This window comes from Beta vulgaris, chromosome 1 (assembly GCF_026745355.1).
Source record: "Beta vulgaris subsp. vulgaris cultivar EL10 chromosome 1, EL10.2, whole genome shotgun sequence".
Classification (NCBI taxonomy): domain Eukaryota; kingdom Viridiplantae; phylum Streptophyta; class Magnoliopsida; order Caryophyllales; family Amaranthaceae; genus Beta; species Beta vulgaris.
Window position 1 is genome coordinate 45172261 of NC_079202.1, and position 61320 is coordinate 45233580.

Below are 61320 nucleotides of genomic sequence, written 5' to 3' on the forward strand. Positions count from 1 at the left end.
AATTACATGTATTATTGACTGCAGCTACTGTTGCACATTTTTTGATTTTATTTGTATTCTTGACTTTCTGTTCTATTAAATTATATTTTGTATGCATTGTAGTTTGGTTGTACCCTTCCTACGTCTAGGTGAAACTATATGTGGTGGCCCCCGATTTCCATTAACACCTGATGCGTTAAAGAAGGTCCTGACTGGCCAAGCTTCAATTGAAGTTCTTCTAAGCATTGGTCATGCGGTATGAATTCAAACCTGTTATATATCCTCCAGCCTAAACATGTTTGCTCCCTCTAACACTTTAAGTGAGTGTGTGTACATATTTAAATACCCAAATTAAATTGCTTTAATGAGGCTCCGACTGAGGTTGATTCGGAAGGAAGAGGGGGGTGGGGATTGAGGAGCCAACCTTATCAACATAATTGCAAAGACGGTCTTTTCTTTTGCAATAATAGTTGCAACATGATGTTTTAGAAGATCGAGAGACAAGAGGCAAGTTGGTAACCTCTTTCTTCACAGCAGATACCAATAAAGGATAATTTTGAGAGACATGATTTTGTCTACTATAAGCTAAAGTGAAAATTTTACAAGCATATATGTGGTTTGCTTTTAAATTATCTAAACAAATAGTGTAAAGGATACATATCTACACCCTCTTTGAGGCCCATGCAACCTAATAGGATCTGCGAAAGGTGGAATAGAGCTTCTGCAATCATGTTGAGATTATTAAATCCATGAATGCCTCTTTAAGTACCCTTCTATTGCTTAAAATGATGACTATGTGATCACTTTAATACTGCTCCTTCCTTCCCTAAATATTAGGCTACATTTGTTAGGGTTCATTTTTTAAAATTCAGTTAGAGAACCATAAGTATCCTTCATTTTGTGAAGTTATATATATCGGCTGTATCAATGTAGTATTCCTTTGGAATTCTTCATTTATCATTAAGGGTATTATAATAAAGTTTAAAGTACAGCTTGACATATTTAGAAAGTGGCCTATTGGGATAATCTTGAATACATTGTGGTCTATCTTATGGGACAGAAGGGATTATATTATCTTTTGAATGACTGTCCTACTTTTTTTAATTATTTTGGTAAGTTTCAAATGGTGGTAATTGTAATGAATATATAAGTAATTGGGAAGAAAGCTCCATGCCATTGTGCATGATATGCTTGTCCATCTCTAATTGCCTATATCACTCAAAAATATTCATCATCGTTCATTGTGGTATTGAGTGGTAATGGAAATATAAGTAGTAAAAAAAACACTTGTTTAAAGTTTCATTATCATAATATTTCCTTTACAAAAAAATATATTAATTCAATGCAATACTACCATTTATTTATGGCTACCACCGTAAATGTCAACTGTCACTTGTGTCATAATTCTCTCTTCAACTGAAAAATAAAGCTACATTGGGAGTTTTCACTCCAAATTTCTGTGAAAATTATACTGCGACAGTTTTTCTTAAGTGGATTTGGTTTGACCAACAAGGGGCATCCGATTATAATTTAGGGCATGCTTAGATTGAGAGTAATGCATTAAGGGTGTAATGGAGACAAAATGGAAAAAACTGAAGTTAGATTTAGGTGGTGTCATAAGAGATGATATAGATTATGCAAGCAGATATGGAAGGGGGAACTATTATCCTCATTTTGGGGGTAATGCATCATCCTGGAGGGAGGGTGGGTAACTATTACCCCTGAATGAGGGTAATAATTCCCCCTTCTTTACACAATCAATGCCTTATCTGTCACCAGCTACATTACCTTCAAACCAAGCATGGCTTATAGTTATGTGAGTGTTATGGATAGCCTGCTTTATGTTTAAGCACTGTCGCAGCTACTCATATACTTGTACAAGCTGTACAAATGAAAACTTGCTGATCCTGTTTTAAATGTGCAACTCAAAAATCATACGATCAGGTAATTAAATTATCATCAACAAAAAGTCTAGAGCAGTAGAGGATTGAACTGAATGGAGTTGTAGATCTGGTTGGTAAATAAAAAAGAGTGAGAAATGAAGTGGAAGATTTAGTGATGATTCAACTGCCAAGTTCACTTAAACTTTCAAAGCTTGATGTGGGACCACAGTCGTCGGTCCATGGGATATTGAGCTAGCATCTTGGCTCGCAGTAACAATTTTGCCGAGTATATCACCTGCTGGAGATCAAGTCGATCTCACAGTCCGAACTTGTTACATCTTTGTTTTGATAATGCTCGAGTCTTTTATTGTCATTGACCAGTTAAGATAGTACTTTCATTGGTGATTGTGGGGTTCCTGAAATTGTGATGAGTGCGTTACTGATAGGTTGATGAGGTTCCTATATTCAAATTGAAATTATAATCGTTGTTCTTGGTGCCTTCACTCTCTTTTTCTAGCTTAGGGCCATATATGATAATCGATTGCATTTATTAATATCACGACCTTGCCTTAGAAAGGCCTTTTATTCTATTAGTAGCTTTCTCTTTGTCCTGCATTCCTGCTTACGCTGTTCTTTCTTGTATGTTATCTTACTGTACTTGGAGTTAACTTTGATGCTAATATGTTGGCCTTTCACAGTTGGTAGGGTGGCTGTTTGCAGCACCATTCATCCTGGCTCTACTATATGTTATATTCTTGCCTTGTTACAAGATTCTTGTGCGGAAATTCAGCTCTGCCCCGTTAAGCCCAACGATGCCAAGCCAAGAAGAACTTAGGGTTAAGGTGAGGGCTGCCTGAACTACTGTATTTTTTAAAACACATGTACTTCATTCCTTTGGACATCAAGATTTTGAGGTCTTCAATGTTTTTCTCGAGGCCTCAATTGTATAGACTATATGCTCATGGGTTCTCGATACATTAGGTGTTCCCTTCGCAAGCAGGGTCTCCTAATGTTTCCTTTTCCTTGCCTTTTTCTAAATACAAATGTTCATGGGTTTGCTTAGTTAAATACTCTGATCAAGAGATGTTCTCAACAAAATGAACTGATCTTCGTTCAGCATGTTATGTACATGTGAATCCCAATCTTTAACAGAATCACTGATCTCAGCTGAACACTATATGCTGCTGTATGGAGGATGATTGCTTCCATTGTAGTCAAATCGAAAGAACTATCTAAAGCGAAGGTGATCCAGTTCATCCCCCTTCTCATTTGTAAATATCCAAAAAACATGGAGAGGAAAGCACATCTACTCTCTAATCTTGCTATGAAAGAAGCGACAACTTATTCTACTGAAGGTTGTATATTGTTTATCTTATTGCACAGTTGGTCTACTACTACCATATTTGATGGGGCATGTTATCATATTCCACTGCCCTGAATGAAAGTGATGTAGCCACGTTCCTTTTTTTATCAGGAGGTTGCAGCATCATACTATTAACACAACATCTTGCGCTGTTACTACTGTTAGTTCTGAAGTACACAGTTGTATATGTGTGAAAGTATGTTGTGAGTGCTCTCTAATCAATCATGTATCATAGTACGTCTCTTTGTAACATTGCATATAAATGTCTTATAGTTTTATAAAACAACCTATTAGTAAATATGATAACTTATTACTTTATATTTTCTCTAAAGTCATAAAGACTTCTGATTGATTTAGAGTTTTCTAACAGTAGGAATTTGATAGATCCAGACCACTGATCTACCAAGTTGGTAAAATTAGTTCTAGAAAAGCATAAAGATGTTGGATGAGATATATTCAGTCAAAATAAAGCTCAGAAGTGGGTTAAACTAATTTATTAAGTTCATTAGGAATAAATGGAGTTTAGCAAAATTATGTTAGCAAAATAAGGTGGGGAGGACATAGCCGGATGTTTGAGGGAGAATAGAAGAAGACTAATGGAGTTGGAGTCTCTTAAGTTTTTGGTTCAAAGAAATAAGGTATGAGATATGGGTTTAGAGTTACTAAAATTTATACTTAGTGTTTGTTTGCAAAATTTTGAATTTTTAAATTCATACCTCAAATCCACAAGGTATGGGGTTTAGAAACCTAAGGGGAAGGTAGGTATGATTCATACCAAACTTTCAGGTATACAAATAAAAGGAAAAACTTCATTTTAAGATAAATCCAAACACATGAAATCAAGTATCAAGTTTCAACACTATATTACCCCAGTTCTGCCCTTATTTCAAACCTATATCACTTCGCGAACCAAACACTCCCTCGACTACAGGGATTATAGGCAACTAAGAGCTTGATAAAACTTGCGTGAGGATAAGCATGGCTTAGGGAAAAATTATGATAAGGATTTGAATGAAATTTGGATAACATGTGAGAAGATAAAATTTTGAATACAACAACAATCTAGTTGGGACATTGCACGAGAAGTCCATACTCTTGCTACAAAAGCAAGAGAAGGAATCCCCTACGGCCCTACCTTTCTTATTACTTTTTTCATTTGCCAAAAAGAAAATATAAAAAAGAACGAGATTTATCCATTTAGATAAGGGAAATGAAATGGACGTGTTCAATTAGACATGAAGACATCCATACCTTTTTAAATGAACACTTCCATGAAAACCGATTAGAGATGTTTATAATATGTATGGAGACAAACTTTAGTCTTTATTATATCAGAGTGTCAAATGTTTTAGAGATTGCAAATACCAACAAAAGCAATTTGTCTTTTGGCAATTGTGGAGTACTATAATACAATTCAAACTAACAAGTTTTTTTTGTTCTAAGATGTTGGTAGTAGATTCCCTACTCTAATAGATTGAGTATTAAGTTTCTTAGGTCTTCTAAACGTGTTTGTACGTTCTTATTTACATAATTTAATCAACTTTTAGTTTTATGTTTTCAATTTTGATCTTATCTCTAAGGGTCTGTTCTCCCCAGCTTATTTTCAGTTCAGTTCAGTTCAGTTCAGTTCAGTTCAGCTCCAATAAGTTCAGTTCAGTTCAGTTCAGCTCCAATAAGTTCAGTTCAGTTCAGTTCAGCTCCAATAAGTTCAGTTCAGTTCAGATCAGTTCAGTTCAGATCAGTTCAGTTCAGTTCAGCTCTATTCTTTTTATAACCATTTTGTTAAATATTATTATTATTATGTTGGTATAATTTATTTTACTAATTATTATTATTATTATTATTATTATTATTATTATTTAAATATATATCATTACTATTAAGTATTATTATTATTGTTGAATCTATATATTTTTTTTATTATAGCTTTACTAATTATTATTACTATTATTATAAGGAGGAACATGGTTTAGGTCAAAGCACAAATAAACCCACTTTTTTTAGCCCATAAACCAATCAAATCGCGTCAAGACGGTTTATGATGTAATTTTCGCGGTCCAACCCAATCATTATTTTTATTACTAAATATTTTTATATTATTAAATCTAATTATTAAAATAGTAATATTAATTTACTTCTTAGATATTATTGTTATTGTATATCATCGTCAAGTATTAATATATTAATACAAATAATATTAAATAATTATTATTAATTATCATTATTATCATTAATTATTATTATTATTAATTTATGATTATTAATGTTATTTATTTATAACTATCATTTAAAAATATTCAAAATACTACTATTATTATTCATTATTATTACTTATCATAATAATTATTACTTAATATTCATATTATTATTGTTTAAAATATTAATTATATATTTATTACATTCAATTTATTTCAATGTAATTTAATTCAATTCAGTTCAATTCAGTTCAGTTCAGCTCTGATAAGTTCAGTTCAGTTCAGCTCCGATAAGTTCAGTTCAGTTCAGTTCAGTTCAGCTGTTTTATGCCGAAGAGAACATGCCCTAAGTCAGGAGGGGAGCTATGGTATCTTCCAATGAAATATCTTTTTTATTCTTAGCTAAATATATATACTTAATTGGACATTCAGATTTTGTACAATTATATCCTTTCCTAATTTAAAGATAGATCAAAAATTCCAATAATAAACTAAATAAGCATTAACAAAGTAACTTGACATAATGAGAAAAATGGTTACTCAATAAAAACATTACAAATTTAATTTGACTACAAAATTTTACATCTAAATGTTTATCTCAATTTATAAAAACCTTATAGATTACGGGCTTGTTCTCTTCGGCATAAAACAGCTGAACTGAATTGAACTGAACTGAACTATTGGAGCTGAACTGAACTGAACTTATCAGAGCTGAGCTGAACTGAACTGAACTGAACTGAACTGAACTGAACTGAATTGAATTGAATTGAATTGAATTGAATTGAATTGAATTGAATTGAATTGAATTGAATTGAATTGAATTAAATTGAAATAAACTGAATGTAATAAATAATATTTTTAAACAATAATAATATAAATATTAAATAATAATTATAATGATAAGTAATAATAATAATAATAATAGTATTTTGGATATTTTTAAATGATAGTTATAAATAAATAATATTAATAATCATAAATTATTATTAATAATAATAATTAATGATAATAATGATAATTAATAATAATTATTTTATATTATTTGTATTAATATATTAATACTTGATGATGATATATAATAACAATAATATCTATGAAGTAAATTAATATTACTATTTTAATAATTAGATTTAATAATATAAAAATATTTAGTAATAAAAATAATAATTGGGTTGGACCGCAAAAATTACATCATAAACCGTCTTGACGCAATTTGATTGGTTTATGGGCTAAAAAAAGTGGGTTTATTTGTGCTTTGACCTAAATCATGTTCCTCCTAATAATAATAGTAATAATAATTCGTAAAGCTATAATAAACAAAATAATATATAGAAACAACAATAATAATATTAATACTTAATAGTAATGATATATATTTAAATGATAATAATAATCATAATAATAATCATAATAATAATAATAATAATAATAATAATAATAATAATAATAATAATAATAATAATAATAAGAGTAATTAGTAAAATAAATTATACCAACATAATAATAATATTTGACAAAATGGTTATAAAAGAATAGAGCTGAACTAAACTGAACTGATTGGAGCTGAACTGAACTGAACTGAAAATAAGTTGGGGAGAACAGACCCTACAGTAGTTTGTTTAACAATAATTATAAATCAAACTTCTATAATTATATCTTGATGAAATTTATTAAGAATAGACCCAAATAATCGACGCACGTATCGCGTGCATAGAAGACTAGTACGATGTGTTGAAAGGGGAGCAAATTTCCTTATAAAGAACAATCAAGCTTTTTTTAAAAAAAAGAGAAAGTTTTAAAAAATTATAAATACTTTAAAGTCTTAATCGGTAACACATCATCAAAATATGCATGCATGACATGGACCAGAAATTTTGTTAGTTAAATCTTACTATTAGCAGTTCTAATCACATAAATATCTTGTGAAAGTATTGGGTCAGACCGTCTGACCCAATACTTTCTGTCGGATGGGCTGAGCAAGTGTAAGGAAGAAGACGAAGAAGATGCAAGGACTTTACCATCAACAGCAGCAACTCGTAGCTCTTCTCTCCGTTGCTCTCGCCAGAGATGACTCTTCATCTTCTTCTTCAATCACCACCTATTCTTCCTCCACTCACACTATCGACATGTCATCATCTTCCTCAACGAGTCAAGAATCGGACGAGCCGAATCGTCTTTCTGCCATTAACTGATATGATTTTCCAGGAACCATAATGCATTGTGTTCCAGGTACCACCAATGACCAAAGGGCAAAAAGAAAACAATTATTAAACGTATGAAATTGGTGTGTATTTTTGCAATTTTGGAAGGAGGAGAGAGAGAATGAGTAATCAGAAGAAGATAATGCTTTCCTTCTTGTGATATGATTTTTCTTTCATTTGGTCTTCTGTGTTCTTTCAGTTGGTGTGTAAATTCTTTCAACTTGTATTGTTTTTCTTTCATTTGGTCTTTTGTGTTCTTTCAGTTGGTGTGTAAATTCTTTCAGCTTGTGTTGTTTTTCTTTCATTTGGTCTTCTGAACAAAAATTGAAACCAACTGAAAAAAATTGAAACCAACTTAAAGTCATCTGACCAAATATTATGGTCGGACACATCTCACCCAATACCTTCTCAAATATCTTTGTATGTTTATACATGTATCTTCCGCAATTCATAAAGGTATATTTGGAGCTCATTTTTTAAGCTTTGTCAGACATTTTCAAAATTACTTTTGATCATTTAATTTGTTATTTCTCGTTTCGAACATTTCAAATTTGGTTTAGTTCATTTTTTAAGTTATTTTTTCTCATTTAATGGGGTGACATATACACTTCGATGTGTATTTCGTCAACCACAATCATGAAAAATCCAAACCCAAATTGACTTTTTAAAACATGAACCCCATAATTTCAAATCATTCATTGGGTATAAAATAACTCACTGTTTTTTTAAGCACGTATAAGAATACAACTCTTTTAAATAGAGGGATTTTCTCTTTTCCATCAAATCATATATAATGAGAGAGAAGTGGTAGCTTAGTGGAGTATCACCCCATTCTAAGACATTACTCCGGATTAGAATTCTCATCCCAACAATATATTGGGGCATTAGCCTAATAGCCTAATACGGGTTGATTTTCGAATCAATTATTTTTTCTAATTAAAGAAAAAAATCAAATCCGATAATAATATAATTTGCATTAGGTACTAATAGTGTATTACAATTAAGAATAATTCATCTAAAGAGAACAATAATTCTTCCTAGAGCAAACAATTATTTTACAATAAATCAAAAAACATTAATTTCCCCAAATAATACATGCTAGTACTTGGTCTTATCATTAATCCTATAATTCAACATAATCCCATGAAAATGACATTTTATCTTGGTTTTGTAGCATTTCGAAGTTGCAATTCCAAAATTAACAATTTCATGATCATAATTAACATCTACATAACAATAAAAAATCATAAATATGGCATGACTCATGACTTAAAAATGCCATGTTTAAGTACTACAACTTTCAGATTTAGACCTTTCGTCATCCACAAGAGTCGTCATTATTTTTGTCTCTTTTAGTTGACAGATGGAACTGCATGCTGCATTCCATGGATAAACTAAACTAAATCCGCCATTTTTTCTTACATCACACATCAAATCCAATACAAATTCCACTATTAATGTACTCAGATCTCCTCCTTAAATTTCCAAGAAAAACTCAATAGTTCAGAGTTTTCCTTAAATTCATCATTGTAAAACCCTAATTTCCGAGAATTTAGGTTAATCTGTAAAAAAAATGTCGTCTTCAGATGCAACTTACATTAGTAGACGGAGCAGCCGTGGAATTGTAGAATCGAATTCAATTGAAGGAGATGCAAGTACAATAACAAGTAGCAGTAATAGCAACAATGGCGGTGTTAGCAACACTGAAACAATAAAATTGTATGAAGCAATTATATTTTCTGGACCAATTGTGTTCACATTGATCATCCTTTTCTTGTTTTACTTCTTTTATCTTCGCCGTCATAGTGTTGATTGGTCTTCTCTTCGTATGCGCGCTTCTAATTCCGCCGCTGCCGCCGCTGTCGCAGACGATTCCAATGATGTTGGGGTAAAGCTAGATAATTAGCTAGATTGATGAATTGATTAAGTTTATGAGTATAATTTGTTTCAAATTTTGGAGAATTTTGGTTGATTTGATTTGTTTATTTATTAGGTGGCTGAGTTGGGGCTGAAGAAAGAATTCAGGGAGATGCTGCCAATTATTGTTTTTACAGAGAGTTTTTCTGTTAGAGATACACAGTGAGTTTATTATATGTTACTGAATTTTGCTTTTCTGATTGTTTAGTGCGCTTATGAAAGTATGTTTGTTTGAGTCTAATCAAATAAGTGAGTGGAGTTTAATTGATTTTTAAAGGTATGGAAAATGGAAGGTAATTATTTGGTTTTGGAAGATTGTTTTTTGGATAAGAATTTAGGATTTGGATGGACAAGATTTAGTGGGTTTCTTTTCAGGTTATAGAATTCAGAAGTGGTCATTTGATCTTTCATTTTCATATAATCATGCAAAACAAAGAAATTTAGCTTGGGTGGTTGAGTAAAGATTTTTTAGTGAGCTTTGTTGCATGGACTCTTTACTGTATTTTAAGAAAGATTCTTCTTAAGAGTGAAGATGCTGACATGGGTATGGAGACTTGGCCAATTCAACGAAGGCGAAAACAGGCATTTTTTTTATAGAAAAACTGGCATAGTCAAGATGATGTACCCATGTTGGATATTTATTGAAGAGTCCATGTAACATAGCGAGTGTGAGGAGATATGTATCTATCGCGTTTGCGTTCTTGGTGAATCTGTGCAATGACGTGATTACAGGGACAAAGGAGATTAGAACTATCAAATGTGGAGCAATTACAGTCCAAGCCTAATGTTGTGCCAGAAGCAACTTGGAGTTGGATTTGTGGTGCTCATACTGCTTCTTTTTTTAGTACTATGTCCATCCCTTTACTCATTTCTGATTAGTGCTTTGAATATTTTTCCTAGTTTGTTGTCCTGCGATTTCTTGAGGTATGCTATTGCCTTTTGAGGGTCTTCACATGTAGTCTGTGTTTGTTTTAGAATTGTGCAGGATTTGGGTTACAACCTAGGTATTAGGTTACTAACTCCCTAATGCAATTTATCAAGATACATGCAAGCCATGTACCCATGGAGCTTTTATATCGTGTTGAGGATTGGGAATGGGATTGTTTTTCTAACTTTTACTTTTTCCCTGTTCAATGAGGTCTTATGTTAAAGATCTTTTTCATTAATTTCATTTCATCTCTCTGTTCTTAGCTCTCCAAAAATTAATCACAATCTTTTAGTGTCCAATTTGCATTATGGTACTGCTGGCGGCTGGGTTAATATAAAAGCTAGCTTTCCCAACTATTTTGAAAATATTGTAGATGTTTGAGTCATATGAACAAGTGGTATGTACTTGTAGATAACGAACCCTGACTCTAGATCTCAATGAATCTTCGAAAAAAGCAATTGTTATCAAAAGAATCTGTAAGATTTGGATCCAGCTTTAGTTGCACTCAAATGAGGTTAAGAACACTGACTAGCAAGTTAAAAACAAAAAAAAGGTGACTTATTATAGTTGGAAAACAACAGCAAACTGAAACAAATGAAAATAAAAGCTAAGGGAAAGGAAGCAACGGTTCTGTAGGGTGGAAATGGACCATACTTCATGCCCATATAGTAGCTTCTAGAACAACCTAAGTTCTGTAGCTTTCGGGAACTGCCAAGCTCCCCTAAACCTAAGCTTAGAACAACTTGATACTGCTGGAAGTGATAGTTGCTTCACTCGTAGTCTTAGACTTCTTACCAAGGCGCAAACAAGCTCACTTCATTCATTAACACTATAATATTCTATAATGGAAGTTAAGAAAACAAAAATGAAAGAACTAGAGAATCACTCCCTTAAGCCAGAACATTGGTTACACGTCTCTGTTGCTCATGCATGCTGTCACCTCCCCAGTTGTCTTCTCCTCCTGACCTTGAGCACATCACTTAGCCTTTTGCAAGTGCTGCTGCTAGTCTGCTGCTGTCTTTAGCTTTAAAGGATCATGTTCAATCATGGTAAATTATTTAAACCTGTTCAAGATTCACCATTTAATGTGATTAACTCTAGTTAGTCCATGTAGCTGCTTGATCAAGGTTCCTTCTCCGCCTATTGGTTACAGAGGATACAGTAAGTCCCTAACATGTGTAAGCCTTTGCTTAACTTTAGGGGCTAGCTTACAAGTTATTCCCTTAATCTTGCTTATGTGCTGAACTTTAGTGTTTGCATTATAGTGGCAGTAATGGACCTTAGTTACCTTATTAGCACATGCACAAAGACTAGCTTGAATGGTTATTGATTTGACATATCAAGGGGGGGTAGATTTGGCAAACTAGGCTAAGTAATTAGGTTTAGGTTAGGGTGTGTTATCAATGATATCCCTAACAGTAGGAGTAGGGAGTGGAGCAAGATCTAACTCTTACCCGTTGGCTCTTGTTGATATATACAAAAGTGGTCCTGTTTAACCAGTTTACTCTCTCTGTCCCTTTTAAATTGCTCCATTAGAGTAATTTACGTTTAAATTTTTGGTTGGGTCGAGTTGATGTGAGAGTAGAATGGTGGTCCGTCATTACCGTTTATGATACAAAGTCAAAGGAACAAACAGAAAAGGTAATTTTGGCTATCTTAAGAGGGATGAGGGAGTGTTTATTAATATCATTGGATAAGAGTTACGCTTAGAGTGATCTATAATTATGGTTCATCTTTAAGAGATCCTATGTTACTATTAGCTAATTTTTTCACTTTTTTTTATAGTACTTTATTTGATGTGTATATGAGTTGCATGGGTTAAAGCAGATTATGTTTGGTTACAAATTATGAAATATAACCCTACCCAAAGCAGTAGAAGTATGTACATTATATATGATTAAGACAACTGTATTACAGATGTTCAGTGTGCCTAGGGGAGTATCAAGCAGAAGATAAGCTTCAACAGATACCTGTGTGTGGACATACATTTCATCTGAACTGCATTGACCATTGGCTAGCTACTCGTAGCACCTGTCCACTCTGTCGGCGTTCCCTTATCAGTGAATCCAAAACTCCCCCAGCCCCAGCCTCAGAGTCTGATAGTAATAATCAGACTGACAGTAGATTTGACAGCACGGAGAATGTTGATGACATCCTTCGCCGCAATAGACTGCAAATTATATCGGTGCGTACTGTGATCTAGCTTCTGATTGCTGGAGAATCAGCGACTTGAGGGATTTCTCTAAAGGTAGGACCTGTACAGAGAAGACAAAAGGTAGGATACGAGATGGCTCTAGGTAATTCTGATTAGCAGTTATGCTATGGTAGTCAGTGCTGTGTTGATGTCTGTCGTTGCTACAGTCTGTGTGAGGAAGTGGATGACCTTTTTTTACCGAGAAATAGATACCATATGGACTCATAGTTCGGTGTGAAATCAAAGCATTGTATCCTGTCTGTGCTTTCCGATGGAGGAAATCTGCAATTGTCCAATCTTTGGAGGGGGAGCTAATGTTTTGTGTAATCAGTGCTCTCTGTACTGTGTAAAATTATGTAAAAACTAGTTAGTTGCAGTGAAACTAAGTGGATTTAAATTGTGGAGTACAAAAATAACTTTAAAAGGAGTAGGTTGCCAATTGTTTCTCATGTTGATGAACATTTGGATGTCATAATTCGCCAATTATTTACATATCTATCGTCATGATGGAACAAACAAATTTGTATTTATTGTTGAGGTGTCACAACAATTATTATTATTTTTTGATTTGGACATTTAGCAAAAAATTAATCCAAACTTTTACACCTTTTGAATAGGAGGAAATGGAGAGAAAGAAAGGGAGGGGCACATTCTTTGGTTTGGATAAGAAGGAAAGGGGGAGCTTTTTTTCTTTTTAGTAACATCATCTCTCCCAAATTTGGAGGCAAACTTTGAGCTGTGTTTTCCCCTCCTTTTCTTTCCCTTTCCTTTTCTTCCTATATCTCTATTATATTAGTTAAGGAGGAGCAATGATATTCTTGGAATTTACTTAATTACCCTTCCACAATATAAATAGTAGATTTCAAATTTCCACACATGTTCTTGCAAAAAAAAAAAAGATCAATCAGATCTCTATTAAACCAATCAAATCATATAAAAGCTCAATCACGTAAACTTGTCAATTGAAAAGATTCAATCAAAAAGGTTCATAATCAAGAACTTATCAAACATTAATACCACACACAATAATAAAAAAAATACACAACATTCTCATTACATAGACAACTCAAAATAATTTTTCCATAACACAAACACAATTACAACACAAACTCTAAACCAAAAAAAAGAACCCTAGTTCTCTTCATAGATTGGAAGTTTACGACATTCTCGGGTTAAGCATACGTTTGCCCCCTAATAACGTTTGGGGTTTTTTTTTTACCGTTTGCCCACTAACTTTTAAAAGATAAACATTCACTAGGTTTTCTTAACTCAACCTTAGTTAAAAATGTATTGCTTGACAAGTAATTATAGCTTTTGAAAAATAATAATTTTAATTGTTAATTACTTTAGGAAGGGTTTTGCGTCTATTTCACCCAAAATGAATGGCATCTTTTCCTCTTCTCATTTTCACACAATTTTAGCATTCAAAATTTTTACCAAGCAGTGAGAGGAAGAGAGCACACAAACACACCCTTTGTGGCTACAAAGTACAAACGACATCCTTGAAGTCATTACTGAACTAGAGACAAAAGGTACTCTTGTTCTCAAAATAAATCTTGTTTTCTCCTTTCTAATTGACTACTATTAAGAAATCTAGGGTTTAAAAGGTCATATTTTTCCGAAATAATAAAAATTCTGGTAAATTTTGTTATAGTTTGGTTCAATTATAGTTGTGGATATTGTTGTTGTGTTTTGATTGTTCTTTTATATTGATTCATCATCTTTTGATTAGGGTTTTAATTTTTTTTTGGGGAAGGTAGTAAAATAGGGGTTAACTCAAAATTAAATTGTGGTATTTATATTTGGCCATGATTCTTTTTATAATTCATAGTTTATAGTCTGATTTATTTTGTGTAATTGGTACTGGACTTTTTTTAATGGGGATTTGGGGTGTAGGCATAAAGTGAAGAGTTATCTCTCTCCCCTCTCCATATGTTATTGTGCTTTTCTCAGCTAGTAATGAAACTTATCTCCAGGGTGGCATAAGGTATATGAAGAAGTTTGTCTGGGTGGACGCAGTATATCAACACAACAACCACAAGCAAACAGGCCAATGCAGAATAGAGGAGTTGGTGTGTACACCTATGAAAATGGATATTAGAGACAAGTTGTGGTAAATTCAATTACGCACCCGATTTTTCGAATAATCAATTTGAGTATATGCAAATAACTTTCTTTTGTTTTTGTTGCAGTATGCGAGTAATACTACTATCTAGAGGTGATCATGGGGCTGGGCTGCGTCTAAAAAATTGTCTATTGGTCCGGCCGGGCCAAATTTCAGGCTAAAAATTTGTGCCCAAAGCTCGCTATTTCGGGTCAAAATCGGGCCGGGTCAAAAATTAGACTAAAAAGTTATTTTAGTGGATTGATTATTGTTCTGTGGAGTAGTTATTTTAATGGAAGGAAATGAATTTTTATTTTATTTTTGTTTGAGAACAACGGTTCATATGTAAAGAACTTTTTTGTGTAATTGTTTGATTAAGGGATGAAATTGAAATGGAGGGAAGTGATTTTATTTCGGATGAAATTAAATAATAAATGCTCATAGGTATACTTATATTTTATTAGTTATCAAGCATTAAAAAGTTAACCATAGTTAGCAAAAGCAAATGCTAAGGGGTGAATATTTATCTTTTAAACGTTAGTGGGCAAACGTTAAAAAATCCCAAACATTAGGGGGAAAACGTATGCTTAACTCCGACGTTCTCAAATATGACATTCTCAAATTTGCGGATATTTTACTGTTAATGAGGTATGTAGTTCATTATTGAACATAAAATAGTAAGAATTGACATATTTAAATTTATTTAAAAATAATAATATTAAAAATCACTCACAATCTTTATTATCTTTTCACATTAGCGAATTAATATATCTAAATTCATCTAACTATTGATCATTCATATTTTAAGAGTAATTATAACTATAATACAGATGGAGTATATAATAACAAGTTTTGAAATTAATGCACGTATCGTGTACGTATAAGAATAATTGCTATCTAAACAAAGTGTTAGCAATGATATGTAAAACATAATATGAAATGCAAAATTACAATTAGTATCACCAACTATACAAGTACAATTATCACCCTACTTAGTGCTAAATAATACGGGTCACTCGCAGCATAATATTCTATCAATATATAAAAACATGATCAAGGAAATTCTATATCTAATAGTTTTGTAAGAGTAAATTAAAATTAGGCAATAATATCAAGTTCAATATTAAAAAGAGAATCAGTCCAATAGTAACTAGGTTAATTTCTTTCGGTGACTAATTTAATCTATTTAGTGCCTAGGTTTATTTTTATATTTAAATTAGACCGTCTCCTTTAATAATTTTTTGCTAAGTTTAAGGTCATTCATAAAACAACCCTCAATTATTTAAAAAAACCCTAAACTCTTTTGTTGTTGTAAAATATCCAAAAAAAAGTTAAATCAACTAATTTTAAAATGGAGAAAATATACATTTTCCTCTTTGTTGTCCATCTGCAACAGCACCACCAAAATCCCCATCCCACCCTTCTTGTTCCCCCCCTTTCCTAGCTTTGACACGATCACCACAGCTACCACATGCCCATCCTCAGCCCCACCACATGAGTCATGAGTCATGACCCTTCTTGTTATCATATTTACCAGAGAATAGAGAGTAATTGGGAACATGCATGGGATCAAATCATCAAAGTTTTTGCAAGAATAGGGAGCAGAGGGGAAAGTTTGAGGTGATATTGGTTGGACGATGATGAGGACCGAGGAAGGTGTGATGGCCTTAGAGCATTGTCAATGGTTGGACTCTTTTTGGGGGTCATCAATTATTCAATTACTTTCTCTCTCCTTCCTATCACATATGCCCAACTTACATAAAAGACCATATTTTTTTAATCCCAATGGTTAGACTTATTTTTAGGATCATCAATTATCTATTTTATTTTCTCTCTCCTTATATCTCATCCCAATACCCAATGACATCATGCCACATGTTCTCTCCTCCCAAATTGTCAGCTTTTGTGTTTTTGCAAAACCTTCATAAACAGTCTATGAGGAAGAACCGTTTATGGTTCTCTTTCCTCTCTTTTCTTCTCTTTCTTCTTTTTTTATTAGTATTTTCAAATTCTCTCTCCTCATAAACCTCTTGGGGTTCAACCATTGGCAATGCTCTTATGGTTTTCTTGGTGGTCGGGTGGTAGCTAAAGGTTTTTGCTTTATAGAAAACGATTTTTTATCCTTTTTTCTAATTAATGGTTTTTTTTTTTCTTTTCATTATATTATGGTACTTCTTGCTATAGGTTGTGGGCAATTTATGATGTTTGTTTATAGTTTTTGCTAGACATAGTCCTAAGGTTGTTGCATTTTTCATATCTTTATTTTCTTTGGCATGGCCAATATTTCGTGCACACCATGAACCACAAAACTTTATTTTTCAAACTTTCATTGAGTTGCTATATATTTCATGAGAAGTGTGTAGTGGTTGCCTCTAGGAGCATTAGTATGTTAGGCTTCAAGAAAAGTTCTTAGTGAGAGTTATTTGGGTAGGAAGAAAGTTGTGGGAGCTATTTTTGTTAACTAATGTGCTATATGTTTTTGTTATGTGTTAGTGATTTCAAGTGACTAACTTTTTCGTTTTTTTAGAATTTCTCCAAGACATTACTTGGATGACTGTAACTAAGCTGCGCGTCGTCGTCGTATAGTATCTTTTCTTATTGTTTCAAGTTTCGAGGACAAAACTTTCTTAAGGGAGTGATTGTAACACCACGAATTTTCGCTGATAATTTCTTCGAGTTATTTTCCTTAATTATTATTTTCCGTTAAAATTAGAATATTTTACTCCTTAAAAAATATTACATCCTCTATTTCTTTTCCAACTTTTTAAAAGTTATAGATATAATCTATTCGAATACAGATTGTATATTTTTCTAGTATTTAAATTTTACGTTTTAGCTATGCATTTTGTTTTATTCCTTCAACCATGCGTCTGACCATCGTAATTACTTTTTGGACATGGAGTTTGAGTCCTAAAAAAGCTGCCCGAAAATAAGATATTTTGGTGGTTAAAGAAGTGGCTTTTGGAGCTTGTAACCCTCCTTATAACCCCCTTTTTAATGCCAATTAAATCTCTTATTTCTAGTTAGTATAATCTCTCTTTTTACTCCTCTTTTCAGTCATCTTTGGAGAATTTTATAACAGTAAAATTCAATTACAATATATAGGAGCACACTTAAATTTTATACCAAAGTCTCTTACCTATTGCTTGATCCAGAGGGCCTGGGAACAACATGCAGCAGCAACCACATACTCTGCCTCTGCAGTGGACAAGGCAACTGCATTTTGCTTCTTTGAGCTCCATGAGACCAAGCTTGTTCCTAGGTACTGGACGAAACCTGATGTCCTCTTGGGATTTACCAAGTCTCTAACATAATTCACATCCGACTAACTTACTAGGTCAAATACATCATTTCGAGGATAGAACAAACATAAGTCATCGCTTCCTTTCAAAAACCTAAAAATTCTCTTAACTGCTGTTAAGTGAGATTCTTTGGGATTCGATTGGAATCTTGCACATAAACTAACACTAAAGGCAATATCAGGTCTACTTGTAGTTAAGTAAAAATCCAATCATACCTCTATATTGCTTCCGTTAGACACTTACCATTTTCATCTTCATCTAACCTTCTTCCTGTTCCTACAGGAGTGTGGATGCTTTTTTAGATTGTTTCGGTCCATACTTTTTCAACAGTTCCTATACTTTTGTTGATGGATCATTGTCCCTCTTTCGGTTTGCTTGATTTGTAAGTCCAAAAATAAGTTCAACTCACCCATATTATATCATCAACATAAATTTGGACTACTAATATGTCTGTTCTTTTTGAACGAAGGAACAAAATTCTATCAACTTTACCTCTTATGAAATCATGTGAAAGTAAGAATTTTAATAATCTTTCATACCAAGATCTAGGAGCTTATTTTAACCCTTATAGAGCTTTATCAAGCTTATATACATGATTTGGAAGATTGTGATTTTCAAAACCGGAAAGTTGTTCCACATAGTCGTCTTCTAGTAAAAAGCCATTTAAAAAAAACACATTTGACGTCCATTTGATAGAACTTAAATTCCATAAATGCAGCAAAGACAATCAAAGTTCTAATAGCTTTTTATACTAGCAACAGGAGCAAAGGTTTCATCGAAATCAATACCTTCTTGTTGATTGTACCTTTTGGCTACAAGTCTGGCCTTGTTCATCACAACTGTTCCATGCTCATCAAGCTTGTTCCTGAAGATCCACTTAAGTCCAATTACTTTCTGGTTCTTCGGCTTGGGCTCTAGGTGCTAGACCTTGTTCCTATGGAACTCATTCAGCTCCTCTTGCATAACATTTATCCAAACAACCTCTTTTAATGCTTTCATGTGATCCTTAGGTTATGTCATAGATAGAAAAGCATGAAAGACAAAATAATTAGTTCTAAAGGATGAAAATTTTGGTGTTTCCAAGACTTTGGATCAAATCTCCTGGTTGCTTCTAGTGCTTCTTGAGGTGTTTTAATCATTTGATCTTCTTCAGGTTTAGGAGTTCCTTCTTCTTCCTAGGTTCCTCATGTAGCTTGTTGGGAATGAGTAGCCTACTAAATCCCTATAAAGTAATCATGAGGGGTATTACATACACCCGACTTGAAAACAACAACGCCCTCGTTGCGCCTGAGAACTCCACATATTCGGCATATGGCATGCGGGTTGCCCCAAGCCTGAAGACTGATCGCAGGAGACTCCATATATTCGGTCTGACGACCTCTGGGTCGCTCCTTATGACAATGCAGCCCCAGAATCCTCCCTAACTAGGCGCCTGGAGACGCCTAATATTCGGCCTTAGGGTCTCCCCAACACGCGGTCGCAGGACTGCTTTGATGCCATTTGTAACACCCGACCCATACGGAGTTGGGTATATCGTCATCAATGTGCATTCAGGACCAACAAATGTCCTCAATAACCAACACAAGCTTTTTGCATTTTGTCCTCACTCAGCACTATGAGAAACTTCCCAAGAGTTCACCCATCCCTGGACGGACTACTCCCAGCCAAGCACGTTTAATTGTGTAGTAACTAAGGAAATAAGCTCCCTAAAAGAAAGATGCATCTCGTTGGAATGAGTAGCTTGCTAGATTTTTATAAAGTAATCATGAGGGGTATTACACCACCTGCAAGTAATCACCATCTTACCTTAAAAGAATAAATAAATAAATAAAATAAAACTAAAAACCTAGATTTTTATGTGAAATGCAAGCAAAATCTGACAAACAATTTCTAACACATGGTGGTTTTTCCTTTCACTACTATTGTCCTGCTTTTGACTTGTTACATTTCACAGAAATAGCCCTCCTTGATCATCATCACTCCGACCATCTATTCAATAAACCTTTGATAATATGAGTGATTTTGCAACTCTTCTAAAGGTTTTCGTTTCCTCACCATAAATACTTATACTGGAACAGTGGGCTTGATTGATCTTATAGGAGTAATACAAAGTATAATCTTCATTATTAAATTTTGGCTTATTGTTGATGGAGAATTTTTGGAAAAATCCTGGGCATTGATACTCCCTTACTCAGCAAGTTCCATATTCCATTTAGATTCTTCTCTCTTCCCTCTACTTATCAAACACTACTCCCCTCTTCCTATAATCGCTTTGTGATAAGGCTCGCTTTTCCTATGCATATCAAACACAGCAATAATCTAGCACATGTAAGTTGCCTTTTACTCACATGAGCACGACATCCTACCACGGAGTAAATTTTACACCCAAAACAGAACTAGACAAGCTTAAAAACCCCAAGAAAAAGTAAAAGGTGGTACACAAGATAACATGCGCGAGCCAAACTATGTATGTACTTTGAACCGGTCTATGATCCGTATCATATATGCTTAAGTACCCTCAACAACAATAGGCTTTCCCACAACCCAGATAGCTAGGTTGGATTTCAGCTTTAAATGAGAAGCGGAGAATGCAGAAAGCTTAATGTATGAACTAATTTCACTCTTAAACAAAAAGACAACTCCATTAACATGAACTTCTGAAATTATAGAACTATACACAAGTTTCTGGCACCAAATGCTGCAGTATCAGGAGGTAAATGCTATAAATACTCAAGGATTGTGTAAAAAAACACGGAACTATGTTCAATCCCCTCTTATACTCATTACAGAAAAACTCAACGAACACAATCAAGACCTTCACAGATCAGCAGCCAAACTAAAAACAATATAATGCATATAGCAACATCAATGACAAGAACTAACTGTACTAAGCGACACCATTTTCTTTTCATATTTTGGGACCTTGTTCTCATGGACGCACTCATATCCTTGCGCAATGTCATTGGAGAAACCGTTGCACCTGCACTGTTAGAATCTGAATCTCGGTCTGTAGACCGGCGGTTCTCTTCCAACTCAATACCTCTCATGGCAATCATGTGATGATCCTTGACCTTCTTATCTTGCTTCAAGGGTTTCTTACCTAACAAAGGTGCCTTGGTAGAAGTCGCAACTTCCACTACACCCCCATAATACGCATCATGAGAAGATGACGACAAATTCAAGCTTTTACCATCACCATTAGCTCCTGTTTGAGGAACATTTTGTAAAGAGGCAATCAACTGGCGGATAACAGGAACCAACTGTTCTTGTAAGTTAACATTGGAGTTAGAAGCACCACCCTTTCGAAGAAAACTCGAACCCTTCTTGGTGATCTTCTTGTATTCATTCCTAACGTTCTCTAAAAAGCGAAGAAGGGCAGAATTTCCAATCCCTTCATTAGCAATTGCAAAGTAAATAAACCCATCTTCCATCAAGAACAAAAATATTCTCCCACTCATAGTTTGAGAATACCATCTATGGAACAGTGGAGCTCTTTCCAAGCACGCCGCAGCCAATTTTTCGATTTCATGGTCTCCCCCACTATACGCCTGTAAAATCTTACCCCCTTTTGACACACAGCAATAATGCACAAAACCCTTTTCCATAGAACCCATCAATTTAACATTCACTACTAGAATACCCCACTATTACACAGCTAAACTAAATTAAACTAAGCAAGTATTTTGATTCGGAGGAAGTAAAATTGGACCAAATCTTCAAGTACCGAAGCAAATACTAAACAGAAAGCAACCAATTCATCCGCAACTAATTCAAATGCATCCAAAAAGTACCAGAACAAATCCAAAGCAAAATCTTCAAATTCCAGGAAAAAATCAATCATGATTCATCTCTATCTCAAATGGGTTTTCCTTAACATCATAACCCAATTCAAATTCAGCAGAATTTACTCGTTTTTCGATATAGAAATAAATACCCATAAAAAAGCAGAAAATTCAGAGGCAGAGCAGAATTTCGAGGAACGAACTTACTTAGATGAAAAGGAAGGAATTTTGATGTTGCAAGTTAGAAGAATTGCGCGGAAAAGTTGTTGCTTGGAAGATTCCCATGGTAGTGAACAAGTCATAGAAAGAAAATATTGAAGAGAAGATACAAAAAAATAAAAAATGGAGGAGTTTATGGGAAAGCAGTAACAGCATGATAATGAAATGATGGGGTAACTGATTAATTCATCATTAAATTGGTTGACGCCGCGTCTTACCGGGTCAGCTTTCTAATCCTGTTGTGCTGGCTTCTGCTTCCCTTGGTACTACTTTTCTTCGTCCTTCCAATTAAAACCTTCACTTGCCTAGGCTAAAATTTATGCTTTATTCATCCTTTGACTCAATTAGACTTAGGCCTATTCTTTTCGGCATAAAACAGCTGAACTGAACTGAATTGATCTGATCTGAACTGAACTGAATTGAACTGAACTGAACTGAATTGAATTGAACTGAACTGAAGTGAAATGAATAGTGATATGTGAGAGTAAAAGTATTGTCAAGAGCTGAACTGAACTGGTCTGAACTGAACTGATCTGAACCGAACTGAATTGAATTGAATTAAATTGAATTGAACTGAACTGAACTGAAAATAAGCTGGGGAGAACAGGCCCTTAGTAAAATAGACACGATTTGAATGACTTCATCTGGACAGACTAGCCCAAATAGAATCAGGCCGATTTAAAATAATATAACCCGAATCAACTTGAACTATACGATTAAGAGTTTGTCTTGGAAGAGACCGCCTACTTTTAAATTAAAAATTAGGCAATGATAAGTCCGATATTAAAAAGAGAATTAACTCAATAATAACTAAGTTAATTTTTTCAGTGACTAGTTTAATCCATTTAGTGACTAGGTCTACTTTTATATTAAAATTAGACCGTCTATTTTAATAATTTTTGATTGATATATATTTGTCAAATGTAATTTTGAATTTGAGAAAGGTAGAATTGAAGGGATTGAATGAAAGACCTTGATTCGGGTTTTATAGACCTCTCATTCATCCAACTTTCAAAAATGAATTCATTATATAATCTCCTAATTTTAATTTAAAAGTAGGCGGTTTCTTATAAGACAATTCCTCCAACTCTACCTTTTTCAAATTCAAAATTACATTTGACAAATATATATATCAATAGTTTAGTAATCATTACGTAACTAATTTTATTTTCCTAATTACTAAATAATCTAAAATGATTTAAAAAATATTTACTTGCCTCTTCAATTAGTTTACTTAAAAATTACTTATGACTTGAATGTGATCCAAACAAGAAGAAAGAAAAAAATTGCAATTAAAATGTCACCTTACGTTAAAGTCTTACAGATATACTCCCTCCGTTTCTTTTTAATCTACACACTTTCCTTTTTAGTTTGTTTTTTTAATCTACACACTGTTATTTTTTCTATTTTTGGTAACATATCACATCTACTTTTTCCTCCTTTTTCACCCATGTCATTCATTTTTTAATATTTAACCCACTATTTTGTTTGTCTCTCCACCTTTTCAGTGTCTCCCTCCACCTTTTGTACTTCCTCCTTGGTTCTCCCACAAAGTGAAGTGAGTAAATTAAAGTGAAATAAAAAGAGTATAGAATTAGATAAGAGTATAAGACTTACTTCTAATTTATAAAGTTATTACTCCTACTAATTTTGTATTATGATTTTTTAAAAATGAATTAAAACAATATTACCTTCTCAATATCACCTATAGGCTAGATATTCTGTAAGGTTGTATATGGTAACACTTATAAATGCGCATAAACACACTCACATCGTCACATTCTCACATACACATATATTTAACCCTTTGTCTTTCTAAGTACATATGGATTCAGTAATTTGATTTTTATATTATTATATTAAGATATTTAGATTATCAACTCAATGAAAGCAACGAAAACAATGTGAAATTTCAGAAATCAATGTACTATAATATAATATTATCTTATATTATTGTTTAGAAATTATGATTATTATGAGAGTTTCATTCTTCCTAAAACAAAAGTTGAAATGTACGGTTTTTTCACCAAGTACTCATATGATTTTTCAAAATTCATGGGATACCCCTAATTTTAAAAAAATACACCAGGTACCCTTACTGTTTCAATAAAATGCACCAAATGCCTTTAATGACTAACGACTTCAAATTTCCGTTAGTCATTAACCCTAATTAGTTGTCTAACTATAATAAAGCCCTCTAACCTTTAATTCATAACCCTCTAACACCACATTTCCAACCTAAACCCTAATCCTCTAACCCCCCACACCCACCCCCAGCCTAAACCCTAACCCTAACTACCCAACCACCACATCCACCTTCTATATTCCCCACCCCCTCCCCCACCCCGCAACCACCCTCCCCTCATCTCGTAGCCCCGACCCACGCAGCCTACCCCCTACCCCCGTAATCGTCCTCCCCTCACCTCGCAGCCTACCCCCACACTCGCAGTCGTCCTCCCCTCACCCTGCAGCCTACCCCTCCACCCCCGTAGCCGTCCGCCACCCACCCCGTAGCCCTTACCCCCGTGATTTCCCATTCTGTCACTCAAACGTCCCTTCCCCCGTGTGTGTCGTTGGAGCTGCACCTGCAGCTCGCATTTTCTCTCTCTTCTCTTCGTGGCCGCGTGTGTTTATTGCTTCCCCTGCCCCGTGGTTCTCCTCTGTTTCAGCCACCTACAGGGCTTTCTTCGTTGCTGCATCGCTCCTCTCTGTTCATTTTTCCGGTGAGGGGGAGGGGGTTGCGGGGGAGTAGGGAGGGCAACTACGGAGGTGGGATTCGTGGGTGGTGGTGGAGGCTGCGGGTACATGGGTGGGGGATAGGGGAGGGCGGCTACGGAGGTGGGCTGCGTGGGTGGTGGTGGGGGTTGTGGTGGTTGCTAGCTGGATAGTTAGGGTTAAAGTTTAGGGTGGCGTGAGGTGTTAGAGGATTAGGGTTTTGGGGTTAGGGTTAGAGGGGTTAATTAACCTTAATGACTAACGCAAAACTTGACGCCGTTAGTCATTAAGGGAATTTGGTGCATTTTATTGAAACAGTAAGGGTGGTCCATTTTTTAAAAATTAGGGGTACCCCATGAATTTTGAAAACCACAGGGATACCTGGTGAAAAAATCCTATAATGTAATTAAGAAGTTTATAAATTTTAATTTGAGCAATTTTTTCCTAACTACATTTCACATATTAATTATTAAAATCATGAAAATAACTTTTCCATGCAATAAAAATATATCTATAAATCTTGACATTAATTTTTTTAGAACAATGTCTAGGCTATACCATAAAAGAACCTTTTGAGCTCAATAATTGAACTTTCCCTTTCAGTTGACAAATAATTATTCATTACTCGAGGATTGAAAATATAATGAGGCACCTCTAATTATTATATATGCTAGATAAAATTTCATTAAATTATATAGTCGTACAAACTAAACAAGTATATATATTATATTACAATCTAGGAGTATAAAGAAAAACACAACATGATGTATCTTTCTATAGCTTTTCAATTGCTCACCTATTTCATCCTACTATTTTATCATTTGTTATTAATTCAATATTCATTTTAGTTTAGAAATCTAAGTATACATATATATGGAGAAAGAAAATGTAAAAGAAAAAAGTTACAACACAATTCTCGATATCTCACAATATGTCTCAATATTCTAATGTTGTCTCTATTCCATACATTATTATATACTTTAATTTACTTTAGTATTATCTTTTATCTGTTACTCCCTCTGTTTCATTTTAATTGTTATACTTTGATATTTTACACTATTCACAAATTTTACTTTAACCATCATTTGTGATTTATACGCAGATGAAAATATAGTCATGTGGGATCTTGTTAGATTCATCATAACATGTATTTTATTAATATGTACTTTTTATAATTTTTACAAACACAAAACTAAAGATATATGTCCTCAACGTTTAGCATTGGCATGCGTGAAAAGTGTAAGTGTGTAGATTAAAATGAAACGGATGGAGTACTTTTTTATTCTTGACATCGAATATTGCATTTCAATTATCCCTTATTTTAGATTACGTTTTTATATTAAAAATATTGGTTGACACAAAATAGACCCAACCCTAGCTGACTTGACCCAATCCAGCTCGAATTCGACCCAATCCGTTGTAAACCCAAACAGACTCGACTCCAATCAGATGTGATTCGACTCGAATCAATCCACAAACAGCAAACGAGAAACGACCCGAATTGACTCAGCATGTGCCTATCCTGGATGAACTCCTTTACCATCTCGAAATGATATCCATATTTATGTTACAGTTGAAAGTCCTTTCATTCTTAATTTTTAATAAATTAGTTGAATATGTATTTTTTGGGGGAAATTTTGTTATGTATCTAGTGAGTTGTTGTACTATTAATGCAATTATAGTGGAATATGTCAGAATTGCCAATGTTGAGAGTAGGAATGTCGGAGCATCATCCCTATAAATATCTAATGGTTCATTGTATTTGGGCTATGAAAATCAATATAAAAAACCTCTTTCCTCCTATCTCTCTTTCTCTCTCGTTCTTCTTTCTCTCCCCTAACTAGTTTATGAAACTTCAAATTACTCATTTCACTTTCAATATTGGGTGAATACCTAAATTCCTACATCATTGGTATCAGAGCAACTCACATTCTGGTAACGAGAACACAACTTAAATTGCTGGTGAAGTTTAGCTTCAGAAATTTAGGTTTTTTGCCCAACATTTTCTTGTGAAATCTGGCACTTGTGACAAGAAATCTGACTGCAAATTAGCTCAAGGCACAATTTGATGAAAGGATCAATATATTGGAGCAACATCTGATTGCCCATTCCTATGCGTTATATGAAATTCTCAGCTTATTGAAGGATAAAGCAAAGGAAGCGAAAAATTCATAAAACACTTTCAACGATGGATGGCGAGGTATAAACTTCGAGTATCCTATGTTTGATGGTAATGGTCCTAAATTATGGATGAAGAAATGCTTGAAATATTGTACGCTTTGTAAGATATCTTATTATCAGAAAGTAGATTTGGCTAGTGTGCACATGACTGGTATAGCAGATTCTTATTTTCATAATTATATTACTGTTAGAGTTATATTGAATGAGAAGAATTTGTGATGGATTTATGTGCCAGACTTAAAGAAGAGATTAGTGGTACTAATATAGAAGAGTTTAATGAACTTGAACAAATTGATTCCATAGAGGATTACTTGGAGTCTTGGACTCATTTGAAAGGTTAAGAGCAGTGATGGTGAGCAAAAACCCCTTACTACCTAATCAATAATTCCTTGATAGCTTCATTGGAGGATTCAGGCCTCACCTGAAACCCTTTGTGTAAGCCTTCAAACTGAATCCACGCTCCAAGAAATCCTTTCTTTCTCATCCACTCAAGGGGTGCAGACACACTTACGTGAATTACCAGTAACGGAGCGCGCTACTATTTAGGATCTCCTGAGGCAATTATTCCACACCTCACCAAAAACCCCTATTACCTTCACCTAAACACACTCCACCACCTCTTCCACCTTTATTACCTGCACCACCAACATTTCAACAATAACACCACAACAAAGCCTAAGAAGATTGAGCTATGTTGAGAAAGCTGAAAGCAGGCTAAGGGATTATGCTTCTTTCGTAATGGGAATCACAAGTGCCAATTCAAACAAACTCAGTTGTCCACTATTGAAATCCGCGGCACTAAAGATAAATTGAACTTTGAAAATGATTGTCAAAAGAAGCTTTAGTAGAAGTAAATGTTGGGTTTAATTCAGTGACCACTGAACCATGCATTTCCATGAATGCACTTAGCAGGAAGCCAAGGCTTCCAAACAATGAGAGTCACATGTTACTATGGTAAGAAGCTTATACATATCTTAATTCATTATGGAAGCACTCACAACTTCCTTGATCAGGGACTTGCTCAAAAACTTGGGTGCAAGCTAGAACCCGTTCACCCTCACGCAGTGGCTAATGGCAACCAGCTCTCATGCTCATTGGTGTGCAAGGGCTTCACCTGGCAACTGCCGTTTGCCAAATTTACAACATATGCTCTTATGACCCCCCTTGGTGGAAGTGACATAGTACTAGAAGTCCAATGGCTTAATACTTCAGGCACAGTCAAGTGAAATTTTAGACAGCTGAAAATGGAGTTTACTTCTGCCAACAAGTCGCATGTTCTGGGTGGTACCACCTAAATTTGAAGGCTATGGATAGTTCAACAATTTCAAAGATGATACGAACTGCTGCTCATGTGTGTTTGCTCCAAGTGAATTCCTCTACTACTCATTTCCCCAACCACATCACCTATTCCGCACAACAGGTTGAGCCCAGCTCATATCCACAACTATCTACATTGTTGGACACCTTCCATAGTATCTTCATATAACCTAGTTGTTTACCCCCAATTAGAAGAGTCTTTGATCATAAGATTTCTTTACTAACAACATCTCAACCTGTTAATATAAGGCCATACATATATCCAATCAAACACAGGGATATAATTGAGCAACTCATCAAAGAAATGAACGATGAATGCATCACACTGAGACAACCACCCTTTTGCCTCCCCTGTAGTGCTGGTGGGAAAGAAAAATAGCAACTGGAGGCTCTGTATTGATTACAAGGAGCTCAACAATAGAATCGTCAAAGACAAGTATCCTATCTAGTGGCGGATCAACTCATTGATGAATTGGCTAGTTCACAAGTCTTCACAAAGTTGGACCTGAGAGCCAAGTATCACCAACTTAGGGTATCTCAAGATGTGTTTAAAACTGCATTAAAAACACACTCAGGTCATTATGAATTCCTAGTTATGCCATTTAGCTTCACTAATGCACCTGCCTCATTTCAATGTTGGATGAATGGACTATGGTGTGTTTAGATAATGTTGATATGAATAGTAATTTTGAATTTGTTCTACTAATACACAATATTATAATCAAATTAATGTCCTAATATGAAGATACCGAGAATGAAATTTTCGTCAGATACAAATACTAAGATGTAGTTGATATAATTTCTGATTAGACCAGTTTCAATCAATGAACAATATACATCAGCTTGCAAGCTACATGAGATTAAGAGGTAATACAGGCATACAGCTATTGCAATTTTAATGAGATTATCTATACAAATATATTAAAAGGCGTACGCAAACAAGAAACTGTGCCACGTGGCGCTCTCCCTAATGAGTTTTAGTTCACGTAATCCATGTACAATAAAAAAATTTACAAATTGCGTAGTATAGGATTTGATCCCGAGACCTCAAGTACATATACTAAAGTCCTAACCACTAGACTAAGTAGTATTTAGTGTTATTATTATAAAGTATCATATTAATAAATGAAGTTTTTGCTTACCCGGGGCGTAGCCCGGGCCTAATAACTAGTTTAGACACTATAAACCAGATCATCGACAACCTTCTAGCTCTGTCTTTCCAACTTCCAGTGTCAAGAACTTAGTCCAGACTACAGGGGTAAATATGTACAGCTTTGATCATACATGATAACTGCTAATACAGGATTTGTTTCAAACAAAAAAATAATTCAAGCATAAAAACATTAGGAGCCTCAATAGGGAGAAAGAATATGAGAACCTGGTGCATCATATGTCACTGATAAATAGAACTTCCCGTAGCAACGTGAACAGGATAACCACCATAAACAAGAGCAATCTGAATCCCTGATGTTTGTCATCTTTAATTCTCCTTGTACAATCGCCAATCGGTTCATAACTTGTAACTGCATTCAGGCACTCCAGAATTGATCTGAATATAATCGTGGTGAATAATACAACTAGAGATGATACTGATAGAAGCATCAATCTTAATTCAATCGTTGGTAGAGAAAACCTGATGACACAGGTACTCTTTGGTGATCTGGTCTTCTTGTGCTAGGACAAGATTAGTAGGAAAACTCAACTGCATCATGATCATCAGGGCAAAGAAAAACCTTCTTCAAGACACTGAATTCTAGTATCTTGCATGAGCTGCTGAAGAAGAGCTGGATTACTGGTGACAACAGCATCGACACTATTTGTTAACATATCCATCATGGAAACCATGTCATCGACCGTCCATGCATAGATCTTTTTGTTTCTCCTGAAAGAGACATACAGCAATTATGCAAACACAGATTAGTCAAGCGAAAAGTATATATGGCTGTAGTTTAAACTGTAAATTTGATCATTACAGGGGGGGGGGGAGGGGGGATGAGTTCTCGTCAACAGGCATACCCATGAAGAATTTGGACAAGCTTTTCATCAATTAGTGGATGGTAAACCCCAACGACCACTGCCTTTTTCATCCTCAGCAAATTGGATCTAGATCCAGTTGTTGGATCTTTCATAACAATATATCCAACCTACAAAAGGATCCATAATTCAGAGACCAGCAATAAGATATCACAAAATGATATAGGACATATGGGAAAGGATGAAGGTGGAAAAACAGAAGGAAATGCTTTATGAACAAAAATGGAAGTTGAAAATCTGTCCGATAGACTCAAGGTCATTCACTCCAGGTTTATGAGACTGTCCTGCATAGGTGTCAATGACTAAAGCTGTTTTGAAGAGTCAAAAATTTTGAGAAATTGCAGAGAGCAATCTCATGTGGAGAGAATAGTTGACAAGCCGATAGTACAAATTCCACTAGAACTCCAAATAAGAAAAAAGCTTGCAGGGATGGCTTCTCAGAACCAAAAGCCAGTACTTACCAGAAGCAATGCCTACCTATAGATCATTTTCCATTATATGCCACTATTTTACAGAGAAAACGAATTGACCTTTAACAAATTATCCAAACTACATATTAACAAAAAGACATATTTAATGTTAATAACAACAGGACTCTTTTCTCCCTTCCCCCTCCCCATAACAGGGGCACTACTTCTCTGACCAACCACTCATCCAGTGAGGAGACCGGAAAGGCAGTCAGTATTTGAGAACCAAAAGCTGCTGGGTGGGATGGGTTTCACCATCTCTTTTTCCAAAGCTGAATGACATAAAAATGGACTTGCAATGCATTAAGAGAATATTTTCTTCCCCTCTAACTACCCCCCCCCCCTCCTTGACATGAACAGGTTTATCATCAACCTTATTCCTAAGTAGATAATTCTCATACCACTCGTTATGTGCACCATCTCCTATAAAATTTGTCACAACAATCCTTGTCCAAGGGCTGAGACACATACTAAACTCCATGATCTCTACTAACTAGAGAGAGGGTACATAATTCATTTACGTAGTGACCTTTGAATTCCTACATTTAATGAAGAAAAGAAAGCCAAAAATATAGGTTCTTATTTCCCCTTAAAAATTGACTTGGAGGAGGTACGACAAGCTGGAATGGGACTTCACCTTAGGGTGCCTGAAGCATGGGTTTGATGAATCCCCTTCCAAGCTTGTACGGAGTTGCATTTCATCTACTACTTACACCTGTGTTATGGTTAAGGCTACATACAAGCTGGAAAGTAACTTCATCTTAGGATGCTTCTGAAACCATAGGTTTGACGACCCATAGTGCAAGCTCGTACAGAGTTGCATTTAATCTACTTCCACCTCTGTTATAGCTAATGCTACATCCATTGTGCTTCCACCCATTTTTTAGGAATACGACAGGCGGACCCCCTTTCCCCATATATCGTTATCCTCTGTATGGAACACCTCTCTGAATGGTGAGATGATTGAGGAAGCCTCTACCCAAAGACCTGAAACCTTCCTCCCTACCTAGGAAGAACATGAAAATCTCTCGTCTCCTACTTGCAGTTTACATCCTCCTCTTTGGAAAAGAAAATGACGCGATCAAAGACCTGAATGATGCAACATATCTTTTAAATATTGTTTTCAACTTTTGAATGGATTTGTGTTAAAAAATATTGGAATTTGCAGTGAAGTTTGTTTCACGGCGTCAATTAGGAGTTCTAACATTTTTAATTCTATTACTTAATTTTAGTAGAAAAGTCTAGACTCAAATATTCTTGCTGTCTAAGCATTAGGTTTTAAGCTTTAGATACAGACTTGAGTTTATGAAAAATGAGAGCTTTTCCTGGTTTATGATATGTTAAATCAATAGACAGTCATGTGTTCATTTTTTATGACTGTGATTGATAAGAATCCTTCTCTTCCTCCGAGAGTTGGCATCTACCCTTTTATCTGATTGTTATTTCTATCTGGATCTCCTAAGGATCCATATCAAAGGTAAGGGCTTGAACATTGTTAAATTTCACCTCATACTCTAGGTGGTGTCTGGCAAAGGGAAAGTACGTCCACTTGTAGAAAGATGACTGAACCTCAATTGCCCAATGAGATCCCTTATCGAGGTCCCCCTTCCAACATAAAGAACACAGGCCGGCAGTACCTGACTGTATAAACAAAAACACTCTGACCTCTCTAAGACCTCCTTTCCTCCCTTCCCCCCCCCCCCCAACACAATTATGTTAACTGAATAAATGCAATAAACATTCCTTCCTTCAGGGAGGACCTCTTTACCTCAGGGGAGGTACTTTGAGACAAAAACTGTGTACAGATATGTGGTGAGCTAAGTTCAAAGGTAAAAGGAGCCATAATTTGTGGGACATTCTTTGGTCTGCCAGATGCCCTCCAAGGTTAGATTCTTTTTATGGAACATGATGTGGGAGTGCTTCCCTGCTAGAGCCTTCCTTGCTACTAGCGATATAAACCTCTCCCCTTCATGTTCACAAAGACTTTCCAAGGGACCAAGAAATTGATCTGTTCTTCCAACTTCACAAAATTTCTATGACAAAGACCTAAAAACTTGGCTCAAGAAAACTTTTCCTACAATACCGTTTCTTGGTCCACCTGTATGATTTGTTGGAGAGTGTGGATTGAGCGTAACAAGTGGGCTTTCGAAAATTTGAACCATGCCATTGACCATTACTGGAAGCAATCCTTGTGGCTCACAAAATAATTCCATGTCTCCCAATTCGTCTCTGTTTTGAAAAACCCATACATGAACCACAACTAAATTGATTTTAAAATTTTCCCTTGGTACATTATCTCCACTTTTTCTACAGGTATAACTCGCACTTGCTGGGATATGCAGGGCTCCTGGATAAGAAGATTTGTTGCAAAATTCAGTGCCCAGATGCAAATATTGCTGAAATGGCTATTAAGTTTGCTATAACTGGGCAAACAATAACAAATGGGGGGAGTATGGTCTAAACTCTGACTCGATGCTGGTTGTGCCAAAGGTATTGGTACCCATGCAAGGAATAGGGAGAGGTAATACTAATGTTTGTTTGGTTCAGAGGAAGTCCATAGGTGAAGTCCACAGGCAACCGAAGAACTTTGATGCACTTGAGGAGAAATGAAAATATGGAAGTGGATTTGCTAGCTAAGGCCTAAGGGGATGCTGCCGATGATCCTTTAGTGATAGATCAGAGAAATATATTGCAGAGAACCCACCTAAACCACCGGTGCTCTTTACTTATGCAAGGAGCAAGAAGGGCACTTAAGTTAATTGCGGAGGGTAAAGGTGAAAATCCCAACAGTAGTTAGTTACAAAGGGTAGAGTGACTAGCAAGAAAAAGGGAAAAAGTGTAAGTTAAGGAGGGGAACCTAGTGAGAGAATTATCCAGAAATTTTGAGTGAGAAAAATCCTTTGGGGGAGATTAAGAGAACCCCAGTCCTCTCAGATTGAGGATTGTCATTAATGGACTTTCACTGAATTTATCAATGCAACTACCATCCTTTAGAGCTAATCCTTCTTATTTCATTTAGTTTAGTGTTTTTCACCTGAAATTTTAGCATCTATTTATGGATAATATATGGTCTTGTGTTTTGGGAACTCCCTTTACTTTCCTAAAGTGCTACTCTGGCTACTGAATTATGTATCTTTAAGCACTATAAAGTGCAGTACCTTCGATCTATTTCTACCCATATATAAAATAGATATTGTGAAGGAGGAGACATTTACAAGAAACATAGAAGTTTACCGTTGTGTTTGGTGAGAGTCTAATAACTTCCCTCACTAAAGTGTCACTTTTTGCCCATATCATGCAATTTGTGCAATCTGTTCTCTTGACCTGTATGTAAAGAGTAGGTGCGTGCATCAATGCTATATGTAAAAAGCCAGAGCTGCAACTAAAAAATATTATCTTGCAAACCGAGGAATCAAGTAACATATAACTAGAATATGAACAAATAAAATATGGTTCTTGCAGGGTTCAGCTAGATGATGCTTAGTCCTATTCACCCTGCTTTACGTAATTTATAGTGAAACTTATCCTCTCCCAAGTCCCAACAGCAGTACATAGAGCTCAGAACAACATTAAGTTCCTCCTAATGTCTATAAATCATCGTTATAAATTAAAGGCACAACAAATTGCTCAAGTGAACTTGTCAAACCCAGCATAATCAATCTCATTAGTTTCATCAAATTATATACTTTCTCTGTTTTTAAATAATTGCTATACAGAGAAAGAGCACCTATTCTAGAAGGTAAAGAGAGGAAGGGACCACAATAAGCGCATGTTCTCTTCACCTTATTTTTGCTTATTTTCAGAAAAAATAAGAAAAGTTCAGAAAAATAAAAAAAGTTCAGAAAAAATAAGAGAAGTTTAGAAAAAATAAGGTGAAGAGAACAAGGCCTGAGTTAAATCAATCCTCCGTTCCTCCCTCGATAACATGGTCCCCACCACATAATTTTACAAGAAATAAGGACAACACATTTAAGTGTGAAAAGGTGTTCAAATATAAGGACTATACTTTTACGTATGCAGAAAGTATTGTGATGTTTTCAGTTTAGGAAAGTGCAGCATATATTTAGAAACAGAGGAGCTGATGAAGTATATTAATTCAGAGAGAAACAATATTTTCATACACTTCACTAAAGAATTAATATAGTTGTCCAGTTGATACAACGGTTAGATATTATCCAAGATAAGGATAAAGAGTACCACAGTCTAAACAGCAAACTTACAACAGCTAAAATATTCTCAGCAAGACCTTTTCCATAAGATGGAGGCCCAACTTTTGCGTCCAAGATGACATGTCTTACTGAAGCTGACACCAACTGATACGAACATTCACCGGGCACAGAGTCAACCAGAAACAATTGCACAACAATTAGGAAATAATTAATCACAAAAGCTACACATAGTTCAATATGTACTATCAGGAAAGGCTCAACAGCAAAGAAATTAGCAAGATTTGTTATACCCTTAAAGCATCTTCAAGAGTGGGAACTCTCTGATCGTCAAGAACTTTCGGAAACTGAGGTGCTGCATCCAATTCATTTATCTACATGCAAAAATAAAGACACCTGAGATGGTATGTATGCAATGAACGAGTTTCCCCTGTCTTCCTCCAATTTGTACAAAGACACACAACCAGAAAGATTTCTTTTAATGTAAAATTAACAATATAAAAAACAATAAGTATAACTGCTATAATTCTCCAATCAGGATGCCAGCTTCCAAATCAAGGAAGAATATACGAGGAAATGCAAACATGTGTGTGTCTATAAGGAAAGCAGACCAAGCACCCTAGATAACTAACTGCAACAATTAGAACTTGACAGAAATACTCACTTCTTTGACACTTAAGTAGCCAACTCTAGATGTATGATTCCCAGATATCCGCTGCAACTCCCTGTCTATACAATGTGAATCAATCTCCAACAAGCTTCAAAACCAGAACTATATGACTTGAATTACTGACAGATTCCTCTGTAGTGCTAACTTTCAGAGAGTTTTTCACAATGAATATAATTTCCCTCCCCTTTTCACTCTCCATTTCTTCAACGACCCCCCACTTAAAAGTCTAGGCAAAAATGGACCCACAAGTAATGTTTCTTATATTAACAACACTGGCATGGACAAAATATGCTGAGCTGAGGCCATAAAATAAGTAAACTAGGGCAATTCATATCTAACTTTCCTTGGAAGGACTGACCTTAATTGTTCGATTATTCCTTCTCTCCTTCCCACATTGAAACTCTACAAGTGGACAATGCTATATCTAGTCATACAACCAAAGAAATTTAATAAAGGCTAATACATTACATAAAGGGCATCAGATAATCTATTTTCAACTTTACATCAAGCAGATATCTAACACTTTTTCTTTATAATCACAGGGCAACATCTGTGATTGGTCATTTCATTAACACATTTGCTGCTAGAAGCTGGTATAGTCGTTGTCACACATTAGTAAAATCTTAGTTAATATTAGTTCATACAAAATTTCAAACCTTCTTTGACTTATATATATGAAAAATATAAGGTGTTCGAAAGAATATGTTTGAGAATAACTTGAAAATTAATTAATTATCATTTGGATATTTAATTAATACAGTAAGAAAAGTAATTCCCGATTAATCAATGCATTTTGCAATGGAAACTATTAATGATGATGTAATGTCCACCAGATACTGCTTCTGCGATTCTATATTACTACATGGATTGCAGCCAAGACCTCGTTTTGTTTTTAAGCACACACCTATACACAGGATTTGTGGAATAGATAACCTACAGGAACTCAATTGTACTTTTACTTCTTAGGGAATGATTTTATGGAAGGAATGAGAGAATTTTAAGGACAACGGTGAAAAGTGCAACCCTACAATCATTCTGTAGTATTGGAATTTGCAGATCCACCCTTTAAAACAACTTCAACAGCCATTGCTATTAGTTTTTACAGTTAACAGATAGCCATTAATTAGTTGAAAAAGAAAAAGAGAAGCACTGGAATCCAAATTCCTAGAAAAAGAAAATGAGGCGTCAATAGGAAATGCACAAACACCACAAAAAATACGATGAGTGAGAACTCCTCATTTCTTTCAGGTTCTAGCTACCTCTTTCTCTTGCTTTTAAAATCCTATCTTCTAATTAGCCGACCTAATGTTTTAACTTTACACAAAATCCCTGACTGGCGGTGAGACTTAATTAGTTGTCTTATTCTAGTTAAAATGATGAAAGCTCCCTGCATGTGATCCAGCCACATTTGCATGAAAAAGTGTGCACAAAAGAAGAACATTGGAAAATTTAGGATTATGTGGTACATTGATAGGGCCCAAGTCAAGTCTTTACATTAAGCAGAAGATAGATTACCACTTCATGGGTTTAATACCATACGCATGCTACCACTGAAGTTTTAGCATTGTGGTTGGCGATGCAGCACACATGCGGAAGACAAAAGCAAAAAACATCATCAAGACGAGTGCATTGACAACTCAATATACCTGTCATGTAGTGCATAAAGGACTCCATCAGCTGAAAGAGAGACGTCAATTTCAATGCAGTCTGCTCGAGAATGAAGCGCACTGCGATAGGCGGCCCTCTGTAATCACCATCAAAAAGAAGTTCATAAGAAAATACCTAAGTATTAACTACACAGTCATACTAGCAGTTTCCAACTTTTAAGCAATGATCTAACACACACTGGAGCATAAGAAGGGAAAGTAAACTTCCCTAGAAGGTTTTCTTTTCTTTTTCCTTATCTTATTTTTTAGGGGTGGAGGAGGAAAGGTGGTCTTGGGCTCAAAGAATACCACACAAGTCAAGCTCTAAGGCATTGAGCTGTAAATCGCAACAAAGAAGCAAAATTACCGTGTTAGGAAAAGCGTTGGTAGAGTCACCACCATGAGCACAAACGAGAGGTGGGTTTCTTATCCAACCACAATTCTTCTTTTGCATCTGCGTAAGCTCGGTATCAATGAAATAATCACAACCCAACCAGGTAAACAATAAGATAAAAAAGCTCGTAGGGACATATAAAATTCTAAGGCATTATAAAAACTGCAGCTAGTATTGAACAGAGATAATCAAGTATATAATGAAGTTAGGAAAATCTAAACCCGGCAACGAGTTTATACGTGCAAGGCGACATTATTTATCTCTTGTACATCGATTTAACAGCTGCAATTGCATACAAACTGTATCATTCTACGCAATTAAAGTGGCATTTGGAATTAGTTTTAATTGTGATATTTCTAAAATAGCCTCTTTCCTGATAATTGTGGTGTAATACAATCATCACTCCCTTGTCCACAAAATAAAGCCAACAAACATTCTCAAAAGAAGTCCTACATAAATTATGGCCAATAAACCAACCAGGTTTGCGTAATTCAAACTGTTCTAACTTCCACATGTCTTTTGTTCAGATCATCAAGAAAGTAGTATATCTAGTTATCTACTAAAAAGCGAAGTACATATAATCAATAAAATACTATATTGGAACCAAAAACATTACTTTGATGGCCCATGGTAATTGTAATGTAATTTAGTGTGAATTTGTAAAAAAAATTCTCATGTACATGACCATGGAAATGAAACTTTATCACAAAACATGACCCTTATAAATTTTCATTACCACCCAATACCACCTTTAGGAAAAAAATGAATATCTTGGAAAGAAGTAGCATTACCATTGGTAATGACATTGGATTTCTAGTACAAATTTACACTAGAATGCATTACCATTCCCACCATCTATGACCTCTTACCAAACGGGCCGTAGTATGTCTATAATAAGATCATATGTTAGGTTTTTATAAATTAGTTTTGTTGTATAAATATAAATACCTGTTGTAATTAATATACTATTGTTTATTATGAATATACCGCCAAAAATTGCTCTAAACAAAAATGTTGAGAACATTTCTGATTTAAGCATTTCTCATAAAAGAAGAGCTAAATGGATGAGATGGAAGATGAGTTCAATGTGGCACGGGTTCGATACTCGTCCCACGTACCCTATTCGTTCTCACACCAGAGACGATACCGGTACTTCAATTTTCAGATTTTCCGTTCACTGTCACCGTAATTTATCAATGAGAAATAAATTAGGTCTACTCAATGTAGAAAAATTCAACATCAATAACGACCAAAATAATTAACCAGGAAAGAGAAATGATTATGATGATATTAATTAAAAACAGAAGTAAAGGTGAAATTGGTGTAAACCTGATTAAAGCGTGTGAGACGTAAGTGGAAGAAGAAGGGAGGAGCAAGAGCTATGACCAGCAGTAGCATTATTATATATCGATAGTTTCCGGCGAGTCGTCGCCATGAAAATCTCCAATTGAATTTTGATTCTCCTTTCCGCCACCCGCTTCCTAAGAGCGGCTGTTGTCTCCTCTTCATCGCCGTCGCATGTACTGGCCTGCCTACACGGTGATCACCAGCTTTGTGCTATGATAAACATCTAATTGCTAGATGTTAGCAAGGATTAAGGAATTAAAAAAAGTAATCTATCTATCTATATAATATACTATAATTTTTTGCACACGCTGTGTGCTTGAATTTTTTTCGAAACTCGATTTTATTCGACATAAGAGTCAAAATTTGAACATTAAACATATAAAATATAATTGTTTTTAGTTGCAAATTTTGATTGGTCATTAAGTCTCTCACCATTATTTTTTATTTTTTTTTTACTTTTCAAAGTTAAATTTTATGAACAAAATAGAAATTTTATTAAAGTTATTTATGATTTCTAATATTATAATTTTTTAGTTGATTTTTGAATTAAGTACAGTACTAACTTCTAAATTCTAAACACTATAAAAAAGTAAATAATTTTTTTCCTTGTCTAACTTCTAAATTTTAATTTCACTACCAATACACCTCTTATTTATCATGACCCACCATTAATTGTGAATGGTTCTTGAATCTTGAGAATAGTGATTTGTACGTAAATTTTTGTAAATGTTTTTGTATGTATTGACGTTCTAGGTTATTAGTTTTAGTTTGTATGTTAATTTTAAGTTTTAATAAAGTTTCCCAATTATTTGAGTGATTTTTATAACGTGATTTTCTCAATTGTATGAGTGATTTGTAAAGCTTCTTCTTTTAAGTGATTTGTGAGTGAGTGTTGTAAATTAAATTTCGATAGGTTTCTTTGAGTGTTGATTTTGACATTCCTTTTGTAATTTAGAAATGGAAGGGGGCAAAATAGGCATTTCAAAAGAGGACATCATTGCTCCCTCCTTCCCTTATATAATAGACATATATAAATATAAAGAAGAAGGCCACGGGGCATTCAGTTAGAGCTTTCTTGCCCATGTGGCATGCTCTATTGCTTAGAATCTCAAAGAGATTGTCTACGTGGACTCTCAATTGTGTTGCGTGTTAATTCACTACGATTGCACTAATCACGTTGTAATTTGATTTAGGAAGTAAATCATGTAATTACCGTGTTAATTGATATTAAGATCAATTTGAATGGCTGAATTATAGGAAAATTACATAAAGTTTTCCACATGTAATACCTAATTGAGAATATTCGGTCAATCAATTTTCATGATGGCCTCAATCATGCGATTAGATTGATACTAGAATGGATCAAAAATAGGAAACTTTATGGATCAAAATCAATTCCCTTCGAATTATAACTTGCACTATGATATTGAAGCTAATGTTAAGGAATTATGTTGGTTTATTTTATAAGCCACAATTAATAATTCTGAGCAAAAAAAAAATCCACCAATCTCTCCAACACAGTACACTTTGAATCCACTAATGGTCGGCTTACCTTTGCCTTCTCTTCCACCTTCCTGTGGTGCACTGGTGCTTCCGATGAACATCGGTAGAGCAGAAGAGCAGAAGGACAGACTGTCGAAGGAGGGTTGGACCCAATTGTGGGTTTCTTAATCTAATAATCTAAACAAAAAGAAAAAGGAAAACTTAGTTACAAATTGAGAGAGATGGAAAAGATTGGATTGGTTTCATAGCATTTTATGTAACATGAAAATTAGGAATGCGGGTGGTTAATAATTGAGGATACGAAAATGTTGTGAATTTTGATTTTTTTTTTTTAATACTTCTGTAGTGAATTGTGTTTTTTTTTGTATAATTTTGTTGTGAATTGTGAATTTTTTTTGTATATTTGTGTTATAAGCAAGACACTTTTGTAACTTTTTTAATTTTGGTGTTGTTAATTGTTTGGTTGGTTAAAAAAAACATGAAAAGTGAGATTTTCTAGGAAGCATAAGAAGCCAAAGTGTATTGTTTGGTTGAAAAATATGAAACTTAGAACTTTCTGCAAAATGCAGAAATTTATTACTTATTCTTTCGGGAAGTTAAAGATAAGGTTATACACTTTCTAGAAAATACAAGTTCATGTGAAAACTAAAATTTTGGAAAAAGCTACTTCGGATGTTGGGCCAAACAAGCACTTAATTTGTACTTCAATAGTTTTTTTTTTTTTGTAACGGGTACTATCACAATAAATATTACTCTACCCCTCATTCAAATTCCTGGATCCGCCCTTAATCCTCGAGATTTGTAGACCAACTTTTGCACTTTTGGTTTTGAACTTTTGTGGAACAAAGGTCGAGCTATTGTAATTGATATAACAGGTAATAAAAGAGAGAAGAGAAAATAAAAACAAGTATCACTAGAGTATTATAGCTATTGTAATTGATAGATCTCAACCATTGATAAGGTTGATTTTAGTTTTATCAAACATATAATACTACGATTGATAAATTTTCCAAATTTGAATCTGTATAAACATCAATATCATCTTCTGATCAATAACTTCAGGGGTCGGAAGTTCCCTCTAGGTTCCCGTAGGTTTCCTTGGGAGGGTGTTCTAGGCGATTTTCCTAGGGTTTCCCTTGGGGGCTGTGTTCTCGAGTTTTGACTCGAGATTCGTGGATTTCTTTGCATGGAGTCCAATACTCATGCAGACATGAATGATCACAGAGTACCAGTTTCGTGGATTTCTTTGCATGGAGTCCAATACTCATGCAGACATGAATGATCACAGAGTACCAGTTTCGGAAAACAATGATGAGAGAAATAAGGAGGATGATGGTGGAAAGTTAGGTGAACAGTAACCATAGTAAGAACCCTAATGATGAAGATGCGATTGAATGGAATGTTGATGATGTAGACGAGGAGGACGCTCGTATTGAGTTAGGGCTTGTGGGGAAATTATGGACGAATCGAAACATAAATACAAACGCTTTTATGAATACAATGAAAAACGTTTGGGCAACCTACGTATGTGCTTGATATAAGTAGTATAGGAGAGAATACCTATGTCTTCCAATTCCACCATTGGAGGGATAAATTTCGAGTCTTGGAGGGACAACCATGGCATTTTGACCGCCACGCTTTATTAATTAGTGACATCAAAGGTAACACGAAACCATCATAAATGGTGTTGTATGAGTTGCCTATGTGGGTAAGGGTGTACAATTTGCCCTTTAAGGGTAGATTAAATCCGGAAAACGTCGAGGCTATCGGGAAGAAACTTGGAGGGTTTGTGAAGGCGGACTGTTCGAGATCGATAGGAATTGACAAGTCGATACGTCTCCTAGTTAACGTGGATGTTCGCAAGCCTCTGACTCAGAAAATCAAAGTTAAAATGCGAGGGGGTGACGAAGATTTCTTTAAGGTAAAATACGAAAAACCACCCTTGTTTTGCTTTTGTTATAGTAGAATGGGGCATGATTTAAAAGATTGTATGGACTATAAAGAGGAGGAAGAGTCGACTGTGAGGTATGGGGGATGGTTAAAGGCGTCTCCTTGGAAGAAAGTGAGCCTTGAGATGGATAGGGGACGAAAAGTCGATCATGGTAGTTGTGCAAATAAAGCAATTGTTTATCACTAGACCAAGGTCGACAGTAAGTATTAAAGAAAAGGAGGAGGTGCAAAAGATGGTTGGTAAAATGACAGAGATTACTTTGGAGGTGGAAGGATTGAAGGAGGGTGTGGCTGTTATTCACACTGATGAAGGAAGCAAAAAAGGGGGTGAAGGAGAGGGGCAGATGGCAAACATCACAATAAATGCTTCACAGCCAGTAGAGGAGAATGGTACAGATGTTGTTACTTATAAACCAACTAGTACCCAGAAGAAAAAAGGATGGAAAAAGAAGGCTAGAGAGGAAGGACAGGTGAGTAGTGGTGCAAATGTGGTCAGTGGGGTTCGAAAGAAAACGAGGTAGGATGAAGCTGATTATGATGAGCTGCATGAAGGTGAGACTTGCGGAATTAAGAAGAAAATTGGTTTAGATGTATACGTGGTGAATAATATTTTTGAGGATGTGACGGGCCCCACTAATAGGGCTTTTGGTGGCCAATGAGTAATGTGTTAGCATGGAACTGCCGGGGGTTGGGGAGCATGCCGGTAGTCAATGCGATGCGTCGCATTGTGTTACATGAAAAACCTCAGATAGTGTTTGTAATAGTCGGTATTTCTAAACATGTTTAAGGTGAGTTAGTTGTTTATAAATGAAACTAGACTATTTGGAGAATTATAGTATTATGATTCTTGTATTGCGAAAATTTATGAGTTTTGAAATTTTGATAATCTAAAATCAGATTTTTGGTAAAATAGATATAATAAAATAAAAGAACTAGCTCGTAATCTAGTGGGATAAATTGACTAAAAATTCAAATATTTCTGATCTATTAGATGTGATTAACAATTAATTTAATTTCTACCACTTTGGTTTTAATGTTTGATATAATTGGTAGATTTAAGCGGAATCACATGTTTGGTTGCCATTAGTAAAGGAAGTGAAAGAAAGGAAATAAAGAAAACATAAGTAAAAAGCTTGTTAGCTTTCTTTGCTGTCAAATTTCTCCGATTTTGAGAGGAAAGGAAAGCAAGGATTTAAGAGTATTCTTTTCCTTCCACTTCCTCTCCTTTCCCATCAAACTCATCTTATTTTCTTTTACCAAACATAAGAAAGTTTATTTTTACCTTTTTTTTTCTTTCTTTTTCATCCAAATCCTTCCTACCAAACAAAATCGTATGTTTTTGCACTTATCTCGTGCATATAAGATGCAACCAGTGGCGGATACCCACTGAACCCACGCGGATCTAGGAAAAAACTGAAAAATAAAGGAAACTGAGTAACAGATGATATAATAAACAAGCGTATTATTTCACTATAAAGCATTCTGTCTCAGCGGTAAAGTGCGTATTATATTGAGTTTTGGTACTCAAGGTCGCAGGTTCAACTCCTGCGGGAAGCTTTTCTCTGTTTTATTATTTCTTTATTCTTCGGTCTTCCCCTTATCATTTCATTCTTTTAATACTACAGTCTACAAATAGCTTATGTTTCAAATCTTGGTCTTCTATTTTCTTTTGTTTTAGTACTCTCTTTATTAATTAACTAGCCTTTTATATCTACAATTCTCACCATCCCATCAAGTATTAAAACATCAAAAGATAATGAATCTAGGTTATTTTTCATTCTCTTCCTAGTTCCCTTACTTAAGTAATCAAGTAATCATGTATTACTAAGTGAAACTAGTCATTAAATTATGTTAATTAGTTAATTTACTAATCATATATTTATATGATATGCAATGAGAAGTGTGTTAAACGGAAAAGGATTAATGTGTATGTATATTAAATTTTCATATGTGCATTTTATAAATTAAATATACAAGTTATAACTTTTGACATGGAAGAATTTATACATCACTTGTAAACAAAAATAGTATCAGTAAACTTGTTGTTAGAATGTTAGTCACTTTAATACATATTAGTGTTGATTTATTGTTACTCACTTTATTTCAGATTTCATATTTTGTGCTAGTTGCTAATATTTCTTATATATATATATATATATATAATATATATATATATATATATATATATATATATATATATATATATATATATATATATATATATATGATTAATAGTTCGTTTTATAACTTTGTATTTGTTTTATAAGATATTGATACTTTTTTGTTAATATAAATATGAATTATTGTAATTTTTTGTAACGATGTAATTAAGGATAAAAGCTCTCCTAAGCAAAATTGTTGAAAGTTTCCCTTCTTATTAAAAAAATGTAAATGACATTAAAATGAAAGAGAACGTATTGTGTCGGACTCGTCCGATCATAATCTTTGGTCGAACGACTTTCAGGTGGTTCCAATTTTTTTCCAGTTAGTCTTAATTTTTTTCAGGTAGTCTTCATTTTTTTTCAGGTAGTCTTCATTTTTTTCAGGTAGTCTTCATTTTTTTTTCAGTTAGTCCATTATTTCTTTCAGTTGGCCCATTATTTCTTTCAGTTGGTCCATTTTTTGTTTCAGTTGGTCTATTATTTATTTCAGTTGGTATACATATTACAAAACAAAGTCCAACTGAAAGAAAACAAAGTCCAACTGAAAGAAAACAAAGTCCAACTGAAAGAAAACAAAGTCCAACTGAAAAGAAAACAAAACACTAACCTCTGCTTTCTCTCACTTTCTCCTTCTTCTTCATTCCTCTTCTGCCAGCTTAACAAAATTGTACACTTTGTATACTGCACGCAAACTTCATGAAAGTCGCGTCACGAAACGTTTTTCATACTTCAGAATCTTCAGGGAAACTTCCTCATCGGCGGAATATCATTATAAACACCTGTTTCCATGTTTCAGTTTGGTGTCCGAATATTGTTTCCGAATATCGCGTCACAATTTGTTGTATATTTCAGTTTGTTTCAGTTTGGTGTTAACATAGGTACTAATTACTAAAAAAATTATACGACTCTTACATCACAATTTTGTTTCAGCAAAGCAAGGGAAGTTTCAGCGAAGAAGAAAGAGAGAAAATGGGTCTGTAGCTTTGGATATCTTGATTTTTCTATTTTTTCTATTTTGAACCTTCTTTTCCTTTTTCTTTTTAATCTTTCTTTTCTCCTTTGCTGTATATTATAGTACTGGGCTCAGCCCGTCTGACGAGAATATTGGGTCAGACGATCTGACCCAATACTTTCACAAAATGTAATTTGAAACTTATATTTATTTCGAACCCACGTGGCTCAATTCCTGGATCCGCCGCTAGATGCAACTGTCGTAAGTCTTGAGGTGCAAGAAATAGAATTTCACATTCGAGCTCTAAACCAACTTCGAAGCTAAAATCTCTTTTTTTTGAAACCTTAACTATCAGCAAAATCGTATAGAAGTAGAACCTATTATCATCGCACTCCTCTTCTCTTCCTCCCGCCATTTCCAGCATAACAATGGAAGAATACTTGCAATACATGAAAACTCTTCGCACTCAAATGAACGGTTCTCTCTTTCTCTTTCTCAAATTTTCTGATTTCAACTCATACTAGAACAACAAAAACCTAATTTCTCGTTGCTGCGAACAGATGTGGAAGATCAAGCCACAAAAATCTCCGTTGAGGAGCAAATGCAAATTACTACCATTCACACTCTCGAGAAAGATCTCAAATCAGGTTTTCCACTTTTTCCTTTCTCTTTTATTCAATCTTTATCATCATTTTCGTCCTCAAATTGGATTAGTTAAGCTTAATTAAAAGTTATAAATCAGCAATTACATTTAATAACTTGCAATTGCATTGATGATGATGATCGACGAATTTTCAGCGAAGTCGGAAATGAAGCGAGTTATGGAAGAGACTGATGAAATGGTTAAAGTTAAAGCTGAATTATGCTCCAAAATTTTGGAGAAGCAGAAAAAATTTACTTCCTTAGAATCTGACTCTGTCAATCTCTCACAGGTTTCTACAGTTTTCTTAATTGGTTAACTAATTCTATTTAGCACTTCATAAGTTATTTAGTATGTGCAATTTTGCAGTCATATGTGTGCATTTTAGTAGGCGTAAGTAACTTTGGTTCAAGCACTTGTTTACTTTTGTTTTGTGCTGATTAATTTGATTATTAGTTGTTTTAGTACAATGTTCATTTTTAAGTGTAGAACATTGAGATGCAGAGAACATAGATAGTATGCGAAGCTAAACACATATATATATAAGTTGATATTTATGTTAATGTGTTGGAGATTCTGCATGATATACTCATCCTTACTACCTTATAACATTTCATCCATACTTGATGCTGCTCAGTAAATTCTTTATAAAAAAAAGTAACTATTGCGGTCTTTTTTGGTTTGTATTGCAGACTTTGGAACTTATTCAACAAGAAAAAAACAACTTATCAACGAAAGTTCTTGAGAAAAGGTGATTTAGATTGTGCATGTAGATTAACCACATTGATTACATAATATTCTAAATTATATATTTCGATTGCTTCCAGATCATATTATGACAAGGTTGTTGAGGATATGATTTCCAAAATGCAAGAACAGAAGGTTAGATTTCGCTTTATTATTTCTCACTATGTTGGGAGGAATTATACCAAATCCTTGGGTGATGTTTTGGCAGGACTGGCTGGATCATAAAGTACGTAATGAGGTGAGAATTGATTTCGTGTTTCAGTGGATTTTTTAGATTGTAGTTGTGTCGTTCAATGCTCATCCAGAAGACTTCTATATATTTTCGGCACATCTCTCAATTATCTTTCATTAGTTAATTTTATTAATATTAAGGAGTGTACAACCAATGACAAAATTTTATTGAGATTTGTGCAGTCCAAGATGCTATTTGGGCACTTATGTCTGCATATAATCGAAGTTACTGTCATTTGTATGTTTTCTTTTTTGTTTTGTTTATGGTGTTCTGTCTGCTGCTTTCTCGAGGAGCCGATTTTTTTAGTATCTTCCAATTTCTCGCTTTAATGTTATTGCCTCTCCTGCGAATATTTCACATCATTATCTCAATCCCTAAGAGGGTGAACAATTGAAACTGTTAATCCTTGTTATCTGCAGCCCTCTGAAAGGAGTTTCATGGAAACAGATTTGACTCCAGGTATAGACAGTATCTAGTTGAAAAGAGTTTTGTGATTTGATATCTTCTGCCACGAACCTGTAACAACTACAAGTCAATAACCCCCTCCCACCCCTTGAAGAATAGGTAAAAGATGGGAAATAGGGAATTTCTGGTCATAAATGTCAGCCATGATGCATATAGCTTCTTATGTGACAGAGCATATCATTTCCCGTTACATTACTACTTTAATAGTTTCATGTACAGTTTGCACATCTAACATGAATATCGTCACATAATTTTTGTTCTCTGTATATGCATTTACAAGAGAGTTATTACTTGCCAATGATGTGCACAAAGGCTGACATTGGTTTAGAAAGGACATATGAGTTTTGATAAAAGTAAGAGAAGAATATCACTTTGAAGATCAGTCTAATTCTGCCACAGGTTGGAAGGTTTTTTTTTATAGTTGTAGATACCTCAGTTGCTTGGTTTGGTGTCAGAATGGAGTTGCAGGCTGCTTGTCACATAGCATAGCTTGAAAGATGCCTGAATTGGTTTTCCATCAATGAACATAATAGTTTGAAAGAATTTGGAGGCAGGGCCAACAGCACTGCTATGGGATGACAGTATGCACATTTTATTTCCTATTTCCTTTTGTCTTTTGGGTCATGAATATCTAAACATAACAGGTTATACATCAACTGATATGTTAGTTGGATGCCAATACTTCTACCCATACATTTGAGGATGTCTTTTGAGGTGATTGTTGAAAGGACTCGGAAACATATAGTAGGCATATGTATTTAGGGCTCACACTTGATGGCGCATAATACGCCTTATCCTGATTTTGTTGATTGAATCTTGCAGAAGTATCCAGCAAGGGTCCAGCCCAATGCAGCTCGGTATGAACATTTTCCAGCAAACTTTTGTTCAGAATTCATTTTGTAATTTTAGCATCATACTGGATAATAACCTTCATAGGAAGATGAGGACAAGAAGCTCCTACTGGGGAAACTGCAAACTGCACAATCTCAGCTTGATGAGATTATAAAAGCAAAAATCAGACTAATTTCAGAGAACACTGAGGTTGGCTCCCCAAAATCTTATTTTTGCGATTTCTCAAAATCTTATTTACAAGAAATTCTAGAACCTTTAATTTGTCTTCAGAATTCCGGACAACACTTTCCTTTCCACAATCTGCTATCAGACTCAGTTTGTCTTGTTTCTGCTTTATATCTATTTCGATGTTTCAGTTGAAGCAATCTGTTGAGCAATTAAAGAATGATATAAATAATCTCAAGGTGGTGCATCTACTCTCTTTCTATCACACCATCTTTCCCCAAAAGGTTTGGTTTTTAATTTGTTCCTTATGTCCTTGCCAATTACAGCCAGAGCTTAGTGCCACAGAATTGAGTACACTGGAAGAGGAACACAAGGCTCTCTTGTCAGAGAAGGATGGAGAATTGGAGTACATGCGGAGTTTGGATACCAACCTCGAGAAACTGAAGGTACATGTCAAATTGCCACTTCGTGTTCTACTGTTGCTGTTTGCTAAAACTGCAGTGTGCTTCTTGGTATCATTAATGTAGTTTCGCAAGATCCAGACTTATTCATGACTATAGAATATTGTTTGTTTGTTCACTTAGTCAGAAAGTATAATTAGGGTACCACAGTAAGTTCTGATAGCAAGATTACCTATCCTGTAAACTCTACCCACTTGGCCACTTGAGTTGTGACTCCTTTTGATATGAAGTATATGCATTTTTTCTACTAAATACTATTGAAACAGTAATATTTTGTATTCTTAGGGAATTTCGCACGTGATCAGGTGTGCATGCGGAGGAGACTACAAGGTGGACACAGGCGGTTGTGATGTGGGAGAATAGTATATTATTGATATCAACTCTGAATGAATTTTGTAAGTCAAGACTTTTTCAGAAACATGGGAGATATGGATTCAGTTAACCTCATAGGTAAGTCTGTCAGTTAAACAATGTAGGAAAATTTCATGCCTTTCCTGTAATTCCTGAAATGTTGACACTATGCAAAGAGTCAAAGACCGCATGATGTATGGCTTCATATAACCAGTTACCAGTTAGCCAATGATGCCCTTTTTGTTGCTCGGCGTTGTACGTACTGAAAGTTGTGATACTTTGAAAAACCTTGATATCAGAAGTCCCTTGTCAGCTGTTTCTAACATTTTAGTGCATTTGCATTATGAAAGGGTGTCTCGGAGACAAGTTTATCTTGTTTCCCTTTATTAAACAGATCAGACTTCGTGGTCGATTGAAGATCCAGAATCTTCTTGGGACCTAGTAGCTTATACAAACTGTGTGACTTTATGTATTGTTTATATTGTTTGGTACAGAAATGTATTCACAAACATACCGTGCCAGTGTGCCTGCATGGAAGTATATATCTGCCTCCAGATCTTTCCAACTGTTAACTAACAACATGCTGATCTAGATGGTTTAAACGTACCTGAATTTGCTGTGGTTTTTGACAGCAAATTTTATATGGATTCCTCTGTACTCTTCAATGCTTCTTATACTAGTGCTATTATCCTGTTTTACTTAGTAAATAGCAATAGAGGGTGTTCCTCAACTCACTTGGGATATATTGGTAACGAAAAAAAGTTAGGGCGACTAAGAATAAGAAGCAATGAGTAAACTTGAACAGAGCTACCGATTTTGTGTAATCTTGTGCTTGGTTTAGTGCTTGGTTTAACAAATTATGTACGTTACACATCAATGATAAGTCATCAATCTTAATTAGGTCACCTCTAGTTTGCTCTAAAGGTGCTAATGAGCATAGCTGGCTAGTGAACTATTTAAGCTCTTCCCCAAAATTTTCAAATTTCAGGAGTCTAGTACAACCAAGTTCGATTCAAGAGACGTGTGAACAAGCTTGATATTTCAATATATTTAAACTAATTTAGTTCACACATTATGAAATTTAACTTGAAATTTAAATAAATCAATTAAGCTGATATAAGAACACAATATAAATCTCTATTACATAAGGGAAGGGGAGCAACGGTGTCCTCTTTTGAATTGACTATTTTGCCCCCCTTTCCTTTCTAAATTACAAAAGGAATCTCAATACCAACATGGGGTCAAACAAAGCCATCGAAAATTAATTTTCAACAATCACTCAGAAATCACTTATATGAGGAAACTTTACAAATCACTCATAGAATTGAGAAAATCACGTTGTAAAAATCACGCAAATCACTCAAATGATCAGGAAACTTTACAAAAATTAAAAATTAACTTACAAGCAAAACTAATATATTAGGTATTCAATACATACAAAAACATTCACAAAATTCACTTACAAATCATTGTTCTCAATAACCATTCACAATCACACATACTCATAAAAATTACCTATAAACACAAATCTGAAAAAAACATAAGATTTTGACAGTGATATCACACATTCGTCCATCGGCGATTTGCGAACTTTCAAACAGGTACATAATTCTTTTAATCTTCAAAGTTATTTCACATTAATCGACTGTTATGTAGTTGAAAAAATGGAGATAATAACAATTAGTTGAAGAGGGCTTTTATATAATTAAACTTAAATTTGATTCATTTTCATATAAAATCAGAAAACAAGATGTGTATGAAATTTGATTCATTTATGACACATTTAGTTCTTTTTTCTAAAACTTCCAATATAAAATTTTTGCCCAAAACTTTTGCAAAATATCCATGTCAGAAATAAATTTTGAAAAATAAAACAATATCAAACATTTTTGCGAACAACTTTTGCAACAATCCATTTTCAGAAAAAAAAATTACATTAATTTGCGAAAACCATTTAATGTGAAATCAGATTGTGTATGAAAATTTTAAAATTTCATTTCACATATAATTGAACTCAAAGTGTTAAAATTTAGAAAAGGAGAAAAATTAAAAATTCCCATTTCATGCGAAATCAGATTATGTATGAAAAACTTAAAAATTCATTTCAATTATAATTGAAACTCAAACTGTTAAAATTTAGAAAAGGAGAAAAATTAAAATGACCATTTCATGCAAAATCAGATTGCGTATGAAAATTTTAAAATTTCATTTCAAATATAATTAAAACTCAAAGTGTGAACATTTAGAAAAGGAGAAAAATTAATCTTCACCGATTTAAGTGGCAAATAAGTATATGGACCAACTTGGTTAACAAGCAAGATTTTTTTTTAAAAAAAATCCTCCTAAATTAAATCAGACAGAAGTGCACAAGTTTTATTACTCAAAATAAAAATAACCCAAACCAACCCATCATGATTCATTTGGATGTATCCTCGCACGCATCGCGTGCACAAAAGGCTAGTGGATACTTATAGAAAGTGATCACTTCATCTTAAGGAATGATCAATGTTTATAATAACCTATGTTACTTGGCCTTGTATACCCATGTCCGATACGGTACTTGTCTAAGTGTCTAACTCAGTTATTTTATGAAAATTTTCAATGATTTCGGCCCAAAATGAAATGTCAAAGTGTCCATGTCCACGTCCGAGTGTCAAGGATTTGACACAGGTACTTGAGGTGAATTGAAGAGTTCATGGGACTAAGATAATAACTAATTGAAAAATGGTCTAATATGAGATTTTATGATTAACTCAAGGCATATCTATAGACTTATTGTAAGATACTAAGATTAAGATTAGGTATATATGAACTGAATACTACCTTGATCATGTTCAAACTCATTTAAATTAACCGAGTTCAATCTCTAGGTATTAGTTGAGCTTAAAAATGTGTTGAACCTTAGCTCAATTACAAAATAATTTGTTCAAGCTCGGCTTGTATTGAACTTGTTTATTAATCAAGTCAAATCAAACATTTTTCTTGTAAATCTTTTGATTTAATAAGTTGTTGAAAATTTTAATAATAACGTATACAGCTTATATAAAACAACTGAAGTATGAGTATAACGAATAGGAATTCAAGAATGTAAAACTATTTACCAAATAAAGGACTCATCATACATTTTTGTACACAAAAGATTTTCTAGAAGAGGTCGGTTTAAGAACACAAATAAAAAACTATTCATAAAAACGTCAAACTATAATAATTATATTCAACCTCATTTACGTGCTTTTGAATTTGTTCAAACTTGACTAATCTACTAAATAAACGAAAAAAAGAGATTTTTTTTTATTTTTTATTTGAACTTTTTTATGTGAAAGGTGAACAATTACCAGCCTTGATTATTGATTAAGTTGGAATAAGAGTATCATTTACAGTTTACACTTCTAAGATTAACGAACAGTGACCAGTCTGATAAGTGACATCAACATCGAACATCCCTTATCTGTTCAAAGTATGAGATCTAGAAACGAGGAGAACACAAGCCTCGTAATTTCTAAATTGACAACATCAAAAACACTAATTTTTACTAAACTCTTCCACACCCAATCCCTCCTCACCTCACCTTCCCATCCACAATGACAACAACAACCGCCGCACCACTAATCTCCGCCGCACTCCCAATCTCATCCGCCGCACCACAACCACGCATCCTCTCTCTCCGTCGCACCGCCACCATTCCAACAACCCTAACATTTCCAACAACACTCACAAAGACCCCAAAAACACCGTCGATACGATGCGACGTCGCTTTACAATCAGACACCTCAATTTCAGCTTCAGAAGAAGAAGAATTGAAGAGTAATTTAGATAAAGTTGGGTCTAGGGTTAGGGTAAAAGCGCCATTAAAGGTGCATCATGTGCCGAAGTTACCGGAAGTTGAATTAACGCCGGAAATGGAAGGGGTTATTAAACAGTATGTTGGATTTTGGCAAGGGAAGCGTCTTTCTGCTAATTATCCCTTCAAAGTTCAGTTTTCGATCGATGTCGAAGATCGTGGTAAGGTTAAATTCTTTGCTCATCTTAGGGAAGACGAGTTCGAAATCATTGATTGAGCTCCAATTCGGTTTTGTGGCTGACTTATTGTATTGTGATTAGATATGATATACTTTTCATATTGTATGTTGTTTTTATTGTTATCTGGGGTTTTCTGCAATCTTGGTTGATAAATTGTTGTATTTGTATATACATGTACTCTATTTTACTTGGTTATTATACTTAACAAGTTAATAAATTGATCGATCGAGTTGGGGAAATTTTGCGAAATTGATTGTTTTTTCTGTGTAGAGGTAATTATTTTTATTAGCAAGATAGGGAAATCTTATTGAGGACTTTAGTTGAGCTAGCTTGTTTTGGTTTAGATGTAGCTAGAGCAAATAGTGTGTAAACCAGCCAAGCAAACAAACAACTTGTGAAATCACTCTGTTACAGCGCGATTGTTAAGCAAATAAAGGAACACTAAGAACATTTAGAAACTAGTTTAATAAATGGGGTAAGTTTTGACACCATTGTGTTTGAAGATCTTGCATAAGTAGGATAACTGAATTAGTATTCTCCTCATATATATGTATCTTCTTTGTCATATTTGTGGATTAAGTAATATTTGAAATGTTTTCCTGTTCTCTTCAACTTATATTTAATTCAGTGCACTATTCAGTTCAGCTTGCAACTTAACAGTTCAATAACTTATTGCTCAAATATTAAAATATAACCATATTTCATCCTTGCTATTTCTATTAAATTTGATTTTAGTTAATCATCTATTGGTTGAAGTCTATCCCTTTCCTGAGATAACTATTGTCGAAACCTGCTTGTCAATGTGGTGTTTGATGGATCCCACTTGGTGAAATAGATTGGTAGAAGCAAAAGTTATCACATATTTCCAGCCTCTTAAGAGTGGGATTGATTGCATTTATCGAGGCTGTGCTAGAAGTTGCGGTTTAGATAGAGTTAATGTTCAGGTCTTGTGGTTCAGGGAATTATGACTGATAATTCTTTGTGTGATTCTAGTATGAGTATCTGCAGAAGTCAGGGTCTGTAACGTCCATTTAGCAGCTTAAAGCTTTATATTCACGATAATATAGGATGGGAATTATGGGTTTCTGTGATACCTTCAGCAGTTACCCTTTCAAAACATTGAACGCCCTCATTTTGTTGTTATATTTTCTGTTCAAGTTGCACCACTTGGTTTATGAACAAGCTGTCATTGTCTCCAACCACACTCACCAAGTGTATGCTCTAGTAATCAATTGCTGTTTGTGTATGATGCTCTGTGTTCCTAGCTCTATGCTTTACTGGTGACTGGCTTATGTTTGTAACGACAACATCAGGTTCCAAAGGTTATAACTTGTAATGTATCTGGATGTGTCACTATTTTCAACAGAACCAAGGAAGTGATTAGTGGTTGCTTTTTTCAGCCTTGGCTTACCAGGGGTATAACACATAACATCTCATATATTGTCTTGAACCTGAGTTGTTCTAATTTCCTGTAGCTCAGGGCTCCCAGGGATGAAGTCTAGATTCAATATCAATCTTCTCTCTAGCTTCTAACTAACTACACTCTCTGTTATCTTTCAAAAAAAAAAAACACTACACTCTCTGTTATCGTCATGACATATAAATATAATCATGGACTTAGAACTATACGGAAAGAAAGAGGTCAGGATGAACATTAAGTTCCCTCCAAGATATTAGACAGTGAACACTCTTCAGGTAGTTTTTCTTTTTGATTTTATATCCTACTGCCTATGTCTTTAAAAGTGCTGATTTGTTATTTTAATTGGCACATGCTCATGTTAGGTAAATATCTTAAGAAATGGACGCTATCTATAGTTTACAAAGGAAACATGTAATCTTCTGAGTATGCATATTAGCATTTTTGTTTGCATGATTTTAAACTGTCACAGGAATCCAACCTCACCATATTCATATCCATATCCATGTTGGATATTGTTTCAGATAAGCTGATTTCTCAATGGCTTGTTTTGTAAGAGGCCATAAAATGAAGGATTGACTATTTTTCAGTGTGTAAATCTACATGGGATGTCCTATGAATTGGTATCATAATGAAGCTCCACCACTAAGCGTTTTTTTGTTCATTGCTTCTCATTACCACCTAGTACCACCTTGAGCCTGGGAACGAGTGGTATGTTAATGAATGAAAAAAAGCAATTTTTGGTGTTTGGGCTCTGTTACCATGGTCATTCAAATGGGGTGTCTCATGATGTAAATTTTACTCATAAATTCAGTACCATTTCTTCATTTTTTTAATTCATACCTAATGTGCCCGAGCCATAATGAACATCGATACTTGGGTGTGATCCTTTGAAATAAAAGAAATTCTTAGAAATTCCCGTTTTGTACGTGTTGGTTTTTTCTGAAAGTCCAGGTAATAGGTAGCACATATATCTTATTATGTTGGTTCTGGTCATGGTGGAGCACTATTGAATAGGAATAATTTTTTCAGATGAGGATGTTGGGGAGGATGATGAAAGGAAGGGTGAGAATGATGGGAGGAGATGGTGAGGGGAAGGATGATGTGGACTGTGTCCAGTTGCCCTCAGGAAGTAATCAGCAGATATACGTGGGGTTTTGCATGGAGTCTCTTCTAATAAGGATACTCAGGTTATGGATTCAGTTGCTGAGCACAGAGTCTAACTCTTGGGCAAGGATATGATTTTAATGGGAATTTGTCTTTGACACTCCAGAGTCTAGACTAAAGATCCTCCTATAATCACTTAGGTCTGTACTAGGAGAAATTGGAATAGAGGGTTCGATGACTTGAAATTCAACGTTAACTACGAGGGTTGTTGTGATGTTGTCTAAGGAGGAAATTACGATTATGTCCCAATCCATAGACCCTAAGGCTGTCTTGTATTTTTTTAGGACTTCTAATAGTATGCAGCTGAATAACAGAATAAGTATTCCCAAATATTAAAAGGTACTCCGCTTGCAGAGACCTTGTGGAAATATCTAGGATGCAACATTGAAGTGGATGGTAGAAGCTCTCGGAAATTTCTTCCTTTGGTAGAGAAAGTTGAGAAACGAGTAACGAGCTGCCATCATCTCACCCTTTCACACGCAGGAAGAGTCATCCTCATTAATCGTATCCTTTCAATGCTTAGCCTCAATATTCTCAGCATGTTCCTTATTCCAAAGGCCACGGCTGATAAGATGAACTTGATTTTTGCTAGATTCCTATGGGCCGGCTCTTGGGATGCCAAACCCATATTTTGGAAGAGTATGAAAACCCTTGAACTTTCAAAAAGGGGGGGGGGGGGGGGAGATGTCTTGGCATAAGAAACGTTCATCTGTTCAATAAAGTCCTTCTTACAAAACAAGTTGTCAAGATTCACAACTTAAGCCAGTCCCTAATATCGCAAGTCCTTTGCACTAAGTATAAAGACTCCCCAGTTAACATTGATTTAAATAAAGCTAAGTTAGGAAGAGTCTCTTGGGGTTTTCGCGGCCTTTGTAGATCAATTCAAGATTGTCGAGATGGCTTCACAAAACAAATAAAAGATGGCTCACACACGAATATCTTAACTGACAAATGGCTTAGAGGAGATCCAGTCAAAGTTAAACAAGGCATCAGTCTGGAGGAAATAGGAGTCCAAAGAGTTAAGGATTTGATGATCGTAAAACAAAAAATATGGAATCGGTCCTTCATTTGGAGGAGTTTCTCCACTGACACAGCCATCAGAATCTTATCCACTCACATCCCCACTAAAGACTTACAAGACAGATTTGTATGGAGCGAGTCCAAGTCTGGATCCTTAAAAGTCAAATATGTCTATCCATACTATCTGAAACACAAAGGTAGATACGTCTCAGGATAACAGGCAATTCTGGAACAAATTCTGGACCTCGGACATCAGCCCCAAATGGAAATTTTTCACTTGGAGACTTCTCAACAATGCACTAACTACCAATTCCAACCTATTAAGAAGAAACATTCCAGTTCAAGAGAATTGTTATCTGTGTAAGATGCATAGAGAATGAAAGCCATCTGTTTCGAGATTGCACCATCTCAACACGCATTTGGGCATGCTCTTTCTTAGGTATTAAAACATACTCGACTCCGTCAATTCCCATTGGAGATTCGATTAGAAACTTCCTAAAGCTGTTATGGAAAGAAGATGGTGTCAAGTCAGCGCGAGCAAAAGATTTCATAGCCATTCTCTAGGCTACCTGGTTTCACAGAAACAACGTAGTTTTTAGAAATCTAAATGAAGACCCATCTGCCATTTTAAAACGAAAGGAAGCCCTCCTCAAAGAAATCGCTGAAAGTATCAAGATTCAAGAGGCATACATGACCACTAATCTCCTAGGCAGTAATAATCAAGCTGAGACTCTGGTTTCAACTGATTCTCAACAACGAGAATTATGCATCATTCTAGTGGACGGTGCCTGGAAACGCAACAAACAACAACATCCACGAGCAGAAATGCCAAAATCATGGCTCTGACACCTCTTCAAACTGAGGCATATGCACTGCATCAAGGACTGTGTGAAGCTGTTAATAAAGGGTTTAGCTATGTTCAAATCAACTCAGACTGCACAAAGCTAGTTCGAGCTATTGACAGTCACCAACAACCTTTCAAGATCTCCACCGTAGTTTCCAATATTAAAGTTCTTCGTAGCAAGTTTAGTATTTGCGAAATTCGTAAGGTAAGTCGAGTAGAAGTAGCCCCAGCACATGCACTAGTTACTGCAGCCAAACTAGGTAATTTAGTTCGTTAATTTGTTTGTTTGTCCTTGTCGCCAAAAAAAAAAGTATTCCCAAATATGAAAACTCAAATTAGATGGCCCAAAATAAATAGATCCCAACGTCCATGAGAAATTAAGAGTTTTACTACTTTCACGTCCATGAGAAATGCAAACACTAAAAATTGAATGATTGAAAGCCTAATGAGAGGCCTTACAACAAAAAGAGGACATAGATGATCCTATTTTGCGACTGTCATGGTGAAGGAATATGTCCTTAGACATCTCGACAATTACTAAATATTAATAGGAGTTATATTATGAAGATGATAAAGTGTTATTTTAGTAATCATATTTTCTTGCTAGAGAATATATAAGATTAATAGGACAATATAAATTGGGCCTATAACTAAAATAAATGAATCCTATGAGGTCACACATTGTAGCACAACTTGGACAAAGGAATTCAAATCCATTTAGGATAAGGATTGGGCCGGTCCAAAGGGGAATAGGAGGAGAATTAGTTCTTCTAACTAGCCAATGACTTTTATTATATATATGATATAATATTAGGGTTTAGGTAATTAATTCATCAATCAGTTTCTTTTCACTAGAGAGAGAAAGTGAAATCTTAAACTATTCCTTTTTCATCAATCAGTTTCTAGCAAACGTTGGTGTTTAACTGGTGCTTGTGAACTGATTAGAGGAGCAACACTTGGGGCTCTCGGATCTTTAAAGCTTGCATACAACAGGGAAATCACGCTACAAAGGTTTGATTTTTAATCTCTATTGAATAATTCATGTGTTTGATTCTGTTTGCGATCCTATTGTAGATGTTAGGAAATTATTTCCTAAAATCCGTTATATGCATCTATATATTCCTATAGTGGTCTCAGTTTTACCTAATTCATAATATTCATATGATCATGTACTTATATGCATTATTATTATCTTTATTTAATTAAGGGAGGATATATTTATGGCTTGAATTTGCGTAATTGATATTTGATATTAATTGATTGGAAATTATGAATACTTGACTTATTTGTGATTTATGCTCAAATAATTTTATATTATGGACGAAATAAATTTTTTAATTCAGTCAAATATTTTCGAATTTTTATAAAAATATATTTGTTAGATTTAAAATTATTTAATGTTTAATTTGATTAATCATTGAAATAATTTGCTAACAATTAAACATTTGATTTTTGATTTGTGAAATAAGTCTAATGTTTATCACCCACATATATCTAAAATATTATGATAGCTGGAAATAATTTTCGAATTTTTCGACAAATTTTTGAAATTTAATCATATTATTAATGAATTTTGGTTAAATTTTATGTTTAATTTGATTATTCATAAATTTTAAGGATAGCATTTAATTTTATTTGTTATGATATTTCAGTAGATCACCCTAAAAAGTATTTTCGGATATTAATTGTTCATTTTTTGAATTGTTTTGGATATAATTTAATTTTTGCCCTAAAGTTTGAATTCTTGTTAGATTTGTTGTTTAATAAAGATTATGCATTCAAATCTAAACTCAACAAACCTAAATTTTTTTTTAGAGATTTGTTGATTAATTAAAAAATTTTGCCATAATTTTCAGGTTTCTAAACCCTAATATTCCTCTTAAATTTTTAATTAATTGTTAAATAAAGAAAAGTTTAATTTAAATGTAAATATTTACATAAATTAAACATTAAAGCCAACCATGGCCGAGTGGACCAGTGGGGAGGGTGTTTCCAAAGCCGCTAACGGTTGGAGGGTACGGAAACCTGGGCTGGAAAGTGGCGGGGAAGAGGCGGCAGACCAGGCGCGAACCACACACGTTTGACGTGCGGTGGCTCACGCTGCTGCTAGCCTGGCGCTGGCTGGTGGATGCTTTGTGTTGCCGGCGAGCGGCGCGGTTGGCTTGAGCGACGTCTGTGGCAGTATGATACGCCCGGAGGCTGGCCGATGATTGTCGTTGATGGTCGGTTGTTTTAAGTGGCGTGTGTGTGCAGTGAAGTAAACGTTGTTGCTGGCTGTCGTTCTTGAGTTTGTGATGGTGATGGTGATGTTGGATGTTGGCTGATGGCTGGCAGCCTTGTGCTGCTGGTCAACAAGTTAATGCTACTAAAATTTATTTTTTAAAAAAAATCTTTGAAAAATCTGATTTTCTAAGTTTTGAGCATAAATCAAATCTTTCCAATAATGCAAATTCAATTATTAATATTGATCAATGTCATATTTAAATAATTAATTTAATGAAAATAATAAAGTTTCCTAAATAATTTCTAGCTTAAATTTGTTAAGTTTTATAATTATTATGGAAAATTTTATTTGCTTATTAATTGTTAATAAGTAAATAGTTTGTGTTTATTTTATTTTGATATCCCACCAAAATTACACATCTAACTATCCCTCCCATCCCAATTCAGAAATCAAACCCAAACCTTCAACTACCCACCCCATTTATGAACTGCAATAACTTCCCCTAACTTCCCAATCAAAACCCTAAATTCTTCCCCCCTTTAAATCCAAAATGATTTCCCGAAAATGACAAACCTTAGATCTACTTCCTCTTCTCTTCTCCCTCAAACGGCGCATTCTCTCTCCTCCTCTCCATCTCATACTATCCTTGTTTCTCACTTTTCTTCCTTGAAAATGGTGAACCTTGAGCCCCTAAGAACACTCCTAGCAAAGGAAACAGATCCTGATAGGAAAATTCTATTGAATTTGTGTTCAACTTTTTGAAGAATCACATTTCGCGCACTTCACTCGCCTTTACGAAAGTGGCAGGGTTGCTCAGCGCTTGAGTCCCAAAGCGGTTGCAATTGACAACATCAAAGAGGCCAACAAATTTGAGTGGCGTGTGGTTTGTGGGTTTTTGACGGTTGGTCAGTCGGAATTTGAGTTTAGGGAGCGTAGATCTGTGGAGGAAAAGGCAAGAAACTGAAACTGGAGTCCCCAACACCGACGCCTAGTCGGTTTTCTAAGTGTTCGTACTTGCGCAAAACAAGAGGGGTTGGGGTGAAATTGTTGAACCTTCTTCACCGGTTAAGGAGAAGGTTAAAATGTTGGAATAAAGTGATGATTCCTCCATTCAAATTCTGGGATCTATGGCTAACTCTGATTC

The 61320-nt window shown here is 34.8% G+C and overlaps 6 protein-coding genes and 1 long non-coding RNA gene across 17 annotated transcripts in view; 5 read left to right on the forward strand and 2 right to left on the reverse strand.

Annotated features, from left to right (window-relative positions):
* Positions 1-3543, forward strand: part of LOC104892857 (uncharacterized) — a 5384-nt gene extending 1841 nt beyond the window's left edge. Inside the window, exons 4-6 of one of the 3 annotated variants that reach the window (XM_010678881.4) lie at positions 103-235; positions 2561-2704; positions 2980-3543. In XM_010678881.4, the coding sequence (XP_010677183.2) occupies positions 103-235; positions 2561-2704; positions 2980-2997 (295 nt within the window). In that variant the 3' untranslated portion in view covers positions 2998-3543. The remainder of the gene's footprint in view (positions 1-102; positions 236-2560; positions 2705-2979) is intronic. The other 2 variants (XM_010678885.4, XM_010678879.4) reach the window with 2 other exon arrangements.
* A 5181-nt stretch (positions 3544-8724) lies between these two features.
* LOC104892844 (RING-H2 finger protein ATL7) lies at positions 8725-13235 on the forward strand. Of its 4 annotated transcripts, none has more exons than XR_789980.4 (4): positions 8725-9509; positions 9615-9700; positions 10271-10382; positions 12384-12522. XR_789980.4 is itself a non-coding variant. In XM_048642703.2 (3 exons), the coding sequence occupies exons 1-3, from the start codon at positions 9195-9197 to the stop codon at positions 10284-10286; spliced, it is 417 nt and encodes a 138-aa protein (XP_048498660.1). In that variant the 5' UTR covers positions 8725-9194; the 3' UTR covers positions 10287-10672. The 4 variants fall into 4 exon arrangements, 2 of the variants coding, with proteins under 2 accessions (XP_048498660.1, XP_010677163.2); XR_789979.4 differs by having other exon boundaries at positions 10271-10358; XM_048642703.2 differs by lacking the exon at positions 12384-12522 and having other exon boundaries at positions 10271-10672.
* Positions 13236-20689: 7454 nt separating this feature from the next.
* Positions 20690-22318, reverse strand: LOC104892836 (phytolongin Phyl1.1). The gene has a single exon (XM_010678848.3). The coding sequence runs from the start codon at positions 21678-21680 to the stop codon at positions 20862-20864; it is 819 nt and encodes a 272-aa protein (XP_010677150.2). The 5' UTR covers positions 21681-22318; the 3' UTR covers positions 20690-20861.
* A 2589-nt stretch (positions 22319-24907) lies between these two features.
* LOC125496848 (uncharacterized) lies at positions 24908-29018 on the forward strand. Its single transcript, XR_007273176.2, has 2 exons — positions 24908-26982; positions 27977-29018. It is a non-coding gene; the product is annotated as an uncharacterized LOC125496848 (long non-coding RNA).
* Positions 26784-39252, reverse strand: LOC104892827 (glycerophosphodiester phosphodiesterase GDPD4). Of its 5 annotated transcripts, none has more exons than XR_007273174.2 (10): positions 38987-39252; positions 37631-37717; positions 37264-37361; positions 35612-35672; positions 35241-35321; positions 35002-35094; positions 34016-34105; positions 30297-30424; positions 29659-30162; positions 26784-28834 (listed from the first exon to the last, which is right to left on the reverse strand). XR_007273174.2 is itself a non-coding variant. In XM_010678839.4 (9 exons), the coding sequence occupies exons 1-9, from the start codon at positions 39164-39166 to the stop codon at positions 29997-29999; spliced, it is 984 nt and encodes a 327-aa protein (XP_010677141.2). In that variant the 5' UTR covers positions 39167-39252; the 3' UTR covers positions 29218-29996. The 5 variants fall into 5 exon arrangements, 3 of the variants coding, with proteins under 3 accessions (XP_010677141.2, XP_048498652.1, XP_048498646.1); XR_007273175.2 differs by lacking the exon at positions 26784-28834 and having other exon boundaries at positions 29218-29829; positions 29914-30162; XM_010678839.4 differs by lacking the exon at positions 26784-28834 and having other exon boundaries at positions 29218-30162.
* A 6555-nt stretch (positions 39253-45807) lies between these two features.
* On the forward strand, positions 45808-49809 carry LOC104892804 (uncharacterized). 2 transcript variants are annotated; one of them, XM_010678820.4, is made up of 12 exons: positions 45808-46048; positions 46132-46218; positions 46370-46503; positions 46904-46962; positions 47039-47093; positions 47167-47196; positions 47610-47649; positions 48478-48512; positions 48592-48696; positions 48864-48911; positions 48999-49118; positions 49439-49809. In XM_010678820.4, exons 1-12 carry the CDS (start codon positions 46000-46002, stop codon positions 49481-49483), a joined length of 807 nt encoding a protein of 268 aa, XP_010677122.2. In that variant the 5' UTR covers positions 45808-45999; the 3' UTR covers positions 49484-49809. The 2 variants fall into 2 exon arrangements, with proteins under 2 accessions (XP_010677122.2, XP_010677115.2); XM_010678813.4 differs by having other exon boundaries at positions 45820-46048; positions 49419-49809.
* Positions 49810-52931: 3122 nt separating this feature from the next.
* On the forward strand, positions 52932-53721 carry LOC104892793 (ferredoxin-thioredoxin reductase, variable chain, chloroplastic). The gene has a single exon (XM_010678802.4). The coding sequence runs from the start codon at positions 53066-53068 to the stop codon at positions 53540-53542; it is 477 nt and encodes a 158-aa protein (XP_010677104.2). The 5' UTR covers positions 52932-53065; the 3' UTR covers positions 53543-53721.
* The last annotated feature ends 7599 nt before the right edge of the window (positions 53722-61320 follow it).

What these genes read in the sequence shown, in the direction of transcription:
- LOC104892844 (XM_010678861.4), top strand. Translation starts at nt 9,195, where the DNA reads ATGTCGTCTTCAGATGCAACTTACATTAGTAGACGGAGCAGCCGTGGA. An exon ending in ACGATTCCAATGATGTTGGG is followed by an intron (nt 9,510 to 9,614) that starts GTAAAGCTAGAT and finishes TTTATTTATTAG; the next exon opens with GTGGCTGAGTTGGGGCTGAA. An exon ending in TTTTCTGTTAGAGATACACA is followed by an intron (nt 9,701 to 12,383) that starts GTGAGTTTATTA and finishes ACTGTATTACAG; the next exon opens with ATGTTCAGTGTGCCTAGGGG.
- LOC104892836 (XM_010678848.3), bottom strand. Translation starts at nt 21,680, where the DNA reads ATGGGTTCTATGGAAAAGGGTTTTGTGCATTATTGCTGTGTGTCAAAA.
- LOC104892827 (XM_010678839.4), bottom strand. Translation starts at nt 39,166, where the DNA reads ATGAAGAGGAGACAACAGCCGCTCTTAGGAAGCGGGTGGCGGAAAGGA. An exon ending in GTCTCACACGCTTTAATCAG is followed by an intron (nt 37,718 to 38,986) that starts GTTTACACCAAT and finishes GAGCTTACGCAG; the next exon opens with ATGCAAAAGAAGAATTGTGG. An exon ending in GACTCTCACCAAACACAACG is followed by an intron (nt 30,425 to 34,015) that starts GTAAACTTCTAT and finishes ATCCTTTTGTAG; the next exon opens with GTTGGATATATTGTTATGAA.
- LOC104892804 (XM_010678813.4), top strand. Translation starts at nt 46,000, where the DNA reads ATGGAAGAATACTTGCAATACATGAAAACTCTTCGCACTCAAATGAAC. An exon ending in ACTCTGTCAATCTCTCACAG is followed by an intron (nt 46,504 to 46,903) that starts GTTTCTACAGTT and finishes TTTGTATTGCAG; the next exon opens with ACTTTGGAACTTATTCAACA. An exon ending in CCAAAATGCAAGAACAGAAG is followed by an intron (nt 47,094 to 47,166) that starts GTTAGATTTCGC and finishes ATGTTTTGGCAG; the next exon opens with GACTGGCTGGATCATAAAGT.
- LOC104892793 (XM_010678802.4), top strand. Translation starts at nt 53,066, where the DNA reads ATGACAACAACAACCGCCGCACCACTAATCTCCGCCGCACTCCCAATC.